Source organism: Coffea arabica, chromosome 6e, assembly GCF_036785885.1.
Source record: "Coffea arabica cultivar ET-39 chromosome 6e, Coffea Arabica ET-39 HiFi, whole genome shotgun sequence".
Lineage (NCBI taxonomy): Eukaryota > Viridiplantae > Streptophyta > Magnoliopsida > Gentianales > Rubiaceae > Coffea > Coffea arabica.
Window position 1 is genome coordinate 19,861,983 of NC_092321.1, and position 54,810 is coordinate 19,916,792.

Here is a 54,810-nt window from a genome sequence, read left to right on the forward strand (position 1 = left end):
GATATTATATATATATATATAAAAAAGGAGTAAATCACAATTAGGCCAATCACAGAGCAACAAATATCGTGGTCGGGTACCACCTTCTCATCTATGATAATTGTCAAATTGTAAGGAGTCCTAAATGTCATTTCAGCTAAAAATCAATAAATTTTAGCAAGCTTATATGTCTTTTAACTTTCCTTTGTTGTTATGAGGAATTGATTTTGCACAATTAACTTTTCTTGATTAGCAGTTATATCGCGTGAAATCATAGAACTGATGACAAATAAAATCAAGACTGGTGGAGAAAACAACAAAAAAAGAATCATATTCATGATACAGTAGATAGTTTTGGACCAGAAAAAATCAAGATAATGATGATATTCTAACAAGGATTTACCAAGCAAATTTAGAAATCTAGGCAACATTTCCACTTTAATCCGAGTCATGCTGACATATTACCTTACATTGTAATTGATGAGTCATAGATAGAGATCGTTTAAGGTGATGTATTTTACTGGCATGCGCATGTTATCTCCTTTCTTTCCTTGTAAATGCACATTTTTTATATCTATACACACAGAACTTCGAAAATTCCATGTTAGGGTGGCTGAAAATTTTCCAACCATGCAATGACGGAGCCAAGGGGGGCAGAGGGGGGCCATGGCCCCCCCTAAGTTTTGAGAATTTTAATTCATAATATGTAAATATGTGTGTAAAATAAAATTGGCCCCCCCTAAATTTTTTCAATTTTAGTTTATATTATGAGAGTTGATATATATATATATATATATATATATATATATATATATATATATGAATTAGTCATCTTTGAATGGAATTTCAATTTTGGCCCCCCCAAAAAAAAAATCCTGGCTCCGTCACTGCAACCATGAATTAACTGATTCAACTTTAAACACGTAATTAAAAGGCACATTCTACTAATTAATACAGACCATGAAAGTGTTCTAGGCTTTTAGCTAGCTTATGAGGAATATTCATACATACTTTTTGGTTCCACATATTAGAGATGATGCCACTGAAAATGGAAGGCTTAAATTGCCTGCAGGCCAATTACAAAGTATCAGCACGTCTATATATTAAGGTGTGGAAATAAAATGGTCTTCTCTCTTTACCAGTTAAACTTGTCCATCTCCATTGTTTTGAACTTTGATGGTGACGTTTAAGTGGCCATATTTGACCCCAAATCAGATACAAAAACATATATATATATATAGTAATCACGAAGTTAACCAGTCTCATCAGACAGATATAAACTTATAGATCTATACTAGCAACATCATAATAAGTAAAGAAAGATGGTAATCATGAAGTTAAGCAATCTCATGAGACAGATCTAAACTTGTAGATCTACACTAGCAACATTATAATAAGTAAACTATATATATATATATATATATATATATATATATATATATATAGTTGCATACTAAAAATACTCTCTGCCAATTCGAGTTTATTTTTGGCAAGTGTGATAGATACAGCTTTTGTAACATTGTGAATTTTGTTTGATAGAAAGCAATTACTTCTGTCAAAGTAGAACACTAAATTTGGTAGTCATATCATGCATGTTGTATCTTTCTTAAGAAACCCAACATTTTATGTTGTGTAATTTCAGAAACCATGCATATCTATAGCTTCCATGATGTCGAGTGTTTATGTTCATATTCATGACAAAAAAAAGAAAAGAAGAAATACACTTATTAATCAGCATTAGTAGTTTAAGGTGTTAGAGGTTAATCAAGCGTGTCCTAATGCAGCCTCGCAAATGCATGTTTAGCTATAGATGTCATTTTGCATTTACATCATCACTATAATAAAGTCTCTCCAAAAATTTCTTAGTGAGAGTTCTCTATTTCTCCTAAGGGTCACTAGTGAGAATTTTTTGTTCTTCTAAGAGCTCCTAGTGAGATTTTTCTTATTTTATTGTTAGATCTGAATTTATTTTTGACTAGTTATCAAAGTTGGAATTTTTCTTTTGGATCTTATACCTATATCAGCAGATCTCATCATTGGTTAATGTAGTTAATAGTAGATCTGACGATTGCAACATATGTAGCAATTTATCTTATTAGAAGTCCTTTTAAAATTTCTTGTATTTTTCAGATCTGTTTATAGATTTTCGAATCTTAGTATATTTACAATTGCAAATCTATTATTTCTATGGTGCATATCTCTATATTAATGTAAATCAATGTGCTAGGTGGTTTTCAGCAATTTTATTAATGAAATTCACTTTTTATCAAAAAAAAAATGTTTATGGTTTTTTCTCTTTCAAAATTATCTTTAAAAAATTTTAAATCACACTTCTAATTTTCTTTCTACCACATTTATTCTTACGCAACAAATACCATGCTAACACAGTAATACTTTTTTGGAAATCACTAAAACTTTAGATGGAGCTAATCGCTTATTATTTTTGCTAGTATTGAGAGGCACACCCTGTGAGTGTATAAACTGAAAAAAATTTTTGCTCAATAAATGGGTGGGGATTTATTTTTTAAATAGCAAAGCAGAAGTTATTAGAAGTTTGATCTGTCCAATGAAAAAGGAATTTATTGGAATTTTTTTGAAAGGAAGTTATTGGGAGTTAAAATAAAAAAAGTTAACGAAAGTTGTTAAAATTGAATAAGTATTATTAGTTTGTGGTGGTTATATACAAATTCTTACATATTTAGGGATAAAACTGAAATAATAAATAATTATAAAAAATTTTAACATCAAAGGCAAATGTCATGCTTTATAATTTATATATAGAAAGATGTCGACTAATATGAGTAAGGATGGCAAATGGGGGAGGGTGCCCGCGGGCACCCGCACCACGGGGGTAGAAATGGGGCGGGGGCAAAATATTTCCCCCCGCCTTAAAGATACACCCGCCCCTCTTCCGCCTATATATATATATATATATAATACAATCCTAAATTCCCCAAAATTGCACTCTTACTTACAAGTACAACGCTAGTCAGTATCAACGGCCGCCGCAATAACTGAAGAAATTTCTTAGACTATTGTTGATTTGTTTCCAACACCCCCCAAGACTAAGTTATCTAATTCCAACTTGTTTTGCTCCTAACCTTTTTTATTTCGATCGGTTCTCTTCCTCCGCACTGAATGTAACTTGACTTGTTATGCTTTATTTCCATATTGACAGCTTTTTAATCTTATTTAATATTGTTTACAATTGTATTATTGTAAATGAATATTTATGATAAGTTGATTTCTTCCTCCGCGAGGGACCGCGGGGGAAACGGGGCGGGGGCTGGGGGGCAAGGGGCGGGGGACGGGGGGAGTTATTTGACAACGAGGCGGGGGTAGGGGAAGGATCCCCGCCCCAACACCGCCCCATTGCCGCCCCTAAAAGTGAGAGATTCACTCTCAACATATTATAACTAACTAGACTAATATGATCACTATTTTCCAAAGTTGATGCCTAAACTCGATCTATTTAGATTCCCTATCAGCACAAATTTAACTAACTACAAACTTTTTTGTAAAATGTTCAAAACTTAATCAAAGCTCCTGCAATAAACATAATAGACAATACATACAGGCACAATATGAATAATAGTGCAGTGATTTTTTTTTACACTAGTAACTTTCGATGTATGCTACATATGCATGATTTAAATTTCAAATTTGAATTCATGTTATGTGATATGATCTAAATTTGCTTGATAAAAAAGTCTTTGCATTGACAGTGTATTTAAAAAAAAAGTTATCGTATATCATATAGTTACGTGTGCGCGCATATTTACATGTGTATATGAATGTACTTTTGAAACAGTTGAGATTTTAATTCTATAATCTTGATTAAGACCTCAAATTTTACTAATCTACCCATGATTTTGGATTCTATGCTCTTAAGTCTCATAAAAAAAAAGTCTCAAAAACTCAGAAAATTTTTAAAAACTGAAAAAAATTTGATAGCTATCAACAATTATTTAATTACTTTAAGATGTTTAATTTAGTAAATGACCAGAAAACTTCAGTGACTGCCTGAATTGTAGTCTAACTTGTCTATTACAGGCTATATATCAATTATATAAATGTCATTCTATTGACTCTCAGTTGAAAAAAAAAGGGTCTGTCTAGCGGCTACCCAAACTATATTTCAACTGTCATACTTTTGAAAATGTAAGATTAATTAGGAAAGATAAATAAATACAACAGAGGGTAGGTAAGATTAAATAGGGAAAATATATAAACACAAGGGAGAATAATAATTGTGAGCATGTATATATACATGATAGGTCAAGTGAACTATAGATGTATTAACGAGTGCACTTGTTAGACAAACTCAATAAAAAAAAAAAGAGACAGATGAACTAAATTGCAGTACATTTCTCTATTTCTCTTCTCCTTGATGATTTTCCTTTTTCCCTTCTGTTACTTTAAACGTTCTGGTTATGGATCTTATGGTTTACTCATCTCACACAACCAGTCCACCAATGGTGAAATACTTGGAAGTGCCCACCCATATTCTAATGGGGTGGTGGCCATTAGAAGTTGAAGGTCAAAGATTGATTATGAAATTAATTAAAGCTTGGTGCAATGTACAGCTTGCTAGTTGCAAATGATAACAATAATGCTACTTATAAAATAGAGCCAAGAAGATTTTAGTAACATGTCGACCCAACCGTTGACAGTGAAAGCTGCGGCAAGCCTAGTAGATTCAATAATTTATGCAAGATTCTACTTCAAGTGGACTTCATATTCTAATGAAATCTCTCAGCCTCCTGGCTTTTCTCCTTGTTCCATTGGCCTGCTGGCAGTTGCTGCTTTGTCAAACAGATTTTTTCAGTTGTGCGATGCACGCTAAGTTGAAAGCAGGTTAGAAAATTAAGGGAAATCAAAATGGAATATTTAATGGATTAGGTTGCCGCATAAGCCAGCCATATCTTATCTCATCTTACTATAATCTTACTACTATAAGATAAACAAAAGGCCATAGTTACTGTAGCAGTCTCTTTTGCTGACACGTGGCACTTTGCGTGAATTTTGAGCTTTCTCTTTTGCTTGTTTTATGGACTTGGCATTGCTTTAAATGTGCTCAATGACCCAAATTAGATTGCATTTACCATTTCTTTATAAGATTAAATTATTTTTAGTAGACTTTTCAATCTCTACATTTTGAACAGATATAATTCAATTAGAATTTATATTTATTTCTAGTTACGTTAACATTTCAACTTATATTTGACAAATTCACGCAAAGTGTTAATTATTTCTATTCGAGTTTTCAACCATATCATTTAAATTTATATTTGTCAAAATAAGTTATCATTTAAAGTTAATGTAAAGCAAAAGATTATTTAAAACTTATTCTATCCTATTATAAAGAACAAGATTATTATTTTTGCTTAATGCAATGTAAATATTTCTGTGTCAATTTTATTTTGATTTGTTCATGTTCAAATATTTAGTAACATTTGACTTTATGTTTAGTCATGTTTTTATTGTCATTTAAAGTTATACAATTGAACTAACATTGCCACTTAATATATTCCAAGGAAAGAGACTCCTGTGCTTTGTTAAAAAAGCAACTCCAAGAGAAAAGGCAATCAAAGGAACAGCTTTTACCATTGTCACAAGCTATGAAGTTGAACAACTGGCCAGCAGACTTAAATGAACATTCACAATGATTATGCATAGAATTAGTTTCCAACAATATAATGCTTATGTGCTTCATAACTGAACTACTTGTGTCTTAATTTAATTATCTTGTATCTATTTATTGTTTGTGTTAATGTACTTCGACATAGCTGCTTTGACTTGCTACCTATGTATGTTTTAATTTTGTTATCTTGTATTTGTCTATCCTTTATGTTAATGTACTTCAATTTAATCTCTTTTGCCTTGAAAAGCAAATTTGCTGATAAGCTATAAATCCAATTCATATATAGATGTCCCTCTATCAAACACAAAAAACTTCTGCAAAAATGCTAACCATTATTAATCCTATTGTTTTTCAATTTCTCTGCGTATATTTGCTGAACAAATTATACATATAATTTTAAAACAAAAAAGTATATAAGTATATTATTAATTTGTACACTGAATTAAATTTGTTAAATGAAAAATGTAGACAATTATAAAACCAGTGACAATGACAAAAAAATGTATATTTGAAAGCTATCATTAAAAGATGAAAAAAAAGCATCTTAATGAAATGTAATAAAGACATATATATTTTTCTCATCAAATTTGCATGCTATACTTGGTGGTAATTTCAGTTAGCATTAATGACTCATATTTTAACTAAATATTAATGTATTAATGACTCAAAAGAAAATTGACATAAAAATGGCAAAGTTCATTTGTTCAAATTTAAATACTGATAATCCAATTTCTCTTCATTTCAGTAATATACATACTTTACGTATACTTTCGCACATGACACTCTACTGACAAACATTCCATCAAATTTTGCTAACCTTAAACTCTTCAAGGCGGGCACTGGCTGTGCTACCTTGACAAGTAATAATGGAAAGCGATATTGCCATAGCGCTTTTTATCACAACAATTTTTATTTAACTATCAATATTACTCTTAACTAATTTAACTCATATATTTTTATTGATTTTGTTGGGACCCATTATTCACGGATTACTTTTTGGGTTAAAAACAAAAAAAACCCCGTGGTATATGTAATACACAGAAAAGCCCTCCGTGGTTTCAAAACATACAAAACGACACCTCATGTTTTGAACTAAATTGTTAACTAACAGAATTCGTTAAATTAAAAAAATTATTTTTTTTATTTTTTATTTTTCTAAACTCGACATCCAGTCGAGCTCAACTTGAATTTGAGTCGAGTTCAAATTCGAGATTTACATTGAGAGTTCGTCGAACTCGAGCTCAAGTTCAAACTTCATGAAATTAAGTTGAGACTCAACTCGATTAGATTAAAACTCGACTCAACTCGACTCATTTGCACCCTTACCTAAAACTGCACAAAAAGTTTTTCTTACAAATTCTATAGTAAATTAGAGTAAAATTTTATGCCAAAATAAAAAAAAAAAAACTAGCCTTCCAAGCAGCCCACTAGTTGCCAGTAAACCCTGCATGATATAGTTGTTAGTAAAGCGTGCATGATTGTATTACAATCATTTAAAATGGGAGAGTGAGTGTGAGTTTAACATAAACCATCGCAAAGCATGCCATCTATCACTTTTGCACCCATTAAGGGTTTAGCCAGCTGAAGCCCATCTATATCCATATTCAGCAAGATTATCCGTAGCCCAGCCCAAGCTTCTACTAAAACCACTTATCGATTCCCATCGCATCAAGATGATTTCGAACGATTCCTCCTGCTCCTGCTGGTCCAGGATTCCAATTTCCCATACGAGGCTTCTGAGCATGGCATGAAGGAAAATGGAGGAGGGGGTTCCCAAGACACTTGCTCTTTGCGTCTAAGCCTAAGGTTCCTTCCGCTAATAGCACCCTAGTTTAGGTAACGTTTTCTCTTTAGCATGTTTTACCTTTTTCTTCCCCGAAAGTATAGTGTTCATAAGTATACGGTTTAATATTTAGAGGATTAATTTTCGGTTGCGTCTCATTGTTGTTATCATCTGTCCTTTCTTTTGGCTTTTTAATGTAAATTGTTATTGTAAATTTGATTCGGGGCTGTGTATTTATTGAAGAGGAAATTGGATGGATTAGGAACATAATTTGTGAAAAGGCTTTTTATTTAGAAAAAAGGACAAACAAACATTGAGACCTGAAGAGAAAGAGTGGGGGGGATTTTGTTGAAGGTTCTATCTTGAGGAAAAATGTGTGTAAAAACATCTGTGTACATGGTAGCATTGAATTTCCAGTGACCTTGGTTATAATGTAAAAATCTAGCAAAGGATAGTCAGATAAGAAGTGTTCTTCCTGGGATATTTAACTACTGAAATTCCAAAATTCTACTCGCTGAATAAATTTAGTAGAATCACTTTAAAGTATGTTTATTTTTATGGAGATGCAAGTTTAAAAACTCAAGAATTGAAGAATTAATCAACTTACCATCCCTTCTACCTTGGCAGATTTTAAGGCTGGCATTTGCTATGTCGTTTCGTTTTACTCGCCTATCCTCTCACTGGCAAGTTCAGTTCAGTTCAGTGATGATACTCCGATTGCCGCTACTTCTTCCACAACCCCTATCTCCTCGCTACTCTTCCTCCTCCACCACCTGCTTAAGCCCCACTTCCACTTCCAAACCCCTCATTTCCCAGAATGTCCTCAACTCCCACCACAGCCCCACCATCATCACAGCAGGTGACTCTGGATTAAAATTCCGGGACAAAATCCTCTACCTACAATCCCTCAAAATCAACCCCACAAAAGCCCTCCAGAAAAACCCAGATCTTCGTTCTGCCCTTCTCTCCTCTTTACAATCCATCGAGCATTGCCTTTCTTCCATGGGTATAGAACGCTCTGCCCTCGGCCGCATTCTTGACATGTTCCCCCAGCTCCTCACAGCTGACCCCAGCAATCAAATTTACCCCGTCTTTGAGTTCTTGTTGAACAATGTAGAAATCCCTTTTTCTGATATCCGCAAGTGTATAATCAGATGCCCCAGATTGTTAGTTAGTGGTGTTGAGAATCAGTTAAAACCCGCTTTTGAATTCCTGATGAAATTGGGTTTTGTTGGTGCCAATAGGATCACTTGCCGAACCACTGTTTTATTGGTATCCAATGTAGATCATACCTTAACCCCCAAAATTGATTTCTTGATGGGTTTGGGATTTGAGTATAATGAGGTGGCCAAGATGGTCATCAGGTCACCTGTGCTGTTGACATTTAGCATAGAGAATAATTTTAGGCCGAAATTGGAATATTTCTTGGAGGAAATGAACGGGGATTTGGAGGAGCTGAAGAGATTCCCGCAGTATTTTTCGTTTAATTTGGAGGGGAAGATAAAGAAAAGACACCGGATGTTGATGCAACACCGATTGTCAATGCCGTTATCGAGGATGTTGAAGGTTAGTGATGGGGAGTTCAATGCGAGGCTGATTGACATGAGGTTGCAGTTAGTAGAGGAAAGGCAGTTGTAGTAATTGCTCTAGCTTTTCAATTCTCTGTAGATGTAAATTTTTATGAACATAGCACAATGTCAAGTATATTTTTGTTCATTTTTGTTAAAAATGTAAACTTTAGTCTTCTGTATGTTCATTTGCATGAAAAAGATAAGGCCTTTCTTTACTGTAAGACGAGTTTACAGTTATTTCAAATGCTTGATTTAACGATTTGATCCTTTTGAACCGTGCTTATTGTGTAATTTTATTGGTGTTTGGATATTATTTTGAGAGAATAGAGTGACTAAAACGATTTTGATTACTTAAAATAGAGATTCTGAGTACTATCGATGTCCATATGATACAGCTCGGATATATTCAGCCATGGTTTAGAGAGAGAGAGAGACAGTGAGAGAGGAGTGTGAGATGGAGATACTCAATTTTGTTCATGTTAACTATCCAGATATGACATCAATCATTTCAATTCAAGTTAGTCAAGTTTTCAAATCTTACTTGAATCCTCATTTGTTCAATCCTAGAAAACAAGCATAATAAAACATCAAAATTGTTTGTCTTGGTAAATCAGTGGCATATTGGAGAAATGTGACTTTCTGTACTATTGGATCATCAATTCTAACACCAATTTCTTTTTACCTTGCCTTAATGGTGGTAATCAGTGGCTTGGAGACCTTTTTTTTTTTGGTGCAATGAGTGTAGCTTGGCAGCCATAAATTCAGAAGAATCCTGTTTTATTATAAGAGCGGAGCTTTAGTGATGGTATTACCGGCTCCTTAATGGTGCTAAGCATGTAACCAGTCTTCAGTGTTTACAGAGAACATGATAGAACAGAGCAATACTTGTGACAGTTATTTCTGCACATTGATGAAAACGGAAAAAATGATTATACTAGTTTGATTGAGGACTGTTCGTTGTGGGCCAAAATGAATGAAAGATAACTCTCTTTATATACAAAAATTTGCCTGCTTCTTGGACATTTTGCCATACCAGGGTGTGCATTCGCTTCCATCTTCTTTAATTTTGGTGACATTTGATGCAAGGAAACATGGATTCTCATTGAGAGAGAGGAATTAGGACTAAAGATGTATTCCAAATACGTCACTTAGTGTTGTGGGCATCTGCGGTGGTTGAAAGTGATTACCTAGCAATGACTATATAATGAACGAAAACATAAGATACTGACTACATCTTTTGAAGGCTCTATATTTAGTTCAAGTAAGCTTTTCACTTAGGTTTACCTCCCAGAATTTGGAAATTGAAATTATTGTGTCAGAAATTTCATGTTTCATTTGCATGCCCTCGGTGACACTCTGCATAAGACTGACTAATGAAATTACTGTTTCAAACTTCACTTCTTATTTCATTGTTGTTTTGATTTCTTCATATTTGTGGCCATACATCTAAAAACACATCACGGTTAAGACTGGTAGGTATGCATCAGATGTTCTAATGGTTGAGATTGGATCTTTGTTCTGATGTACGGCAATCTGATCCTTTGCAAATACCCATTGATCTTATTTTACTGATCACACAAAGTCTGTATTTCAGGAAACGGATACAAGATCATCGAATAGGTGACAGACCTTCTAATGAACTTGATGATTGCTACATAATGAATACCTTAGTTGTGGACGCCTTTCCTCATTGTCACTGGCGAAAGTATTCCGCTTGTGATAGAACCTATTTTTCTTTACATTCCCTGCTTGTCATGCAGCTGCTGATTTGTATAGAAACTGCAAAGCTATCTGAAGCTTAGCTGTAACTGCATTTCACCATGTCATTAAGCCCAAGGTTGATTTTCTTTTCTCATCGGGTAACTTTTACAGCTAGTCCTCTACCAAGCAACTGGTCTGGAAGAGTTTGACAATTTCAATTCCCTACCTTAAGCTGAACTAGTTGTAGGATATGCGCATTTTCCAGTTAATTTCCTTGCATCTTTTCTCTGCTATAGCATTTACTGTGCAGAGGCGTACAAGATGCTCAGTGGCAATTCAAACTAAAAAATAGCAAAATACGATCTCATAGCTACAGCAGCCATGTTCTCCTTTTCCTTCATTGAAAGGCAATCCTCGTACATTTTAAGAGTGTAGATTTTTGAAGATGAATGTCCTATCAACACAATTGGATGGCCTATATTTTCTTCGTATCAACTTATGTTGAGATGAGTGGAAATCCACTGAAGAAATCACCAAATGAGATGTGCTGGGTCCTGTATGTGCTGTAAACTTGAATAGCCAGTTGGGATTGCAGATAGACTGGGGCCTGATGTCGAAGTCTTACAACTTCAGCTTGGAATCTTGAAAAACTATGGCGTCGGGGAAAGCTGCTTGAGGCTCCCCAAATCCCACAGGCCTGTTGGGCTAGCCCTTGTGATAAGCATATTGAGGGCACCACCAATGCAGCATTTCTTAAACCGACAAGATGATGAGTACTTCGGCAAAATTGAGAAGTAAGCACTGTAGGCCTAATTTGAACTTCATCATGTTGAAGACAAAGTGCACCAGTGAAGGCTCATATGTAGTGGCAATTAATGCAAATATGATTGAGATTATGACCCAACCATTGGTAGGGATCAACGATCAAACTCTTCACTGATCTTTTACCGTCACTACCCAACACACCGAGCCCCCTTTGGCTTATTTGACAACCCTTTCCTAGTTTTTCCCACCATCACCCCTCGTCCTTGTTGTTTTCTGTAGAAACATTTTGCTCAACTTCTGGGCCAACCAAAAGCTGCCCTAGAGTTCATCTACCATTGCCCCACACATTTTTAGGGTAACTTTTGGACACAATAATGGGGTGTGGCAAATTTATATGTATCAACAAGACGCCTGAAAAATCTGAAACCAGGGCAACCAGGACCCTTTGAATCGTTGGAATTCGCTGTGAATTACTAGTAAAGGCAAGGAGAGAAGGAATGCAGTTGCTAGTAAAAATAAAAAATGCGACCATACATATCCAACTATCACTGGGAGCCATAGTTTTAGACTGCATTCTGGCAAATATGATTGATTGATGCTTTCTAGCATTTGTTTTTGTTCTTGTTCGCTCCTGATTGATGAATGACCTTAGAATAGGTAAGTTATGCATCTATCTGGTCTTGCTTAACCTTCCCGAGTAGTGCAAATCATTTGTTTGTACCAAGGAACCTCATGTCTGAGACTGTTTAATTTATTAGTTTCTTCATTTAATCATCATTTAAAACATGTTCTTGCAGTTGATTTCATCAAGCTTGAAGCTGCTGCTTTCGCAAATGTAATTACTGCATAACACGCCATCTATGTTCCAGTGAAATTATTGAGACTGAGATGTACCAGTGTTTCAATGAAGGTCCATTTTAAGTTAGGATTTGTGTGGTTCAGTGTCCTTGCGATGGCAAGGCAAGAGAGGACCAATGTTTTTGAAAACTGGACCGGACCGGCCGGTTCGACCGGTTGAACCACGAACCGGCCATGGCACCGGTCCGGTTCTATGTTAGGGTTGACTATGCTAGAAAATCGGTCAAAAATCGATCCAACCGTGAAACCGTCGAAACCGGATTGAACCGGTTTTTTTTCGATTTTCGAGTTTTCCTCATTTTATTTTTTTTTTAAGTTTTGCAAAATATAACTTTCAAGATTCGAACTCATGACCTTTGTAATAGAAGGCCAATATAGTAACCGTTGCACTATCACATCTTATTAATTTTTTTATAACTTATTTATATAAAACAAACACTCATATTTTTTTTTCATTTTTCTTACAAAATCTCATTCTCTCATGACTCTTTCTTTTTAATCTTCAATTCTCTCTCTCTTTTTCTCTTTTCTTTTGTCACTTCCTTTTTAATCAAACATCTTTATTTTTAATTTATTGATGTTTTCTTACATCTTTTAATTTTATTTTTGTCCATTAAATTAAAAAAGATAAAAAAGAATTATTATTTTTAACCCAAATTATTTAATGCCACAATCACTTACTTTTATCTCATTTTTTGTTTCTTATCAAGTTTGTATTTCTATTTTCGATTCTCTTGACTTCTTTCGAACTCCAAACTTTCTTTTTTAAATTACAATCTCTAAATCCCAAAACGTAAATTAAAATTTAAGTTCACAATGTCTAAATTCTCATAGACGTGAATTTTGTATAATTTCAAAATATTTTGATATTTTTGGGTTGGATTTAAGATTTTTTGGTAGATATAATTGAAATTGAGATGAAATTTATTTGTTTTAACTTATAATTCAAAAATAAATAATTTATTTTTAAAAATCCAAGTTATTCAAAAATAGTAAACTTTTCATCATGTAAAGTATTAAATTAGTCCATTACATGTCATATTTTGTGCATATATATATTTATATAAATTATTTTTTTTAAAATTCATTGAACCAAGATTGAACCGGTCCGGTTTTTAAAACATTGGAGAGGACAAGCAATAGTATGGACAGTAGAAAAAAAAGTGAGACCAATAAAGGTTCAGGAGGTAAATAACAGAACTGAAACAGTGGTTCTACATCCATTTCCCATCACAAAAGCCTATCTTTAGTAGCTAAACTGTCCTACAAGCAATAGTATGAAAGCATGTCTCAACACAGTGGTTGAGCTGAAGCGGATTTGGTGAAATACACTCCTTGCTTACCTCGTACCATAGTTCAAAGTCGCAGTCGTGGTCTGGACCGTTTCACATCGATTTCAATATATCGGTCGCAGTCTTGACGAGATGCAAATTATGAAACATTTAATATTCTAAAAATTATAAATAATATTAAAAAAATTAGCAAAAAAAATAAAAATTCGAGTTAATTCAAGATGACTCAGAGCGATTCGGCTATTTCTATCTGTCTCGGAGACGTCTCGATCGAGTTTTCGATAGTTCATTATTTCAGAGTTATCTCGTACTGGTATCGCATCGGAGAGCTCTGTTCCCGTGACGGTTCGACCGAATCTTTGAACCGTGCCTGGTACCCAAAAACAGAATCAGGAGGATCCATGTAGATCCAGACATGAAATACCCCTGGTCTTAATTCTTACAATATTGAGTATAATCATGAAATTTGTCGGTTCATACAACTCAATTGGAGTAAAATTCATGATTATCACCAGAATTGTATGAATTTACATGAAATATTGTAAAAGTTACAGGAACCTCACTAAACTAGACAGAACTCAACTGAAAAGGGCTCGTTAGTTAGTTTCTGAAGAATGGAGCAGCAGCCCGTATCAGCTGCAAGGCCTCACTTCTTATAATTTCCTGCAACAAGTCCATTTTCCGGCCATCATTCTCAATGATACTATCAACTTTAGGTTTAGTCCTGCTGACTTGCTGCTAAACAAATATAGAATGCAAGAGGAGCAAAGTGGTCCTTGATGCTGCCACCAGTCATGCCACAAAGAGATAAAGCTGAAAATTGAATCTGTTAAGTTATTGAATTGTTAAACATTAAAATCTTAATATTTGAGAGTATTCTGCATTAAATGATAAGTGACCAACGTATCACTTATTGTTTTAAGTAAGTTTTGGCCTAAATAATTCAAAGTCACTCAATTAATTAAAAACGTTCTATTTTTTGTTATCAAACATGTTGGAGATATTAAGGTACAAATTTATTAAATTTAAGTGTTGAATTGGGTCATTAAACAGGACCATAAACTTACTATTAACTATAATCATATGAATACACCGTTTAGCAAGCTCTAAGTTTCAAGTAATTTAGTTAAATTCCAAGAATCATTAGGCTTGGGATCAACGCTCCAAAAAATCACAATCCTTAAGCAAATAAGACTGCACCCATTTGATCCAAAGCGAATCTTGTTGATGAAAAACATCTAGAATGTGCCCGAAAATAGAAGCGCTAGCCTTATTTCACAACTTGACTTTAGTTATTAGTTATTAGTTATTATTTATAGGGAGGAACAAAATCCACACCCTTCCATATTAAATCCACACTCCAATTAAGCACCAATACGATATTAAAACTCCTAACATTTATTAAGTTAATTATTAACTTTTTACAAATAATGAAGTTATCCAAATATAAAATAGTAATAAATTGACTTCATAATACTGCTCTTTCAAATATTTCCTATATATTTTTTCTAAATAAATTCTATGTTCTTTCTAACACTTGTGTTGTATAAAACATCATCTAGAAAATGATCATAGTTAGAGACGGTTTTCTCACATGAATTAACAACAAAAATCTCATCCTTGATGTTCTATTACGCTAATCGTGTAGTTATAAAAACCTCAATGGGAACTTGGGATAATACTTAAATCTCAAAAAAAAAATATTTTTTACAAGAAATTTTCATAGTATATTAAAATCTGATTGTTACATAATTAAAAATTTGAAGCTGTATATATTACAGATTAGATAGGCCCAAAAATCCTCTAAAGCCACGAAACTTGTGTTGGGAAATTCACTGTCCCTTACATACCTTTTATAGAGTATAAAATTGGAAAACATGTGAAAGATAAAAAGATTAGAATAAATAGGAGTAGTTAAAATTCGAAGCTGTTTTACAGGAAATATGTACATGTCCTAATGTTGCACGAAAAATTGTAGAAAACTTTTAAGTAGGTTTTTTTTTTTTTTTGGATAACCCGGAACATGCCCCGACTCGAACCCTTAGAATCCGAGCCGACATACCAAACCGGAGGAGTGCGCCACGGCCCCACGCAGCGACCCCGGGCGGCGAAACTTTTAAGTAGGCTTTGTTTTGGTATAAAAAAACAGGCTTTGTTTTGCTATAACCTGCACATAAAAAATTGTAAATCATTCAAAAAAAAAAAAATACACAAGTTGTGTTTGTGCAGCTGTTTATAACTTATATCTTGTCATGCTAGACTGGTACTAGGCCTAACAGGGTTTATGATTAAGCATTAAGGGCGTGCCCTTTTTACCAATTCTCCAACATTCTTGCATCTCTTGTTTTATCTATGTTTAAAAACAAAAGCACATGCATCCACCTGCTGATAATCTTGATGGTTTCGATTGGTTTTGTTTGCGATGAATTTGATGGTTCCAAAGGGAGGGATTAGATGATGAAGAAGAACTTCTTGTTATATAATCATAGGAAAATAATAAGCTTTCAAAAACAGGTTTTCTATTTTTGCTCCTAATTACTCTTGATATTCAAAAGTATGCAAAATGTTGCAGTAATTTGTCCTTCGTGCATGAATGAAGTTTTAGTTAAAGTATACAGTGTACCCGGTTTTAGTTAAAGTTTTAGGCAGTTCAAAATATGTCTATAACTTTTAAAATTACAGCGTTCCTACTAGAATTCCAAAGTTAGATATAGTAATTTTTCGTACACAACCCAAAAGGCACGTCAAAAATTTTTTTTTTTCAATTTCTTTCACGAGGAAATGAATAACGAATTCATAATCACACCGAATTCCACATTAGATTGATAAGAAATGCCAAAATTCATGATTTAGGTCCAAGTTTTTAAAGTAACTCCATAAACATTGGAATGGTTGACCTCATCATAACTGGTATGGATGCTAGATTTCGGTGGTCGGTAAGAAAGGTCAAGAAAGTTGTCTACATGATTCTCCTAAAAAAGCTGTCCAGTTTTAAGAAAATTACAAAATTTAACTTTCGTTTGCCCTTATGGTGCATGAAACCTACCAGGGCAATCCACCTGACATACCCATAAAACTATAAATCTTGTCTTATCTAATTCTCATTGAAAGCGGCTTGAAGAATACGAACTTGATGTCAACACAAATTATCTCAATTATTAAGGACGGGCTAATTTTTTTACAAAAGATGTTATCGAATCTAATTATCGATATGATCAGAACTATATTGATGAGTGATGTGTAAGAATCTCTGTACCGTGGTGATAATCGAAATCGAATTCACTCAAATTTTTCAGTAGCAAAAAAGAAAAGATTAAGAACCCTCACTTACTATGATCATTAATTTTCTAGACGATGTTTTATACAACATACAGAGGAATCTCACATGTTTGGATTTTCACATGAAGAGACGTGACAAGTTACGTACACAATCATACACATATCACACGTTTGGATTTTTACATGAAGGGACGTGACAAGTTACACAATCATACACAGAAAAGTCGGTATAAGTTTTCTGCCCTCATACGGCGGATGGGTCTATAGTAGGAACTTCCCACTATAGGAAGTGAGTATGCGTCCGAACTATAATGGACACGACAAAGGCTGTCCAATGTGGAGGAGTTCCTGAAGCGTTCAAGGCTAAGATTTGACAAAAAAAAAATATAAAATTTAAATTATATTTTATACATTATTTTTCACATCATGTGTGAAATTCACAAAATTTTATTTTATAGTTACAAGTTATTGAAAGTCAATTACACCGTATGCATACAAAATTATATTTTATGCATTTTGTATAAAATCGATCTGAATGATTTTCCTTACAACTGTTCGGGCCTGTGTCCACAAAATTTTCCCATACTGCCGCTCTTCAACTCCTCAACTAATTGGTCGTGCTTTAACCATTTCATCGGCACTATTCCAACTATACGTCCTTAAACAACTTATTTTCATTGTGCATATAAATTGTAACGTCAAATACTGCAAATATATTTCAAGGTTACGTGACAAAAAATACAGGTATATTTTCATTTGTTCCTTTTTTGCTTTCTGTTTTTTCATTTGCCCACTTCATTTTTCTTCATTTAAGAGCAGAATACGTGTATTTACAATAATTTTTATTCTCAGGTGGACTTTGATCACCAAATAAATTTGTATTTCAATATCAATTATAAATTCAATATTTTGTCAACTAGGTGGTCATGTATACTGACACACGTATCCAATATTTAATAACGTACATTTTTCTATTCATTTGTCAATATTGCATTTGCCCACAAGGTTACTGCAACTTCAGTCCCTCTTGTAAATTGCAAGGATATCCCACAACAATTTGCACTTCGGAGTTGTTTTATACTATTGTTTTACATGCTCCTTCCACTGCCAGCCACTATTTTTTATTCTTTGTTTATAATTTTTAGTCCAAGTCATCCGCTAGTTCTCTTTAGGGGTGCAAACGAGTCGAACCGAATTGAGATTTGGACTAATCGAGTCGAATCTTGACTTAGATTTATGAAACTCGAACTCGAGCTAAAAAAATAAACAGAATAATTATTTTATTTTTAAAAAATAAATAAAATAATAATTTTTCTTAACAAATAATAAAATATTAGGGATAGATATATAATTTTATTATTAAAATAAAAAATAAAATATGTAATCGAGTTCGATCCAACTCGCGAGTTAACGATCTTAGTATTTTTAAACTCGAGTTCGAACTCGAGTTTGACTTGATCAGTTCGATCTCGACTTGAACTCGATGTTGACCAGACTTAGTGTCGAATTCGAGTCCCTCGCGATCGGCTCGATTTGTTTGCTGCCCTAGTTCTCCTCTCATGCGCGTGGATTTTTGTGCATTTTAGACCATGAAGCCAGTTCTTGACGTGCCGTAAAGTAGTGAGAGAGTACCTGCTACAGACGGATTTCTCCTCGCGTCCATCATGCAACTTGCTCTACAGTTGCATAAGCAAAACTGGTGAGAAGAAAGGCAAGATGTTTCCATTTCAGGCATATATGGAGAATCCCAGCAGAAATTTGGCACAAGCCCGTGAAACTTGAAGATTTCTGACGAGTCCAGTCGAAACATATCTAATGACGTGCAAGGTATTCTTGGCAAACATTTTCTTGCTTGGTTTAGATATTTTTTTTCTTGCTTGGTAGACTTTTTGGCTCAACAAATGCCCACAAGATACTTTTTCAGCTTCCTAATTAGTTTCTTCTTTCTGGGACGGTGAGGATACTATCATGGAAGCATTGGGATTCTATCTGTGACGGGCACCTTTAAATAATCTAATGTTAAGCTAATGTAACATTGATGTTCATGTCCTTCAAGTGCTTGAGGAGGAAGGTTGATTGTAGGACTTTTTGGTTCTGTCCGATAAGTTTAGGCAACTATATGCCATAATCACAATCACCAATCCGATAAATTAGTTGGTGTCATTCATATTGATGTTTGGATCTCAAGGCAAAATTAGATGTTAGGGTCGCAGTTTAGGTATCACACAGTGCCAGCTTTTATTGTCAAACTAGGTTGATTTTAGGACTTTTGGTTCTGTCCGATAAGTTTAGGCAACTATATGTCATAATCACAATCACAAATGCGACAAATTAGTTGGTGTCATTCATATTGATGCTTGGATCTCAAGGCAAAATTAGATGTTAGGGTCGCACTTTAGGCATCACATAGTGCCAGCTTTTATTGTCAAACTATCGTGGTGGTGAAACATTTCAATCTAAAGTCTAAATTAAGACTAAAAATGTCTAAAGTCTATACCTTTATTGCTGAAAATTTAGGGTAACTCACATAGATGGTTCTTTAACTCATACCCGTCTTTCTATTTAGTCCATCAACTCTTTAGAAGCGTTTATTAGGTCCCTCAACTTATGAACATGGTTTTAAATGATACTTTTAGGCCAATTACATGTATGATAATCTTCACTTTACCCACTAATTTTGATTTAACATCTATATCCCCTCCAAGTTTGAAATAAGCTGTATCAGCCCTTCATTATAGTTTTGTTTAAATACTTAATCATTGACTAATTTTATTGACTTCAAATTGATAACACTACCCTTCAAACAACTTGTACAATCTAAAAAATAACAAAATTACTCTTTAAAAACTAAAGATTTTAACATTATTTTATGTGTTGACCTTATAGTGTCATCATAATTCGTATAGGAATCATTCACTTAAGTGCAATAAAAATAAAAAAAAGATACAATAAACACGAACATTGAATCACCATAATGAAGGAGGGAAACTTTTAAGGAAATTAAATAATAGAAAACGTGTTTGTTTTAGAGAGAGTGCAATTTTGGTCTCCAATGTTTGGTCTGTGTCCAAAATTAGTCCCTAATGTGTTTCATCTAAAGCAAATCTACTCCTTAAAGTTTATGATTTTAGGCACACTTAGGGCAACTAACAAAATTCAAGAATGATTAACAATCAACATCAAATTGCAGATAGTCAACAACTTTGAATTTGCACTTTTGATTCCCAATATTTTGATTTTGAATCATTATATTCTCCTAAATTTTAAATGGTGATATTAAGAGTTATAAAATGAAATGAGATGCAAATTACAATGAAATTGTACTAAATAGGTAATAAGAATTCTAATTAAATATATTTTTCTCTTTTTTATTTTTTATTTCATTTATTCATACCACTAATTTCTCATATACTTATTCTTTTTTGCATTGTTAGTCTCAAGTTTAGTATAATTACTGCTACATAACTTCCTGTTTATTTTGTGCATTTTGGCCTCAAATTCTTGTAGTTAACTATTGTGATTTTTAAATAAATGCCAATATAAAGTGTCTTCAGGAATTTTTGGAAAATTGTTCTTTTTTTGTTGTCTTTCTTACCAATTAAAATCTAACGTTCTATTACTATAGTGTTAAAATATTTATTTTAATATCCATGTATCATGATAATCATTTAATTATTCAAATAATTTATGAAACTGAGTTCATTTTAAACTCAATCGATAACTTATTAAAATGCAAAGAGAACAAGTACATGAGATATTAGTGGCATGAATAAATTAAATAAAAGCAAAATAAAAAAATTTAATTAGAATTTTTATTTTCCATTTAATATAATTTCAAATTAATTTGCATCTCATTTCATCCTAAAACCCTTAACATCACTATTTAAAATTTAGAAGAATATGATGATTGAAAATCAAAATATTGGAGACAAAAGGTGCAAATTCAAAGTTGTTGACTAATAGCAAATTTGATGTTGACTATTAAGCATTCTTGAATTTCCTATAGTTGTTCTAAATGTACCTAAAATCATTAAACTTTAGGGACCAAATTTGCTTAACTCTAGTATCCTTAACGATGCATAAAGCACCATATGCTCTTGAATATAGTTTGTTAAAATAGTTGGTGTATAATTGTTTTTGGTTAACCTAGTAAACAGTCATTATATCCATAATTGAGAAATTTTGCCTAATCTTAAAACTTGGGAGGGGACAAATGAGTATCAAGTGTTAATTTTAGTGGTAAAAAGTGAATGTTATCCTAGTCAGCGCATGGTGACAGAAATATATAACTAAACATTTGAGTTCGGATTGTCATAATTCTTACGCTTTGAAGATTGCAAAGTGACAATTGTCCCATTTTTTTTCCCACTATTTAGTAAAGTTCAAGCCATGGAGACAGAAGTCGTGGCTGTTGAAGTTTCATCCTTTCTTTTTCAAGTCGACAATTTCTAATTAATATACTTCATATAGAGATATTTTGGGCTAAATGTGCTTGATGCATGCGTTACTCTGTGCATTTTTTGCACTGGACCACTACAAGCTGTTTTAGAGAGGAATATGTTAGATGATACACGGGAAGAGAGTGTAAGCGAGAGATCCCAACTTGAAACCCTACTTACACTATAAACACCACATAGTTTCCTAAGTGAGACCTTTATGACAAATTATATTCCAACTTCAAACTAATCCTGCAGCACTAGACCTTTCTTCAAGAAATAAAGGATTAGATTAGAGTGGCAGAAGCTATTGTTGGAGTCACAAATATCATCTATCATCTCGTTGGTGTAACATTTTTAGGTAAACTTCCTAATTATATAAGGCCTTGAAATCTGAAATTTTTTCCATGCAGAAGGAAAGATATATAAAAGCAAAAATATGCTGACTATTGTGTATCAATGTAGTAGATCCACCCCTGTACCCGATCACCAAGAAAGGCAGATCTGATAAAAAATTCAAAAAAAAAATAAAAATAAAGTATGACTTGATATGATCGTGTAAAATCTTGGCTCATTTACTGTTCATGCGAATAGTACTTGAATTTTTACTTTCCCTGTAACAAAGTTGTACGAGTTATTTGTAATGAATTACAATAAGTTTTATACTCTTCAAGAATGAATTACAATCTGTTAAGTAAGTTTTACACTGTGTGAAGGCAACCACGTATGCCCCTACTCCCTCAACCCAACCACAATAGTTCCCCCAAAAAATAATAAGAATCTAAAGATTCAGGCTGACAATCAGAAACTTTGTAAGCTTTTGTTGTACCTTTTACAATTTAAAAGCGATAATGAAAAAGTTTGTGACTGTTATATATATATATATATATATATATATATATATATATATATATATCTTAGACATGTAAAACAAATTGGTCACACTATCGAGAGATTGAAGTATTGGTCACACTCTAATAAAATGCTAGAGATTTTACACCACGCTACTACATGACAAAGGCACCATACAAGGTCGTTCATGCAGTACTGTACTATTGCCAAACATCACCATTCACTACAAATGTCTTCACCCAACTTTTCTAGCTACCTTGCTCTTACTACTATATATAGGATTGAGGTGCGGGGTAGTTTCTTCAAGTCTCCTTGGTAGTTTGTACTGTAAACCGGCATTCTAGGGCAAGGAGACCAGCAAGAGCAATTTGATCCTCTTACAAATGGCAGTTTTAAGCGCTCAAGTCTTGGCCCTCATTTTTGGCCTTCTGGGTATAGACAAAGTTATACGTTTCTTGCAATCATTTATGCAAATTTATGTTTTTTTTTTTTGTAGCTTTGATGCACCCAAACACACTTGTTGGGGAACTAAAAGTTAAACAATGAATTTTAAACTAGATATCAAATAAAGGTATTTTGTCATTTTCTTGAATGGATCTGATGAAGTTATAAAAAATACTAAAGCAAACTAGAACAGGCAACAATATACTCACCTCTAGTAATTCAATGGCAAAAAAGGTGATAGCCATTCATCTGATGAGCAGTTTGGCGAGCATACAATGCTAATAAGCTATAAGAACTCTTGTGCAATATTTCTCGCAGAATATGTGATTTAATGTGAGATTACAGTTTGGCTATCTAACTTTGAGTTTTCCACAGGTAATATCATATCATTCTTGGTGTTCCTTGCTCCGCTGTAAGCTTTAGTTTTAATACTATCTCACTTTCCTACTAGATTTTAGTTATGGAATTAAAACTACATATACGTGTAGATCATGGTCTATTTAAAAATACATGCAAATTCCTTGTTTTCGTTTCTTGCAGGCCGACGTTCTACACCATTTACAAGAAAAAAACATCTGAAGGGTTTCAATCTATACCATATGTGGTAGCACTTTTCAGTGCATCACTGTTGCTGTATTACGCCTTTCTCAAGACAAATGCCTTGTTGATCGTCACTATTAATGCTATTGGATGCATCATTGAAATAATTTACCTGTCCATGTACGTACTATATGCACCCAAGACGTCTAAGGTAAATCAAATTCTTTCTCACTACTTCCTCCACTCCCCAATATATCACAAGAAATCAGATTCTAGATTATATATCGAAATTCTTTTGTGTAAAACTTTGTTAGTAGAATAAGTTTTCTTTTTTCCCCCCCTTGATCAGCAATAGACTAATAGTAAACATATTAAAGAAAAACTAGTTATGAGAGAATCTATTAGGATAACATGTTTAACAAGACAATATGTCATGATCTGCCTTTCTTAGTATTTATATTGAAACTCTCTAATATTCTAGCTACTATTATTATTGTAAGCTGTCTTTGGCTAAAAAATTATCTTGCTGCATTTGCAGATGTTTACATTGAAGTTGCTAGGTTTTTTCAACATAGGATGTTTAGGTGTCATCGTTGCTGTTTCTCTTGCACTTGCAAAAGGTGCCAATCGAGTATCACTCGTAGGGTGGTTTTGTGCTGTAATCAACCTGGCTGTATTTGCTGCTCCCTTGAGCATCATGGTAATCCTCTGCATCATCTTTCTATAAATTCTCTCAATCCTCCAAGCGAGAAAAAACCAATATGAGATCGCCGTTCTGAATTTTCTTGCTCCAGTTTCTTCCATTGGTAACGTTTCTCCTTGATTTTTGCTGTTGCAGGCGCAAGTAATACGAACCAAGAGTGTCGAATACATGCCATTCACCTTGTCGTTTTTCCTCACACTTTGTGCCACATCTTGGTTTTTCTACGGATTCTTCGTAAGGGATTACTACATTGCTGTAAGTATACAGCGGTTCATGAAGATTAATCATTGAGAAAAGGGAAAACATATTCCAATTGTTTTGAAGCAAAAACTTAAATTCCAAGGACTAATTTTGTCCTCTTTCGATGATTCAGGTACCAAATGTTATGGGCTTCTTATTTGGAATTGTTCAAATGATTCTCTACTTCATTTACAAGAATGCAAAAAAGGACGGTGAAATAAACACAAAGCTTGAAGGGGCTATGGAACAGAAGGAAGGCATTCAAATGAATATAGAAGGTGTTGAAGACAAGAAATTTAGCTCAATTGAGAAGCCTAAATCTGCTGCTGCCCATAAACCTCAAGATATAGAGACGGGAAATGTGTAATAGACAGCAAATCTTAGAAACAAGGCTACACTTATTAACGTATCAATAGATTCAACATATGCATGTTTCCTCATAAAATAGTAGCATTGAGTTTGAGAAATAATGCAATCTAGATAGAATATGTTTTGTAACCTTCGTCTGATCTAAAAAGCTATTGATAAGGTCGCATGTGAGTCGCCCAATGTCAATTGTGTTCTACTAATTTAATGTTGGATGAGATCAGCTCCACTGACTATAATGGAAGATCTAGATTTCTATGGATTTTAATCAAGTAGTAGAAGCAATAAAATATCTTGAAACAAATGATTAAACTTCAATGAAATATCTTGTAATAAGTTATTTTACTTCAAAATTATATCGTTACCGTAATAAACTCAATGAAATATCCTTTAACAATGATTATACTTCAAAATTATCCTTTATAATCTTTACTACCTTAATTTAGGCCTAGCAAAGCAAACCCTTGAATCTTCTTATTTTTCCTTTTGAGATTTTGTAACACCTGTTTCTAAAGAAGGGGGTTGTGTCCTGCTTGATTTGTTCCGGTGTTTGTTAATGTATTATCAAAGAATTTTAATCACTTTTGTTTGGAAATTACTAAGACCCTATTTGTAACTTAATTCATCACTTAAATTGAATGGGTTCAGATCTTAACATATTCAGACATGTTTAATAACAAAAAATAAAGAACATCTGAATTAATTAAGTAACATTGAATTTTCTTTGCAAAACTTACTCCTAAAAATAAGTGATAAACTATTCACTTATCACTTAAAGTGATATACATTCAAATGTATCAGATTTAGTACTTAGTAATTTAATAATTTAATAGATTCAGATTTCAGATTTCAAATTTCAAATTTCAAATTTTGATTTTCAAACCTCAATTTTATCAAACACACCCTAAATCTTTTGATTTTGCTTGGTTCCTTTCTCTCATTCATGGCCTTCTTATCTTTGGCATACGTAGAAATTTTGAGTCAAGTGCACCAAAAGTTTAATTCTGATAATCCATTCAATTGCTTGTTGTGGGACTTTAATTAAGTTGAATGCTTAGATAAACTTTGTGTTCATCATCATAATCTTAGGGAGAATCTCGTTTTCAATTTCTCTTAAGTAGTTTAAATCTTAATGAATTGTGGCTTTGGGTGCTAATAACCTGCTTAGGATTGCGTTTAATTCCATAAGAAATAAAAATTAGGGCATAACACACCGATTAAAAACACACACCAATGGTGTTCAATATAGTTATCTGCAACCTCAGTGGGGCATTAGACAAGGTTATCCAATTTCTCTGTATTTATTTCTTATATGTGTAGAGGCTTTTTCTTGTCTATTACAAAAAGTTGAGGCTTGTCGTAAATTGTCAGGAGTTCAAATAGGACAGAGTGACCCCCAGCTTTCTCATTTATTATTTGCAGCCGATACTTTGTTATTTGGCAAAGCGACACTACAAGAAGCTCGATATATTTAGGATATCTTGCGGCTGTATATGGAGGCTTCTGGGCAAGAGATCAATCTTGAGAAATCAGCTATGGTTTTCAGTAGTAACACAGATTTGTCAACCTGACAAGATATTACTGAGTTCCTAAATATTAAAGAAGTGGTCGCACATGAAAAATATCTTGGTCTTCCCACCATCATTGGACACTCCAAATGTGAGGTATTCCCTTCTATCAAGGACAGAATTTGGCAACGAATTCAAGGATGGAATGAACACTACTGATTATCGAAAGCGGGAAAAGAAATTTTGTTAAAAGTAGCAGTTCAAGCAATTCTCACATATTCGATGTCCTGTTTCAAATTTCTAGACTCTTTGCTGATGGATATCCAATCAATGATGAGCAATTTTTGGTAGGGTGATAGAAATGAGGCTAGACCAATGCACTGGGTTAGTTCGGATAAAGTTTACAGTAGAAAAGAAGATGGAGGAATGGGTTTCAGGTAGTTTAAGACTTTTAATCTCACATTGTTGTCTATGCAAGACCAGTGTATTGCTACACAACCATCTAGCCTACTTCATCGGGTATATAAAGCTAAATATTTTCCCAATACTAATTTCTTTCAAGATTAAGAAGGATCTCGACCTTCCTGGTCTTAGTGCGGATTATATGAGGTCAAGAAGTATATTGAAGCAGGAAGCAGATGGCAAATTGGTTCTGGCCATTCTATCAAGATCTGGAAAGATAGATGGCTTCTGTGGCCGTCTACTTTTTCAAATCGTGACACGGTCTACTAGATTACCAGAGAATTCCACGGTTAATTGCCTCATAGACTACAAATGAAAGACTTGGCAAGTTGACTTATTGCATGAGATTTTTTGGCCTGAGGAGATTGAATTAATTCAAAGCATTCCAGTTGGAGACGCTCGCAATAGGGATAAGCTAATCTGGCACTTTTCAAAGAATGGATCTTTTACTGTGAAGAGTGGGTATCACTTGATCAATCAGCGATCTTCTAAAAGGGAGAATTTACCATCAAGTAGTAGCACTTTAAAGCAAAGTGTTTGGTCTCGGCTTTGGCACTTAAATGTTCCTGAGAAAATTAAAATTTTCTTATGGAAGGCATGTAAAGATGTACTACCAACCAACACTAAACTCAATACTAAAGGGCTTCATTTAGGGACTTCATACCCTTTATGTCTCGCTCCAGTTGATGTTATTGATCATATCTTCTTAACTTGTCCTGTAGCTGTGCAATCATGGCGCTTAGTTTCTTAAGTCTGAAAGTTCAACTGTATTCGACTAATTAGATCAAATCTTGGCTTCCTAACCTTCTTTTTCGACTATCAAGCAAAGAGATGGAATTGGTGGGTGTTATTCTTTGGGATTTATGGAATAATTAGAATGGAGTGATTTTTAATGGGCCTTATAGAGATCCTCTTAGTTTGGTCTCCCTGTCTATAGCATTCCTATATAAATTCCATGAAGCAAATTCCAAAGATAAGTTCAATAAGCCTACCTCTATCCAATCAAGGTTATCAATATCTCATTAGATACGACCCAATGCAGGTTTTGTTAAGGCAAACTTTGATGGAGTTGTGTTTATGGATGATAAGGAAGCTTTATTGCTGGACTTTCCAAAAAAAATTCTTAGGATATTGGAACCAAATGTAGTTGAATCATACACGACCAAACATGCTAATCAATTACTACATGATTTGCGTTTCAATAAGATTGTTTTGGAAGGAAATTCACGAAAGGTCATCAAAATGCTGGACCATTTGGAATCTAATGATTCATCATGTGGTTTGTTGATTGATGATGCCATTGTCTTTTGTCAAGATTTTATGTATTGGGAAGCTTCATGAATTCCTATATCATTTAATGTTCCTGCTCATAACCTTGCTAAATATGCTGTTAATCTTTTAAATTTTTATATAGAGAGAAACTCTCCTTCATCTTTTATTAGTTCTGCACTTGTTGTAGATTTGATATCATGATTAATAAAATTATTCTATTTTATTTTAAAAAAACACACGCCAATAAATAAAAGGTAGATGGGTTCACTTGGGTCTTTGGGTAGTTAAAGTGATCAAATTTGACTGCTTAATGAGTTAACTCGTCCATATACCAAAAATCAAATATTGGCTTTTGTTTTATTAAAAAAAAGATTTCAAAATTTAATTTATTTTTATGGAATTAAATTATGAATAAAACTTAGCTCAATATTCAATTCTATTTTGGGTTAATTGAAATGGCAAACATTCAATAACAATTAGCAAAATGGATTAATTTTCTCTAACTGCATTCGGTTTTTAGTTAATTAGTTAAAATGGAAAGCATGTAGTAACATATGCATATAAGGATTTTTTTTAAAGTTAAATAATGAAGATGGAAGGTTGAGTTGAGTGGTAAGGTGAGAGGAATTGTAAATAAGAGATTATAGGTTTAAAACCCTCCACTTACCAATAGCAAAAGTGAATTTTTATTTTCACTCAAACTCGAATTTAAAAAATTGAAACTGCTATCGAATTGTAGTTGTCAAAAAACTCTCCTTGGATTAGACTGTTGTTCATATACTAGTTTTTCACATATAAGTCTACACTAACACACCTCAAAACACTCCAAAAATACCCAAATACACTAATCGAAAACATCAAAAAATAATTATAAATAAAAATAATAATAGAAAAAAAATTTACCATCTTTTCTTCGTCTACCACTACTCCCACCATTGCTCCATGCCACGACCTCCCTCCCTCCTCTTTTCCTCTCTCCTTCTCCTCACCACCTCCATTTTTCCCTTTCCCCTGCCACTTTCCCTTTCCCCCACCCTTTCCCCTTTCCCTTCTATTTATCCCTGCTTGATCATATGACCCGGCCACTTGTATAATTCTACAATAAAAGTTTTTCAAACATAGTGGTACAGTATAATTTTTTAAAAATATTTAATCTATATGAACTCTAAATTTAATAGTGAATAACCGAATTCAAACTTTTGGTTGAATTCATTTCCATTAATTTTTGGGATTTAACTGAGTTGTGCTCACCCTACTGTTGGCTGGCAAATACCCCATGCCAATAACTTGTTTTGTGAGTTCGCTTTGGATGAGGACCCATCTGGTCTTTTACTAGTATTTTTCTCCTAAACCAACCTACCTCACCACCACACACATTTTTACTCGCTTACAAGTCTTTACCCTAATAATTTGCTTGATTTCTCTTGGCTTCCATTTATGAGTCCGTGGCTCCTCCTATCACATTGACTTCTATAAGAAATTAACATGCTACAAATGTCTACTCAACAAGGGGAATCCATTGATGTGCTTATCGACAAATATATTGACAGCATAAGACGTTCTAATTTCACTAAAATATGGACATTAAAGTTTTTTATTTCACTTTTTAGTTATCTTCGAACAAAATACATAGTAAATGTGCTACTAGTTGAAGCAAAGTTATGGTTTGAATTTCATTTTTATTTTTGGTAGCTACGCAAACGGTGATTGCATGAGTCGATTTCACAATTAATTTATATATATATATATATATATATATATATATATATATATATGTATATGTATTGGGGATAATTGCAGAAACCTCCCCTAAGGTTTCTGACCTTTGCACTGACCTCCCCTGTGGTTTGAAAAATTACACTGACCTCCCTTGAGGTTACTAATCCTTTTCAAATTTAGTCCAAACGATTAAAATATTATTTTAGGGAGTGAAATTAGAATTTTGTACCAGATTTGCCCTTTGTGCTACATATCCAATGAATGACAAAGTACTATAAATCAATTAACAATTAATAAATTTTAAGGAGTACAATCTATGGACAAACACGCATTACTTATTTAAAGTACCAGCTCTTTACGAGTATTTTACTTTCAAATATTTAATTTATGATAAATATATCAATATTTGTAAGTAAAATTCAAAAATTGTTATAGTAATATCCTTGCAAAAAGGAAATTGATAAGTTATTTATTAAATATATTTTTTTAAAAAATAAATGGCCCATAAAGTATTAATTTTTTATGGCTTTCATCCATTACACGAGTAAAGTATTCGCTTTTTATGTGTATTTTATTCTGAATCATTTAATTTATGTTAAATACATAAATGTTTGTAACTAAAATTGAAAAAGTGTTATATTAATATTTTTACGGAAGAGAGATTGGTAGGTTTTGTATTTAAAAAAAATTAAATATTTGAAAGTAAATACAAATCTGTATTTGAGCGTAAATATTTGTATTAAATTAAATGTTTGAAAGTAAAATACCCTTAAAGAACCGGTACTTTAAGTAGTTACCGGCTCTTTATAGGCAAACACGCATTACTCATTTAAAGTACCGGTTTTTTATGGATATTTTACTTTCAAACATTTAATTTATGATAAATATATCAATGTTTGTTAGTAAAATTCAAAAAGTGTTACAGTAATATTCTTGCAAAAAGGAAATCGGTAGGTTATTTATTTAATATAAATTAAATATTTTTTTTAAAAAAATGACCCATAAAGTATTAATTCTTTATGGCTTTCATCCATTACATGTGTAAAGTATTGGTTCTTTATGGGTATTTTATTCTGAATCATTTAATTTATGTTAAATACATAAATGTTTGTAACTAAAATTGAAAAAGTGTTATATTAATATTTTTACGGAAGAGAGATTGGTAGTTTTTGTATTTAACAAAAATTAAATATTTGAAAGTAAATACAAATATGTATTTAAGCGTAAATATTTGTATTAAATTAAATGTTTGAAAGTAAAATACCCATAAAGAACCGGTACTTTAAATAGGTAATGCATATTTGTCTATAAAACTATACTCCTTAATGTTTATTAATTGTTAATTGATTTGTAGTATTTTGGCATTCATTGGACATGTAGTACAAAGGACAAATCTGATACAAAATTCTAATTTCACTCCCTAAAATAATATTTTAATCATTTGGACTGAATTTGCAAAGGATTAGCAACCTCAAGGGAGGTCAATGTAATTTTTCAAACCACAGGGGAGGTCAGTGCAAATGTCAGAAACCTCAGGGGAGGTTTCTGCAATTATCCCTATGTATTGCCTGGTTATGATTCCAAATTTTTAATCTGCATAAGAAATAATCCTTGCGCAAAATTAGTGTGTGATGGTTTGATCGGCCATGGCCCTCAGGCCGAAAGTTCAAGTGAATGATACACAAAAAACAAGGGGGAAGAAGTTGGGTCATTTTTCGTTGTGGTTGAACCCAATGTGACCCAACCCAACGTTTACCCACCAAATACTTAGGCGTGTTTGGTCATGTCTAATTCGACCAAATACCAATCAACGGCCCTCTCAAATTTACCCGACTTGCGCAACTGTTAGAACTGTATATCGAAAGTTTGAATCCTACCTGCAGTCAAAAAAATCTAAACACCTCTTTGATTTAATCAAGTTTTTATACCTACTAGCCACTTATACACAGTCTTTTTAGACTTCCATATCTCTAGATTAGAATATATTAAATTATAGTAATATTTTCGTTACCGTAAAAAAAAAATGCCAGGACTAGCTTGATGTCTTGCGTTTTTGTCAAGATTTAGCTTCTTTCTTTCCTTGGCCGATGTTTGGGCAATCTGCTTTTGTTGTATTGCAGAATTATGGAATCTTAAGCCGTACTTTTTTTTTTAAATTTGTTTTACAAAAGAAATTCTATTGGGAAGGAAAATTTGATCTTCAAGCATCCTATGTTTATGAGCTAATACTTTAAAGTTTCTCACCATTTTGATGTTGTACATTTGGCATGTTACGTTTGTGGAGAAGTTGGTGGCATAATTTTACACCACATTCTCACATAAACCTAAGTGGTTTGGTATTTTTATTTGTTAAATGATATGCAAAAAAAGATTGAGGTAGCAAAAATTTTAAGAAGTATCTTTGAACAATCACGAGGAACTACAGGCAAAATATGTCGTTTTTCATTGTATAGGCTTAACGTATTTAGTATGGGGATGAGTTAGGTGATATTGGAAGAGAGAGTGTAAGTGAAAGATTTTAATTCGAGATTTCTCATTTACATTAAAAAAAGGTTAAAAAAACTTTAAAAAAGGGCTTAAAGTAGTTAGATATCATCATTTTTCAATCACATAGATTGGAGTGCTAAAATCAAGGGCAGTAATTAATACAAATCAAAGATTAGGAAGTGTAGTAATTCTGAGTACGAACATTTTACTTCTCCAATTTTAACATATTTTCCCAAAGTTAAAGTAGGAATGTGTATCATGTGAAACATTAATTGGCAACATCAGAAAATTCTTTGTGTAATCTATACCATGCATGTTTTAAATTTAAATTTTGGATCAAATCTAGCCATTGATCATTTAAAATGGTGTATAAAACCATCACTTCCATTTTTTTTTCAAAATTTTCTCCGTTAACACATTTACATTCCACTTAATTTATTATGTGTATATACATACATACTAACAATTAAGTACTACGTTCTTTTGCATTTATACACTTTTCCTAATTAATTCCTTTGCATTTATGTACTTTTTCTAATTAATTTTATAATTCTAAAAATCTAACACCTGAAATTATTACATTATTATGCATTTATACACTATCCTTAATTAATCCTTTTACCTTTATACACTTTTTCTAATTAATTTTATCTTTTTAAAAATCTAACATCATTGTCCTCTAGGCACTCAATAAACAGACCCTTTTTTTTTTTATCTTACTGTCATTTTTTGATAAGAATTAAAGAAAGATGTAATTATGTATGCTTTTATCCAATATTTTTTCTTAGAGTGTTTTTTTTTTTTTTGGCAAGAATTAAGAAAGATGTAAATGTGTATGCTTTCATATTGAAAAGTACAGGTACATCCTATACTATGTGCCCCGTACTAATTTATTATTATTTATATTACATAATTTATATTTTAAGTCGTCGCCGCCTGCAGACAACACCTAGAAAAAAACACACCTTCCAATGATTTTCATCATCTCATCATAACAAACTTAAAATTGAAAAATAAAAATAAAATACAAAGAGTCTTTTCTTCTCTTTCTCTTTCTATTTCTCTCTGTCTCTCGCTGCCTGTTTTCCTTCTTTTCTCCTCCTCCTCCTCCTCCTCCTCCTTTTCAACTCATAATTTGAGCCCCAAATTTCACAAACCCTAATTGCTTTCTTTCTGTCCTCTCGTCGCTCGAGGACAACAGCTAATTGAGACGGAATAGAGGTGGTTGGGGGAGAATTCGCCGGGGGATCTGCTTAGATCTGGCTATGAATTAGGGTAAGCTTCTGGGTTTTCTATTCTGGTCGTTAACTTACTTGTTTTCTTTCTGGTTTTTGGTTGTATGTCTTTGAATTAGTTGGATTTTTTGGCATGTTTATTTTCTTGATTGGTCAACCTTTTTCCAGAATATTTTTTATTTGATAGAAATTGGGAGTTAGAATTGAGACTTGGGATTAGGGTTTTTATGCTAAAATCTTGTACTGTTTATGTAAATTTGAGTTTGATTTTTTCGGGGTTTGGAAGAAAAAATTGAATTAATATTTGTGGACATTTTTTTAATTATAAAAAAGATTTTTGATATCCATTGGGTTTGTGTTGCCGGTATCCTAGATACGAAGTCGTCACAGAAATCTCAAGGCCATTTTTGGCTGAAGAAAACAGAGGTAAAGGAGAAAATCATATTAAGTCAACGCGGAGCTGAGGTCCTGGCGGTGGTGGCTTTTTTTTGGGTTACTTCCTGGTTTTCATACGGTCAAGGGTATTTTTTATGCTGTCGGTTTTTGTTGTTGTTTTTTCCTATTTGGTTTTTTGGAGTTTTTTTTTTTGTTGGGGGGGGGGGGGAAGTTGTGTGTGTGTGTGTGTTTGGTTGGCTGCACAAAGTATAGGGATGTGTTTTATGGTAGAAAAGCTCCATTGGTTGAAAGCAATTTTAATGATTTGCCTACTTCTTGTTATAAAAAGGTATCTTATGAATTTACTTTAGCAATGGGTAACGGTTAGACTCGTAGTTTTAATTGATTGGTGTTGTCCCATTATCTGATTGTTGATCAGCCTATGGTGTAGTTTTCTCAGAATGTCGCTATTGAATGTGGTGGTGGCGTCCTTAGTCACTTGTTTAGCTTGTCTGACTGGATGTTTTGGTAATGGTAAGATTAAAAAGGTATCTGATTGTCGATCAGCCTATGGCATAGTTTTCTCAGAATGTCGCCATTGAATGTGGTGGCGGCGTCCTTTGTTGTTTGTTTATCGTGTCTGACTGGATGTTTTGGTATGGTTGTGTGCCATGCTTGAGGTTTGTATGCTTCCTTTCAGATAATGCACTCCAAATTAGTAAAGAGTATGTTTCTTTATTAAAGTTGTAGCAAAGATATTGTTCCTGTCTCTTGTCTGCTTTTTTGGTTGTTTTTGTTTGGTCATAAATCAATGCTTTACATGTTTTCGTGTGTAGTTTTGGCTATTAATATTTTCATAAGTTTTGTGATAATCATTAACAAGTTAAGAGTGACTGCGTCTATTTAATGATGGGGTAACTTGGACTTGCTTGCCATGGATGAGGTTTGTCTGTATGCAGCATATCAAGCAAGTTTACCGGTCTGAGAGTTTTTATACTTAGCCCCATTTTTTATTAGTTTATTTAACCAGTTTTAGGGTTTGTCTGTATGCAGCATATCAAGCAAGTTTACCGGTCTGAGAGTTTTTATACTTAGCCCCATTTTTTATTAGTTTATTTAACCAGTTTTAGGGTTTTGCCGCTATTGCCAGGAGGTTAAAGGGGTGTTCTATCGAGTTCGTTGTGGAAAAAATATCAAGTGACTTAGAACTCTTTTTAGGGGATTCTGTCTTGGTTGTACTTAAAATAAGTCCTTCTGGAGCCTGATCTCATGGTTACTAGTTAGTGCAAATTGTATATGTGATTTTTTTTTCTTCTAAAAGACTTGCGTTCTATTGCAGGATTTACTTCAAAATATTCATGCATGATGGTTTTGCTGTGCTGTAGGTTCTTTTGCGGATTAGATGTATGTTGCCAACGGGGTTGCTGATTTTAAAGTTCATCAGTTCAATCATTTGATGGATAATGACTATTCCGATGGATAACAATCCAGATAATTCATCAAGGGAGCGTGTTCAAAAACTTTTTAACAAGGTATGCTCATGTGTCCCCTTGTATTTTCTGTCATTTGTATGATAAGTAGTTGAATAGGCATAATATCCGTGGTTGTATTACAGTTACTTGTTTTCTAGCTGGATATCATTCTTGCGGTGAAGCGTGGTATTCATTTATTACATTTATTTTGGTCCATGTGTTCCTTTAGAATGTTGAGCTGGAAAATAGGCGTCGGAAGGCAGCTCAGGCCAGAATTCCTTCTGACCCAAATGCATGGCAACAAATGCGAGAGAACTATGAAGCTATTGTCTTAGAAGATCATGCCTTTTCTGAACAACATGAAATAGAGTATGCCTTGTGGCAGTTGCATTACAGAAGAATTGAGGAATTGCGAGCACACTTCAATGCTGCTGCTGCTTCTGTTTCAGCAGGATCAAATACATCACAGAATGGTAAAGGTCCAACACGTGGTGGACCTGATCGACTTACAAAGATCCGTACTCAATTTAAAACCTTCCTGTCAGAGGCCACCGGATTTTATCATGATTTAATGTTGAAGATTAGGGCGAAGTATGGTTTGCCATTGGGTTATTTCTCCGATGATTCAGAGAATCAGATTCCTTTATGTAAAGATGGGAATAAATCTGCAGAAGTGAAGAAAGGATTGATATCCTGTCATCGTTGTTTGATTTATCTGGGGGATCTTGCTCGTTATAAGGGCTTGTATGGTGAAGGTGATTCTAAATCTCGGGACTTTGCAGCAGCTTCTAGTTACTACATGCAAGCAGCTTCCCTTTGGCCTTCAAGTGGCAATCCGCATCACCAGGTGTTGTATTTCTTGGCCATTTGCTTGGTGATTTACTTTTTTTTTTTTTTCATTTTGAACAGGTTATTAGTACATAGCTTGCCTGATTTATTCTGTGATCTATTGCTTTTCAGCTTGCTATTTTGGCTTCCTACTCTGGTGATGAATTGGTGGCCATTTACCGGTATTTTCGAAGCTTGGCAGTTGATAGTCCATTTACAACAGCTAGAGATAACTTGATTATTGCATTTGAGAAGGTGAGCTTTTCAAAAGAACAATTTGTGACAAAAGGAGCCTTTATTTTCTTTTTGCTCCTGCTTTTAGACAATTATTCATTTCAGTGCAGTGTTGCTACTTAAATTGTGCATAAATCATGGTTACAGTCAATACTGGTTAATCTCTGATTCTCTACGTTGAATATCTTCCTGGGTCTGTGTTTTGTGTATTTGGAATGTCTATTTTGACCATCTGACTTGTATGGTCCTGGGCAAAAACTTGTGTTGGAGAATCTGCCATGTCATAACCATTAACAAACCAGAGTTTCCAGCACTCGACACAACGATCTTCCCTTCTAAGTAGTTCTATCTCACTAATTCCCATAGCTCAACCATCTCAACCCACAACCATCGGCTGCCAACACCTGGATGCCTCTTTCAACCCACCACCATCGACCGGTAACATCTGGACCTCGATGCCCGTAGACACCACATTTTAGGGCAATTTGATATCCTTCCACTATTCTACCAGATCAAACACCAACAGTACAAGAGACCCTATCTTATCCCTCTAACTGCCTTTCCTTCCTTGCTTCACCATTATTACAACCACCACACAACTCCCCTTGTGCATTTGAAAGAGGTCTGTTGTGGTCATTGGATGGAGGCAATTGTTAAGTAGTTGATTCTTGGGTAATAAAATAAAGTTTAGTATCGACTTGAAATCAAGATGTTATAGCCCTGCCAGTAAATTGATTATAGCAGGTTGAGAGTTCCATCGTTCCATTGGTTTAAGCTAGAAAGAATTAATAGAATGGGAATTTATCTTAAGTTCCATGCATATCTGGAGTTTAGCTTTTGTATGGACAATTATATCCTGCACTTTGTACATGCACTTGCTCAAGTACTATTTTCTTCTAATGTTTTGTATGTTTCTGTTATTTTTGTTCAAATTTGAATGACAGAACCATTCTTAAGCTGGTTTTTCCTGCTCCTGCTCCTGATCCTTGTTTCCTCCTTGATAATGAAACATGAATTGTTTGTCAAAATACTGATTTTATGATCTATTTGGCAGAATCGTCAGAGCTTTGCCCAGCTGCTCGGAGATGCCAGAGCTTCCTCTGTCAAGACAACTTCAGTGCGTGGAAATGGGAAAGGAAGGGGCAGAGGTGAAAGCAGGGTTGCATCCAAGGATAACAAAGTAGAAGCAAGTTCTGTCAAGGAAAAAACATCCACCACATTGGAAACTTTCAGGGCATTTGGGATACGATTTGTTCGGCTAAATGGCATTCTCTTCACACGCACAAGGTATTACTTTTCTTGTTAATTGTAGTGTTGTAAATATTCGGTACACTTAATGATGTGTTCTATTGCTAATTTGAATCAGTTTGGAGACATTTGGGGATGTTTTTGCTTTGGTTAGAGGTGATTTGCTGGAGCTTCTTTCTTCTGGGACTGATGAGGAGTACAATTTTGGGTCAGATGCTACTGATTGTAGACTGGCTATTGTCAGAATGGTTGCTATTCTCATTTTCACCATTCACAATGTGAATAGGGAAACTGAGAACCAGTCCTATGCTGAAATTCTTCAACGCTCGGTGCTACTGCAGAATGCATTTACTGCTACTTTTGAGTTTATGGGCCACATTCTTGAACGCTGCAGCCAATTAAATGATCCTTCATCGAGCTATCTGTTACCTGGTATAATGGTTTTTGTGGAATGGTTGGCTTGTCATCAAGATATTGCAGTTGGAAGTGAATTGGAGGAAAAACAAGCGAGTGCTAGGATATTTTTCTGGAACAACTGTATCTCCTTCTTCAACAGGCTCATATCTTCAGGGTTTATGTTTGTTGATGAAGATGAAGAAGAGACATGTTTTTCTAACATGAGCAGGTATGATGAAAGTGAAACCGCTAATCGGCTGGCATTATCTGAGGACTTTGACTTGAGGGGATTTGTTCCTCTTCTTCCTGCGCAACTCATTCTTGATTTTTCAAGGAAGCATTCCTTCAGAAGCGACAGCAATAAGGAAAAAAAGGCCCGTGTTCAGAGGATTATAGCGGCTGGAAAGGCTCTTGCTAATGTGGTCCGGATTGGGGAAGAGGGAATTTACTTTGACACAAAATCGAAGAGATTTGTTGTTGGCGTTGAACCTCAAGTTTCTGATGATTTTTCACTTACTACTACTTTGGAAGCCCCAAAATTAAGTGGTGTAGTGGAGGATAATCTAGTTTCAGGTCAAATGACTCCTAGGGCCTTGGAGCAAAAGCCGCAGTTGTACATGGAAGGTGAAGAAGAGGATGATGAGGTAATTGTGTTCAAGCCATCTATGACTGAAAAGCATTTAGATGGGATAGCTTTAAATCCGACTTCTTCAGAGGTCTTTGGATCTACTATGAATGCTGCCAGTATAGGGGGTGATGTTGGATCTTGCTCTATCGGACGTGAGGGTTATATTGCACAGAATGCTTTCAGTGCAAGCTTAAGGCCACCTACTTCCCTTGTGAATTCTAGTTATCTGCAACCAGTTCAACCAAGTACGACTTGGATGGCAGAACAAGGAACTCTTGTGAATGGGCTTGGTAATTTGAATTTGTTCGAGAATGGGTTCATAAAGAAACCTGAATCGCATAAACACTTTGGAGCTTTGCCAGCTCAAACCTTTCCTGTTTCCCTTCCAGACTCAAGTTTTGGCACTGGCAGCAATTTCCCTAATCAGTTACCCGAAACTGTGGTACCTTCAAAGCTTGATTCAATCATGTCTCTAGGAGCTGATAACATATCCATGAAGCCTTCATCAGTCTCACCTGCTGGGTTGAAGAAAAATCCAGTAGGTCGACCTCTTCGGCATCTCGGTCCTCCACCTGGCTTTGGTTCTGTACCATCCAAAACTGTTGATGAGTCACTATCTGCTATGTCCTTTAAGAACGAAAATGCTACCATTCCCCAAATGGATGATTACAGCTGGCTCGATGGCTATCAGTTGCCTCTGGTCAATAGAAGTGTGGCCGGGCTTAATAGTTCTAATCATCCAGGACAGGGTTACCCTATTGGTAGCAAGAGCAGCAGCTCAATGGGGATGCCGAGCTTTCCTTTTCCTGGGAAGCAGACAACTACATTGCAAGTCCCAATTGAGAATGAGAAGAGTTGGCAGGATTACCAGTTCTCTGAACAGATGAAACTATTCAAGGAGCAACAGCAGCAACTTCAGAAAGCAAATCAGCAATCTGCTGTGTTGCAACAGCAGTTTCAGGGACAATCTCTTTGGGAAGGTCGTTTCTTTGTGTGAGAGATTATGAAGGGTAGATGGTAAGATGCATAACTTTCTGTTTGAGCCTCGTGTTCAATAAATACTCAATTTTTTATTTCAAGATTGAAATGCTTATTTTGCTCTTTTCTTATTTGTGAAGGTTGTGAACACTTTACAACAGCAGTTGTCCAGTTCTTGGTGCTGCAAGTTCAGCCATCGTGCATTTGCAGTGTGGCCAATGTTATTAAGTTTTTCTTGGAGCATGGATGGTCTTGGAATCTAGCAGGCACCTGCTATTGAACGGGTATATCTTTTGTACCCCTCTCTGTGGCAAGTGTAAAGTCTGATTTTGTTGACCACTGTGCAGTTGTATGGAGATGGTTTAAGGACTAAAAGAATAATTGGAGATTTCTGTTAGGGCATATAATGATTGGCGCATTGTGCATCTTACACGCTCTACTCATCTCTTTGCTTGCGTTGCTGGTCTGTTTTACCATTCTATGTAACCTGTTACAAGCTATGCTATAGATAAGTTGGAGGATGTGGGGGAATGAGGATCATTTCCTGTCCTTGCACTTCTATATATTAAAGAATCTTTGTGATGTTCTGAGGATGTGTGTGCAATTCTTTATGAGTACGTGCAATTCTTTATGAGTACTGTGAGTGGTGATAGAATATTTTCTTGTGACATTGCTAACACATTTTTTTTTTAAATTGCTGTGCAGCTGGTGCCGAGCTTTCCAGGCTGGTTGACACTGATTATGATGTCGATAGGTGCAAAAATTGGGAGATTTCTGATATTAAGTGCCTTGTCTGGTTGGATGGGTTGGACGTGACTTCAGATTTGGGATTGTGGTGGGAAACTGGAAGGGAATAAAAGATATACTAGCAAATTTACCTGGCTCATAGAAGGTATTTATGAGGAGTTGTAGTAGTCTCTGCCGGGCATGCCATGATGAGCAGTTCCCATTGGTTGAATGCTGAAGGTAAGTTTCTTGGCAGTCCCATGTCTGCCCAGAAGTTCTCAAGTGAGAATCATGGAAGATGGTTATGTTATAATTGGAGTTATCTTGTGGACGTTGGTTGGCAATAAATATGCGAGTATGAACGCATACAGTATTCAACTTTCAGGGTTGATAATATAGACTGATGCTGTATTTGTGCTTTTGTGTTCTGCTGTGTGGACAAAGTGGTATTACCACTGAGACTTGGAATCTCTCTCTTTGACGTCTAGAGATATGTTACTTATTTTGATGTTTATTCTATCTTTCAAATGTCCTCTCAGTTATCGAATCTATGAAAGCAGATATCTTTTGTCCATTGGTTGCCTTTGCATATTTTAAACGTCTGAATTATGATATTTTGTGGGAGGGGGGGGGGGGGGAAGAATACTAGTGTAACCTCTCTATGAAACTACTGCTAGATCAGAATAACCTTGTGCTGCGGATCTAAATTGCAAGTGTGTGACAAAACGAGAGAGAAATTCTTCCTTTTGTTAGTTTGACATTGTTTTAGCAGCTGAATTGAAGGATGTTTAGTTTGGTGTGGAATGACAATGCCAGAAGCGATGGAGGAATTTTGTTAACTGAACATTTCAGACAACACTGAAAATCTTTGTACTTGGTAATTGATGGCATTTTCTGAGTGGTGAGGGGACGGAACTAAATTCTCTGGTTCTGCTTCGGAAAGGGGTAGAGGGTTTTACAAGCGTTTCCTGCTTGATCACTGCTTTCCATTTTTGTTTAATTGCATTTGAAGGTGGTAGAGATGCTACCAATTGTTGCTGGGAAATGGGCTTCCCTGGCGCAACCTGATGTTGTCATTCATTCTTGTTAGTCTCGCGAGACAATGTGATATTGCGTTTTGTTGGAGATGTAAAAGAAATGTATCTCTCTTTACCATGTCTATTTCATTATGTAATAACAACAACAACAATGAGAATAATAATAATAATAACAATAACAATAAGAATAATAATAACAATAATTACAACAATAATAATAATACTCCCTCCGTTCCACTTTGATAGTTCTATTTTTCTTTTTCATCTGTCCCAAATTGTAGTCCACTTTTCAATTGAAGAATGTAGTTGTATTTTAATTTTTTTAAAATATCCTTATTCAATGGAAGTTGTTGTTACTATAAATCTACTCCATTTAATGAGAGTTGATTCTTTTTTTACCATCAATTCAAGTTCCCATAAAATTGTACTCTAATAAATGTGAGGGTATTTTAGGAAAATAGTTACCCAAATTGATTGTTCTATCAAAGTTAATTACTTTTTATTAAACTGTGTGGAAAAAAGAACCAGGACTATCAAAGTGGGACGGATAGAGTAACAAAACACAGTTAGTTGATGGGAGTCATTATTGTTTCGTTATGAAGTTGGTGGTGCAACAAATTACTATATCTTTTTACACAGCAAATGAACTAGAAAAATACCACTTGAAAGCAGAAATTCCTGTCATTCACAAGTTCCTTTTCATGAAGGTGTACGTGTGTTAGTAAACACGGAAAGAATATATATTGTCCGCTGCGTTTGTGATTTTGACCATATCAAAGAAACGTAAGAGGCTACTAAATTAGTCTAGTCCTTAAAATGTTGATCAAGCAATTATTAAAAGTTTAGAATATCCCACTAGGTAAATGTTTATACTTAAAGCAAAATTTTAATCCTAGACAAAATGCTATATCAAGACCATGCCCAGCTGATGTCCTGCTCGATAATCTAATTTAGTATTTGAACTTAATAAATTAAGATCTTAACATGTTTAGAAATGTTTGATAATCAAAAATAGATCATCTTAATTAATTAAGTGACGGTCTGAATTGTGTAGGTAAAACTTTATTCTAAAAAATAAGTGATAAACCATTATCATTTAATATAGAATGCATTCAAATGTTAGTATTTTAGTATTTACACTTCAATAAATTAATAGATTCAGATATCAGTTTTATCAAATGCACCCTATGTCTTGTTCTTAGATGGTGTGCACTTCGATTGCTGCTACTATTCTTATACCTGATTGATGCTAAAAAAAATGGTAGCCATACTTGTGGTCTTCACTTTCTTCATCGACACCCATCCCCACTGATGAGGTGATTTTTGGGTGCGCAAGGCGAGTTGACAACGAGATCACCTGTCAAAGTAGAGAATGGCTGGGGTCTAGCCCTTCGGTCATACTAAAGTCAGTTATAGATAAGGAGTTAAAGGATAAACAGTAGTAGTGAATCCCCCTTTTCGTGAGGGGTGAGAGGGGTATTTATAGTAGAGGAATCTATGGGGGAAAATGATGAAGTCTACTCCCTCCGTGGCACTAGGAGGAGGCCTAGGGCAGCGGTGTTAGGTGTAGACCTGAGCGGTAGGTAGGGTGCCTGGCGGCTACATTCCTACCAATCCTAAGTCGTGTAGGCAGCCAAGGTGTTGAGGAGCCGTAGAAATAGGTGTAGGTGAGGTGGAATACTAATCCAAAAGGTCTCGTCAGTGACCTCGGTCGAAACGAAACGAGATTTCTTTTATTTGAACGAGATGCTCGGACTGATGGGACCTGAATAGATAGGGGTACCCCGAGGTCCTGAGCAGATCGAGGTGCCCACACCCACCAAGTACAGCAACAAGACAAGCAAGGTACTATTTTACTTGGCTTGTTAGCCCGATTCTTACTCGAGCCACCAATTTTCTTTGATTTAGGTTAAAAAGACAAAAAGGATTGTCGAGTAGGTCTTGATATAGTGGCTAATCTATAAATTAGATGTTCAAATTTAAATCTCTCTTCCCCTCTCCATTTCTTAAATTCCACCATTCCTCTATTAAAAAAATAATAAAAAAGAAAAGAAATGGGATGGTAGCTCATTGTGCAAACTTTATTAATTTGTAGTCTACTTCAGGCATCATCACTTTGCAAATTCGGTTCATATGTATTTGACATAAAATGGACCCTTTTGAATTTTATGGTTGACAAAGGACATTATGAAACAGATCAAAACTTCGTTATTTAATTCTGGAATAGGAAGAAAAATGGATGGTTTTTATTTTTTTAAATTTTCTTTTGTTAGGGAGACCACAATTTGTATAGCTACTAATGTCATGTCACAGTCATAGGCACTCAGAATGACTATTTCAATTCATGAGCTGAGAAACCAAAGAATAAAGACTTGATTATGAGAACACTGAACCTTGTAAACAGTTTCTGGTGGCAAGATTTTATACACCTCTTTCTATAAGTCTACAGTCCACTATCGCGATTTGCGAACGAATATCTAACTCTGTGCTCTGTGTGTGTGTAAACAATCAAAGAATACAGGGGGAAGAAATATGTTTGTACAGAAATAAAAAGAATGAACATAACAAGAAATTGTCGTCTAAGCCACAGCCATTTTGACACAGTTTGGTCCTCCAAGACGTATTGGAGCAATGCATAATTGTTGGTGGGCGTTTCATCTTAGTATATGAATCAAGCTCCATCTTGTTAGCCTTATGGATGTGCTACAAATAAGCATAAATAAGGGATTGGAGGCTTGCAGTTGGCGGCTGATCCTTCAAATGTCTTCTGCAAAAACTTTGAATATGTAATCTCGAAAACGCCTCGAGTATTGTTTAGGATCCACAGCTGATATGGAAGTTGGATCATATTGGATGGACTTGTACGCATGCTCGAGCTTCTTGGAAATGTCATAGTCTTGAAGTATGTCTATGATGCTAAAGAATATTATTACATCATAGTATTCTCCAGTTGGTTCTCCTACTAGCTGAATTTCGCCATCGTTTTTCCTCTCTGTCCTTTCAACCTTGGCAGGCATATTCACTCCCAATCTGATGCTAGCCCACCTGTGGTGACAAAAGATTGTAAATATATTTAGCACTGAAGGGTTACCGAGAGATTGATTGTAATCGTAAGAGATTGTAGATGAACAACGGTAATGTTTTTGTTGAATAGGATGACTAATTACCCTGCAGGATCCAGAAGCAGTTGATCCATGTCTGCTCTAGAAAGGCGGGGAAGAGATTCTTCTGCACCACCATTATCTGCTTAATGTGGAGAGACGTTTCTTAGTTGTTTCAAAAGTGATAGCTTCTTTAATTCTTGATAAGGAATTAACCAAGAAAAAGAGGCCAATAACATATAACAGCCAAGAATAATTAATGACTAAAAGATGATGATGGTATATGATGGCACAGGGCTTAAATTGGTAATTACCTGTTGGTGTTACACAACCAGGGGGAGTATGGTCGCAGCTGTTTGTTGCTTCTCTGAAGTGAAGACCAACCAAAAGGCTATAGTCCATTATCCTCTCCTGCTCGAGAAACTCACAGTCCCTGTCAACTTGTCTGCAAGAAGAAGTTTTGTTTTTAACTCCTTGCAAAAGGTGAAGCAGAAAAGGGTAGAGAAATGACCAATTTCTCTTTAGTTTGAGATCTCAATCCTCACTCTTTGGATGCAAATGAAGATAGAATTCTTATGGATGACTTCGAAATTTGGATGGCTCTGCTTAAGTAATAGAAACAGATTGGAAGTAACAAGGACTTAAAATTCTAAAGCAAGATTTACTTACCTTCGAAACTCTTGAAACCAATTCTTCTGCAATCGGAATATGAAGTCAAGATCTAGGTCCTTTAGAGTTGTATTTGCATCAATCTCCGATTCTGGCTTATCAGTAATGCGGCCAAAAGTAGATCCCTTCAAGTCGTATCGTCTGTGAATCGTGTAGTCTGTGCAGAACAGGTTTCCCATGATGATGAAGCGTACCTATATCACTCATTGCATCAAGTACTTGCATTACACTTACTGCACATGAATTCTAGTTCTGTCTTTCGTACCTTCTTTTGTGCTGGTCCATTTAACCTAACACAGTGTAGACCAAAGTATTTGATCACAAGAGTGTTCTCAAATGCTCGAACATGGTTATAGTAGGCATTTAACATCCTCAGAAGAACCTAAACAGGATACGAAAACTGAGGTCAGTTTTTGGTGAAACCAATGCTGATTTCAGCCGCTTATGTTAAATAATACCTTCACTTCTGCTTTCTTCATTGTCTTTATCATGTAGCGATCATCGTTGGTCAAGTAAAAGAAGCTTCCACTTTTGCCAGGTGAACAAAGTTCACGGAGGGCATCATTTCCACAAATGGATAACATGTAATCCGCTGGATCCACCTTGAATAACAATCTTAGGGTCCTGATGTAAAATATGTCATGAAAAACAACTATACTTCATCTGAGTGCATGGTAAGTTGCTAATATTTCGAACAATGATAATCATAATCTTCAATTGTCTGAAAGCTAGGATAAAACAGTCACAAGACTGACCTGAAAACTTTTGGGCAGTAATCCTTCCATCGGAACTCACACGACGGGTGTGGTGGAGTATTCTTGGATCCCTCTGGCGGAAATCTTGTCCAGTACTTTTCCTTAGGGTCAAAAGCTGATGGTTTCAGATCAAGTGATGGAGGTGGACCAGGTTTCCCTACAGAATGCCTGCGTAACCATTCAAAAATGGTTAATGCATTGTTCTTTGTATGATCTCTACCATCCGTCTGTACATAAATTACTCCACCTGATTGATATTCGCTAATTTAGACCTTGAATGCTTCCGATTCATGTTCTGGTGGACTTCTTGATTAATTAAGCCAAATGCTTGTCATTTTCTTAATTGTACAGTATTTAAAAGTTTTATTGCAGTTTCCACAGGTTTGCTATTTCCTGTTAAGTTTCCACAGATTTGTTATTTTGTATACTGCAACTAACTTTCACCTTATCATGTATGACTTTAATTAGTTTCCTTTCTGAAAGATGATATAAAGGGACAAGCTGATCCACAAGAAGGTTCAACAGAGGGTACAAGGCTACAACTTAATGCCTGAAGCACATTAACTGGTGCATTTTAAGGTGCCTTTGAAATTTGAAACTCAAGAAATGTTGCATTTATTGTGAGAATCGTCATTTCTAGAAGAAGACAGGAGACGGAAACCAAAAGCAGGAAGCAGAATGGTAAAATGTTTAATGAGATGTACTAGAACCTCTACAAGGCGAGTTACCTGATTCCCAATTGCAAATTGAGCATTAACTCATAATTCTTATGCCCTTTAGAGATGGTCTCTCCTTGTTTCTTCACCACCTTTGGTATCCTAATAGGGCTTCCGCGTGTACTGACATCTTCAATCTGTAGACCTGCAAAGCTTTCATCCATCCCATTGCTATCAGAAGTACCAGCAGAACTATGTCTGCCAGCAGCAGCATCAGGTGTCGGAATTCTAGCAAATTCCTTATCTATGCCAGCATCTATTCTCCCATCAACTGACATTCTTCTTGGCCTTGTGCTGGAATCAGATGCCTTTGTAGATCTCCACATAGCTAGCTTCTTATTAGATGGCAAAATTGAAACCTTTTCACTTGGGCACACCTTACAATCTTTCAAATCCACATTATACACTTCTTGAGGATCCCATTCAAGATTTCCATCCAGCAATGTTGATCCTGCTGGATAATAAGTCCCGTTCTGATCCTTTGGATCCTTACTCCAATTACCAATATAAAGACTCCCATCAGGCCATTTGAAAGTTCCGTTTCCCTTAGGTAATCCATCTTCCCAATTACCTTCATACACGTTTCCATTGGTCCAACATAATTTTCCTTTACCACAAATAATTCCATTTTTCCATTCACCAACATAATAATTCCCATTCTTCCATTGATATTTCCCCTGACCTTCCTGCAGCCCGCGACACCATTCTCCTTCGTAACAATCTCCGTTGGCATATTCTTTCGTACCACGGCCATGCTTAAAATTCATCATCCAAGAACCCCTATATGTGTCACCATTGGAACTTGAATATGTTCCTTCTCCATCCATGAAACCACTCTTGAAATTGCCTTCATACATAGCCCCAGAAGGCCAACTAAACGTACCTTTTCCCATAGTCTTCCCTCTAAACCATTCTCCTACATACATACATCCATCTGTCCACCAATACTTTCCAGTTCCATGAGGAAAATTGTCTGCCCAATACCCCGTGTAGTAGTCGCCATTGGGAAGAAATCTCTCTGCTTGATACACCTCTCCACTTGGATGTTCTTCTTCCTCATAGTCCTCAATCATTTCTTCTTCCACATTTGGGGCTGCTGCATACGTCCCAAAGATGGTATTGGCTCGTTTCTTCGCCACGGCCTGCGTTTTTCTTACTGTTGCCTCCCAAGCCTTCATGATGCCACAGGTCTATATATATTTATCCCTCTCTCTATTTGACACTATTTGATCGTTTAACTATTCTTTTGTACAATGTGGATAAGTTCATCAACATTGATTTCAATATCAATGATCTCCTAGCTTTCAAAACCAATGCAAATCTAGGAACCTGTATTTCATGGAAATCGCAGAAGCAAATTCAATCAGCATTGATTCACCATGCAGAAGCATGCATAATGATTGGAAGTTGGAACGTTCTCCCTGTCTCTCTCTCTCTCTCTCTCTCTCTCTGGCTGTTACTCTATTTCTTTCTGTTTTCTCTCTCTCCTTCTTTTTCTGTGAAGAATGTGGAAAGGAGGCAAGCAAGACAAACCACCAAAGTTGCCAAATTTGGTGTACATTTTTGTCTAATCTTAGGTTGTGCTGAGTTGAGAGACAGCAAATCCACAAAGACCCTATGATCATGCTAAGGAAAGGAAAGAACTAACATAGGACACCTGTTGATACTATAATGGTCAACATGTGACAGTACAAGTCTGATTGTGCTTAGAGTATCTAAAGTCATTGGACATAGGTCAAATCAAGATCCAGAGAGCAATTAATCTGAAAATACGTTGAATTGGTATTTGACAGCCATTTAAGGGGCATATCTTGCCAATGTTGGTCCAAGGTGCTGTTAATTCTTTTTCTACTTTTGGTCCCCCTATTGGTGGTTTGGAAGGAAGACTTATTCTTCTTTGACAAACCGCTATAACCGCAACACAAATTTGATGGGAAGGCCATCTGACATTTGGAGGCAATAGCGGATTTAAGGTAATGATCCGTATAATCTATTGGTAAAGCACCTCGACATTGTACTGGAGAGGCAATTTTGGTTAGCGGGCCTTGTTAGAAATTTCATTTTACTATTTTGTTATTTTCTTCCTTCTTTTTTTTTTTTCGGATGAATGAGGGACTCTGCACTTCTATAATTGTTATACATCAACTTTGTGCGTGTGTGTTTTTTCGTAGTTGTTAGGATCACGAGTCGGATAATAGGAATCAAAATTAACAATCCAGATCATAAGTAAGATCGAAATTTAGCCTTAAATTAGGAATATCGATAGGATTCTGATTTGGACCGTACAATTCTACGATCCTGATGCGATTCTATCATTTTCAAAAATTAGATGACAATTTTAGTATTTTGGCCATATCTTGAGGAAATTCGAAATTGGGTGCTATTTATTGCATTGTAAACTATATTCAGACGACTTTAAATTCATGTAATAACTCGCCCCAATTCCAAACCTACAACATTTGATAATCTTTAAATTTGACTCGTATGTTTCACTGGGGTGAATAGATGATTTTTGCTGTAGGTTATCAGTTAGGGCTATTGTTTGGTGTCTTTATTACAATAAATTAACATGGTTTAACATGTTTTCCAACTTTTCGCAGAGGAAGGGTTGGATTTACCTGTCATGTTGTCACTTTCAATAGCTGCATTCATTCCCCTTTTGGCTTGATGTGTTAAAGCAACACCATGACTAAAGAAAAGTAGGCCCCCACGTGAATGGGCTGGTGGTTGGCGCCTCTTCCTCGGGACCGTTAGGTCCTGGGGTCGAACCTCCGCAGCAACATCAGTTCGCCGTGCATTTAACGTGCTAGGTCCGGTTGGGGCGCTGGGCCGGGCCGAAGTGGGGATTAGTCGGGCCGCCTTTACGGACTTGACCCGGACACCCCACTCCGTCGACAAAAAAAAAAAAAAAAAAAAAGACTAAAGAAAAGTAGAAATCATTGGAAGAAAGGACTTGTTTGGATAAGTCATATCATTAATTCACTAGAATAATCCATCTAATTTTGAGCTAAACTTTTCGGACTTGCATGGTAGCTGATTATAGAGCAAATTGACAAAAAGCAAAATTGCAAATAGCAGCTTAAAACATACTTGGCATAGCTCAAAAAGATTAAAAAAAAAATCCAACAACCAATCAATTACATGGGTACATTTACATAGAAGAACTCAACTGGGCTTTGTTCATATCTTGTTGAGTTTTGCAAGAAGAAAAACAGTTGCAGAAGTGACCCCAGGAATGAAGATTTCGTTAGGTATTGCTGTTGGAATTAGGCGTTGTTTGAAAAATAGTGCAGTCACTGGAACACCTAACATGTAGAAGAGGGTATCTTTTGCTCCAATGCCAGTGACTCCTGTATCAAGAATTACATCTTGGAGTATCTTCTGAAATTCTTCCTTTGTCAAAGCCTTACCTTTGCCTTGGTGATGCTTCTGAAAGTGATAACAGATGAATAAAAATGTTAAAGTTAGGCTTTTCTTTTCTTATGAAACTTCAAGAAATTAAGTTACCCTTTTCATCACATATTTTGAAGTGATGGTTTAATTTGGAATTGCAGTAGAATTTTCCTTTACTATTTAACAGCAAACTTTAATTGAAACCCCTTTTTTTTCCTCAAAAGTTGGGACAACAAAATTATTTGATATGGGACAACCAATTTCTCAGTTTCTTGCTGCTTTCATTGGCTATTAGGTTCGTTTAATAAAGTCCTTGGTAATTTTTTTTTTTATCTACCAAAATTTTGTAGCAAATCTAAATTTTCGAAACTGGAAAATTAGCATGGAGAGATTCTGGAAATAGACAGTTTCCCTCTTAATGATCAGAAAATACACCATAATAGTTCCTTGCACCTCAAAAAAGTGATGTTCTTGCACATCATACACCATTCTACTATTACAACATGAAGAAAATGTTCAATTGGTCTAAATAATCATCTTAGAGCTCGATTAAATATTGTAATGAGATCAATAAATTATCAAATTTTACACTAATTAAAATCAGCATCAGACTGAAATATGATACATTGACATATTAGGAAAATTTTGGAATGATAAACTTACTTCATATGCTTGCTCAAGGGTTGATGCCTTTGGCACCCGAAATTGTGTGCTGCCCAACTTTTTGTTGATTTCTCTGCCAAGGACCAAAGAACATGAATCAACAAAATTTATCTTTATCTTGATTTCTTTATTTTACGTACAAAAAGGAAATTTTAAAAATTCTAGTGCTCTTTATATTAGAAAAGAAATAAAAAAATAAGAGAAAAGTAAAAAAATTTTGAATACTCGACAGTCAAGCACACTGCATGGTAGAAGTCAGCCCTGCTCCAATTCTCAGTGTTCACAAAGAATTTTTCGTAACATTCTTGTATTACAGGAACTATTTCTTTGTCCTTTTTCTCATCACCTCCTGCATCAAAATGAGTTAAAGAAGATAGTATTAGCTCCACAACAGCCCAAATAAAGGGGAAAAAGATGCAAAATTATGTGATAATGAGGGATCAAGAGAAAGATAAGAGAACCAAATTTCTTGAGAACTTGGCCCATGTCTGGAGGAGTTAAGTTAGCTAGGAAGAAATCAAGGGTTTTGCTTGACAATTGTAGAATGTGGAGGATTTAATTGTCTTGTGAGGCATAGATTAATGAAACTTGGGAGTGAGGGATGAGAATATTAGATTCCTTGAAGGTCAAGGAGAAGTTACTTTTGGTTGCTTGATGTTATTGCCAAGACTTATCCCAAAAACAAATATTAAGACTCTGGGGAGATTTATATGAACGGCTAAGGAAGGCATAATTAATGATTCTATCGAATGATGGACCACTAACATTATGTCCATAAACAAAAAATCAGTCATCATACAAAATGATTAGAAGAGCTATTAATAGCCAAAATTGACTAAATGTGAGCGGTTAATTGGTACCCCAATTGACGTCCCTCTAGTCCAAATCAATGACGTGCTATAAGACTATGGCCCCGTTTGTCAAGTGAGTTTTTTGGATGTTTGTTTAAAACTTTACTGTAGTTTACTGTAAAAGTTTTTAAAAAAAATTTTGAAGTGTATTTTTTTTTGAATATTTTGAAGTGTATAGTTTAAAAACTTTGAGAAATTTTTTGAGAGTACTGTAATTAAAATTTTTAAAAAACTTGTAGCAGACAAACTTGGTAAAAAACTTGGCTGCTAAACAAGGCCTATAATTGGTTTAAAAATGAAGGAAATTCTTGTCATTATGAGAGTACAGAAAAATAATTTCCAAAATTCAATAGTTGCTGCCTATACAAAGTGGTAGTTTATGTATTTGGGTGATGTTTTTATAGTAAAGAAATCCAAAAAAAAAAAAATCTACAATTGTTAACGCAGTTGATAATTGGATTGGAGTGAATCATATTTGAGAGTTTAGAGTATAAAATGCCCAAAATTGAAATTCGGAGTGTTAAAGTGAGAATCAAGTACAATTTAGGAGGAGCAAAGTAAAATTCATCCTTTTCTTTTTTTTTTATAAAAAAAAAAAAAGAAAGTCCAAATAATCATGCTTTGAGCCAAAACAATCTTTCTCAAATTTAAGAACACTAAAAAACCCAAAATAAATTTAAATCGGTAAAGCAATAACAACCCTTCTACCTAACCCTCTCACCTTTGTGATTTAATTAATTAATTGCTTTAAATCTTAATTTTCACTCTCGTAGCTTTATGACATAATGAGAGATGTTTTATGCTTCCGTAGGAGGTCTGCTGCAATATTTACATCCTAGGGAAATAATTCTACAATTTTGTATTTTTTTTGTTGTAAGTGAGAGATATTAAATCCAGGTCTTCTGTTTACAATCTCTCTCATCTTATCACCAAATCCGACCCACCGCAAAATAATTCTACTTTGGTGACACACCCATCAAACCTTTAATTGCCAGATAAACACAATTTTATGATGCGCAAAATTTCAAAAGGCAGTAGAATTCGCCTTCAACTGTTTCAATCTAAAGACATTAATAGACTATCCAGAACCAAAGTTACGTCTAATTTAACCAAGTGAAGCCCAGTAATTGGGATTGCAGGATTGCAAACATGCTTTAAAAAAAGGGATAATTTGAGAAACCTCCATTGAGGTTTTTGACAATTTCACTCGATTCTCCTGATGTTTTAATAATTACATAGACCTTTGTTGGTCCAATCAAATGACTAAAATGTTCTTCACTTAATAGTTAATTCATAAAGGGATATTTAAAGCTGAAAAATACTTCTTATTATTCTACTTGTCATTTCCTAAACTCAAAAAACAATCTCCATCAATTTTCTAATTTTCATCTTTTCCTCCCTCCCCCTCTCCTTTCCTTTTCATATTCTTCTCTCTTTTTCCCCTACAACCGCTTCTTCCTCTTACCAAATAGCACGCTCCATTGTTACCAACCATACCATTATCAATTTTTTACCATCTCCAAACTTTACCTATATTTTTTGTCTTCCTGTCTCTTTCTTACTATAAAAATTTTAGACCCTTTCTTTTTTTTCCCAATAGTTTTACTCTTTACAAATGTTAGCCAATTGAAGTTACCAAATTAACAAGGGGCAGATTGTGGATTTTATTGTCAAAATAGGGGAAGATGAAAAAGGTGGCAGTGATAAAGGGAAAAATATGAAATTGAGAGTGTGGAACATAACAAAGTGACTATTATGTTTGTTAAGTAAAAAAGTCTAGCAATTACTCATTGGTTCTCTTTTTTATTTACCTATTGATTGTTGTTTTACTATAAAGATAGAATTTTGTCTCTATTTTTAAGAGTGCTAGAACAATGATGAATTATGTTCTTAGGGACATGGGGGCATTTCTTAGTTTAGTATTGGTAGTGGTGGTAGTGAGTTGCATTAGGCAAGAATTAGCAAGTAGTAACGAATTTTGAGATAAATTAGAGTCACCGGACTTTGTTTGTTTTAATGAGTATGACACGTACAAGAAATTAAAGATTAAAAACTTGTTTTGTTTTATCTTGTTCTCTAAAGAAGGGTATTTTAAGATATTTGTGAAAAATTATAGGTTATTGGGTTTATATTGTTACATAAACCTTAAAAGCAAGGGAGGTAGGGGTAATTTTTGAAACTTGAGGGGAGCTCTCTGTAATTGCTAGAAACCTCAAGGGAGGTTTCTGAAATTATTCCTAAAAAAAATGATTGCAGACATGATATTTTCCCCAGTAATTCTTGATGGCAAAAACTTTAATTAGTAGCATATGAAAATTTTCACTGGGTCTGAAGATATGGTTTCATATTCCACGCCTTCTCATCATTCCATTGTGATGAAAGGAGGACTTTAGCTAGTCGTACAAAATCTAATTTCCATCATACCTCGAAAGAAAAGCAAATAAAAAATTTATTAAAGTTCTATTCATCAATTAAAAATATCAAAATACACAATAGGTCATGATTCTTGAGACTACAAGCCTAAGAATTATATACATCATCTACTAAGATCATGATTCATGACTCGTGTTATGACTTGGACAAGGAATCCCTCAATAATTGTTGCGAGGCTCAATACGGCAAAGAAAATTCATTCAGGGCAGCTTCATTATAATCCTAATCCAATCACAAATTGGTCAGTTCTATAGTTCGAAATCGACTTGGAAATCAGCATATGGCTGATGTACAAACGCGAGTTTTCTTGGTGTCTTTTTCTTCAAAGAAGTGGATTTACACAGGCGACTCCTTTGGTCCCAACATAGTACTACTAAGGGTCAAAACTCAAATTTTGATGCTACAGTAATTTTTGATTTTTAGGGTTAATATCACTTTAGTACCCTTGAAAGTGTCACTTTACCCATTTGAATATGGGTGTGAATTTCTAACACGACACGATAGCACGACACTCGAACATGACCTGAAATTAGTAGGTATTAACATGACTCCAAATCAAGTGGGTCATTATTAGGTCAACCTATTAATGACATGACAAAAAACGGGTTGGGTCAACTTACAGGTTGACACTTTAACCTAGTAAAAAAATACTCCCTCCGTCCCACTTTGATAGTTCTGGTTCTTTTTTCACACAGTTTAATAAAAAGTAGTTAACTTTGTTGGAACAATCAATTTAGATAGCTATTTTCCTAAAATACCCTCACATTAATTAGAGTACAATTTTATGGGAACTTAAATTGATGGTAAAAAAAAAATCAACTATCATTAAATCGGGTAGGTTTATAGTAACAACAACTTACATTGAATAAGGGTATTTTAGGAAAATTAAAATACAACTACATTCTTCAATTGGAAAGTGGACTACAATTTGGAACAAACGAAAACGGAAAACAGGACTATCAAAGTGGGACTGAGGGAGTAGTTCTTTTTAAAATTTTATAAACTATAGAGGCAATTCTTAAAAACTAAAAACCTACAAACCAAACTAATAAATTATCAACGTAATGCAAGATGACTCATTTATTTTCCTCCAACTCATTTATCTAATTGTCGTCCTCTAAATTCGAAACCCTACACCCTAACCGCCATACTTCTTTTCTTAAAACCCAAT

The 54,810-nt window shown here is 34.7% G+C and overlaps 5 protein-coding genes and 1 long non-coding RNA gene across 8 annotated transcripts; 4 read left to right on the plus strand and 2 right to left on the minus strand.

Annotated features, from left to right (window-relative positions):
- Window positions 1–7,141: 7,141 nt before the first annotated feature.
- On the plus strand, window positions 7,142–10,890 carry LOC113691278 (transcription termination factor MTEF1, chloroplastic). Of its 2 annotated transcripts, none has more exons than XR_011817047.1 (2): window positions 7,142–7,459; window positions 10,572–10,890. XR_011817047.1 is itself a non-coding variant. In XM_027209364.2 (2 exons), the coding sequence occupies exon 2, from the start codon at window positions 8,055–8,057 to the stop codon at window positions 9,042–9,044; it is 990 nt and encodes a 329-aa protein (XP_027065165.1). In that variant the 5' UTR covers window positions 7,174–7,459; window positions 8,034–8,054; the 3' UTR covers window positions 9,045–9,244. The 2 variants fall into 2 exon arrangements, 1 of the variants encoding a protein (XP_027065165.1); XM_027209364.2 differs by lacking the exon at window positions 10,572–10,890 and adding an exon at window positions 8,034–9,244 and having other exon boundaries at window positions 7,174–7,459.
- Window positions 10,891–22,478: 11,588 nt separating this feature from the next.
- Window positions 22,479–24,585, plus strand: LOC113693119 (bidirectional sugar transporter NEC1-like). The gene is made up of 6 exons (XM_027211696.2): window positions 22,479–22,592; window positions 22,980–23,016; window positions 23,145–23,355; window positions 23,683–23,844; window positions 23,983–24,102; window positions 24,221–24,585. Exons 1-6 carry the CDS (start codon window positions 22,544–22,546, stop codon window positions 24,452–24,454), a joined length of 813 nt encoding a protein of 270 aa, XP_027067497.2. The 5' UTR covers window positions 22,479–22,543; the 3' UTR covers window positions 24,455–24,585.
- An 8,337-nt stretch (window positions 24,586–32,922) lies between these two features.
- LOC113695361 (nonsense-mediated mRNA decay factor SMG7-like) lies at window positions 32,923–40,595 on the plus strand. 2 transcript variants are annotated; one of them, XM_072055604.1, is made up of 8 exons: window positions 32,923–33,176; window positions 34,897–35,043; window positions 35,213–35,830; window positions 35,944–36,066; window positions 37,100–37,332; window positions 37,412–39,334; window positions 39,436–39,579; window positions 40,001–40,595. In XM_072055604.1, exons 2-6 carry the CDS (start codon window positions 34,975–34,977, stop codon window positions 39,312–39,314), a joined length of 2,946 nt encoding a protein of 981 aa, XP_071911705.1. In that variant the 5' UTR covers window positions 32,923–33,176; window positions 34,897–34,974; the 3' UTR covers window positions 39,315–39,334; window positions 39,436–39,579; window positions 40,001–40,595. The 2 variants fall into 2 exon arrangements, with proteins under 2 accessions (XP_071911705.1, XP_071911706.1); XM_072055605.1 differs by having other exon boundaries at window positions 33,039–33,176; window positions 34,851–35,043.
- A 1,749-nt stretch (window positions 40,596–42,344) lies between these two features.
- LOC140010018 (uncharacterized) lies at window positions 42,345–45,926 on the plus strand. The gene is made up of 3 exons (XR_011817275.1): window positions 42,345–42,903; window positions 45,367–45,502; window positions 45,602–45,926. It is a non-coding gene; the product is annotated as an uncharacterized lncRNA (long non-coding RNA).
- On the minus strand, window positions 43,653–47,579 carry LOC113697402 (phosphatidylinositol 4-phosphate 5-kinase 5-like). The gene is made up of 8 exons (XM_027217004.2): window positions 46,312–47,579; window positions 45,584–45,751; window positions 45,287–45,452; window positions 45,094–45,210; window positions 44,829–45,022; window positions 44,474–44,604; window positions 44,226–44,301; window positions 43,653–44,103 (listed from the first exon to the last, which is right to left on the minus strand). The coding sequence occupies exons 1-8, from the start codon at window positions 47,475–47,477 to the stop codon at window positions 43,815–43,817; spliced, it is 2,307 nt and encodes a 768-aa protein (XP_027072805.1). The 5' UTR covers window positions 47,478–47,579; the 3' UTR covers window positions 43,653–43,814.
- Window positions 47,580–49,408: 1,829 nt separating this feature from the next.
- LOC113697581 (uncharacterized) lies at window positions 49,409–50,965 on the minus strand. The gene is made up of 4 exons (XM_027217259.2): window positions 50,817–50,965; window positions 50,581–50,704; window positions 50,356–50,428; window positions 49,409–49,728 (listed from the first exon to the last, which is right to left on the minus strand). The coding sequence occupies exons 1-4, from the start codon at window positions 50,839–50,841 to the stop codon at window positions 49,480–49,482; spliced, it is 471 nt and encodes a 156-aa protein (XP_027073060.1). The 5' UTR covers window positions 50,842–50,965; the 3' UTR covers window positions 49,409–49,479.
- Between the last annotated feature and the right edge of the window lie 3,845 nt (window positions 50,966–54,810).

Coding starts and splice junctions, on each gene's coding strand:
- LOC113691278 (XM_027209364.2), top strand. CDS start 8,055: ATGTCGTTTCGTTTTACTCGCCTATCCTCTCACTGGCAAGTTCAGTTC.
- LOC113693119 (XM_027211696.2), top strand. CDS start 22,544: ATGGCAGTTTTAAGCGCTCAAGTCTTGGCCCTCATTTTTGGCCTTCTG. Junction 22,593..22,979: donor CCTCATTTTTGGCCTTCTGG/GTATAGACAAAG, acceptor AGTTTTCCACAG/GTAATATCATATCATTCTTG. Junction 24,103..24,220: donor TAAGGGATTACTACATTGCT/GTAAGTATACAG, acceptor TCGATGATTCAG/GTACCAAATGTTATGGGCTT.
- LOC113695361 (XM_072055604.1), top strand. CDS start 34,975: ATGACTATTCCGATGGATAACAATCCAGATAATTCATCAAGGGAGCGT. Junction 35,044..35,212: donor TTCAAAAACTTTTTAACAAG/GTATGCTCATGT, acceptor GTGTTCCTTTAG/AATGTTGAGCTGGAAAATAG. Junction 37,333..37,411: donor ATTCTCTTCACACGCACAAG/GTATTACTTTTC, acceptor AATTTGAATCAG/TTTGGAGACATTTGGGGATG.
- LOC113697402 (XM_027217004.2), bottom strand. CDS start 47,477: ATGAAGGCTTGGGAGGCAACAGTAAGAAAAACGCAGGCCGTGGCGAAG. Junction 45,752..46,311: donor AATTTGCAATTGGGAATCAG/GTAACTCGCCTT, acceptor ATGGTTACGCAG/GCATTCTGTAGGGAAACCTG. Junction 45,453..45,583: donor TACTGCCCAAAAGTTTTCAG/GTCAGTCTTGTG, acceptor ATTTTACATCAG/GACCCTAAGATTGTTATTCA.
- LOC113697581 (XM_027217259.2), bottom strand. CDS start 50,841: ATGGGCCAAGTTCTCAAGAAATTTG. Junction 50,705..50,816: donor CCAAGTTCTCAAGAAATTTG/GTTCTCTTATCT, acceptor ATTTTGATGCAG/GAGGTGATGAGAAAAAGGAC. Junction 50,429..50,580: donor GCAGTGTGCTTGACTGTCGA/GTATTCAAAATT, acceptor GGTCCTTGGCAG/AGAAATCAACAAAAAGTTGG.